Raw genomic sequence first — 72,089 nt, 5'->3', positions numbered from 1 at the left:
TTATTGAAAGAATCCTGAGGATAACGTAAACTGACACTTAGAAATGCAATGGTTAACCAAGAGTGTCAACATGAATTCATTATGGATGAGCGTGTCTTTATAACTTTGGATTTTTGGAGGATCAGAAGGAGAGTCAATGCAGTGAGAAGTTTGGTGTAGTATACTTGGGTTTTAACAGGACTTCTGATGGAGTAGTCAGAAAAGTAAAAGCTCATTAAATTGACAGCAAATTGGTGATGTGGTTGATGGTGAGGAAGGATGTCAACCACAGGGCAATATCAATGGGCTACAAGAGGGCAGAAAAATGGCAAATGGAATTCCATGGGACAGCTTTTGTATTTGGAGAGGCCAAACAAGGTAAGAGAAGTCTAAAGGAACAGAGGAACTTTGATACTTATATTTACATATCCCAGAAAATGACAGGATTAGCAGTTGGGATGAGTAAGAGAGGATACAGGATACTTTATTAGAGAGGTGCTGGAAAAGCATAGCAGGTCAGGCAGCATCTGAGGAGCAAAATGAAGGGCTTTTGATGAAATGTCAATTTTCCTGCTCCTCGGATGCTGCCTGATCTGCTGTGCATTTCCTGCACCTCTCTAATCTTGACTCTAATCTCCAGCATCTGCAGTACCCACTTCTGCCGAGGATACTTTATAAGCCAAGGCATTAAATATAAAGCACATATATTGCTAGAACTATGTAAAACATTAATGCAGCCATTGTTAGAGTATTGCATATAGTTCTTGTCACATTGTAGGAAGGATATGGTCACGGGAGAGGCAAAACAGAGGCTTGTGATGATGCTGACAGGAATGGCGAATTTTCAGCTATGCATATAGATTGGATAGTCTGTAACAAAAACATGTTCAAACTACTCAACAGGTCAAATAACACCTGTACAGAGCAAAATAGGGTTATTGATTCAGGTCTATGATCTTTCATCAGATTGAGGAGAAGTTAGAAACCATAGGTTTTGAGCAAATGAAAGGAGAGCAGGGGAATGCAGAACAAAGAGCCGAAGTTTACCAAAATCGGCCATGTATTAATTTCAGTGAGTTTCATGGCCTGTTTCTGTCCATTAGGTCAAGCAAGCTTTCCTACATTACATTCTACAACTCACCCCATTGTTTATATACTCCAGTCCTATTATTCCCCCATCATCACATTCTCCAATTCACCGCAGGTAGAATTATTTATCACAGCCGGGCTATCCCAGGGTCCTAGCTTTGAAGCTGGATGTGCCTTCATTCCGTGCTGGCATCAATGTTGTCCTTCACTCTGCACAGGGTGGGAGAGTAAACTACAAGCCAATGCTTTTCACTATCTACTTAAGAATGAAGCTATACAGCTTACCTGTCCTTACCGCATCTAACAATCCTGTCTAAGTCAGTGCTACTGTTTCCCCAATGCCCCGTGTAATCTATAATTTTCTCATTGTTCAATATATGACCATAAAGGTTTATAAAGTTTTAGTGTGGCTGTCACCTTGATTACTTCTGGATTACAATGCCAGCCATCCCTCTAGGCCATCAATCCAATACCAATGGTTGGCATTCGTCTGTGACAGTGCCCTGGAAAATCATCAGTCTATGTATTTGTATCACTCACAGGTCCTCCGTACGGTGGGACATAAAGCTCCCCGACAAGAAGTGCCATGGAATTTCTCCACATAGAACATTTACATAGGGACCTTATTCCGATGAATACAGCACCAGCCATGTTGGAAAGAGACAGTAGAAGATTGTGTCTACTGCATGAGAACTGAGACCTTCTCCTTTCAGTCCCACATTCCCCAAGAAGGGCGCGATTGAATTTAAAAGCATGTTGGTGAATCCACACACTGGAAGGTAAGAGGCTCCTATGCAGCTTGCACAACCTTGAATTGTCCTTTTGAATTGTAGCCTGCAGGTGTAACTGTGAAGATGACCTGTGATTACTTCTGCTTCACATAGTTGACTGATCAATCTGCACTGACCAATGCCATGGTTCATTTTGTTTGTGACCAGCATTTGGATGCTCTCTGATCAGCTATAATCTCCAGCATTTGTTGTTTTCAGCACAGATTCCAGCATCTGCAGTATTTTGTTCCCACAGTTTGTATCCCACATCATTGGTCACTGTATACATTTCACATGCAGGATACTGTGGTTACAGTTGTCTTCATTGTGTACATGCCTGATTAATGCAAATACCCCTTGAAGGGCCTCACATCACTCACAGGTAGAGACCAGACTGAAAAAGGACACTAACATCAGCCACTCCAACATTGGCTGCAGTGATTTTTCAGTTGGAGTGTGACTTTATGATTCACATATAGATGGCAGGTAGTGCAGATTGTGCTTGGTAGAGTGAGACTCAGCCTTGTCTGAGTAGCCAATGACGGACTAACCACAACATCCTCTCTCCCCCCATACACCTTCTCCAATAGGCCTCTTGCCATTCACTGGCGAGAATCTTGTCTCACCCTCCAAATGGATCCTTCATCGTGAGCAAATGCGAGGTCTTGCACTTTGGAAAAAAGAATAAAAGCATGGACTACTTTCTAAATGGTGAGAAAATTCGTAAAGCCAAAGTACAAAGGGATCTGGGAGTGCTAGTTGAGGATTCTCTAAAGGTAAACATGCAGGTTGAGTCCATGATTAAGAAAGCGAATGCAATGTTGTCATTTATCTTAAGAGGGTTGGAATATAAAAGCATCATTGTGCTACTGAGACTTTATAAAGCTCTGATTAGGCCCCATTTGGAGTACTGTGTCCAGTTTTGGTCCCCACACCTCAGGAAGGACATACTGGCACTGGAGAGTGTCCAGCGGAGATTCACACGGATGATCCCTGGAATGGTTGGTCTAGCATACGAGGAATGACTGAGGATCCTGGGATTGTATTCATTAGAGTTTAGAAGATTAAGGGGAGACTTAATAGAAACTTACAAGATAATACATGGCTTGGAAAGGGTGGACGCTAGGAAATTGTTTTCGTTAGGCAAGGAGACTAGGACCCGTGGACAAGGCCTTAGAATTAGAGGGGGTCAATTCAGAGCAGAAATGTGGAGACATTTCTTCAGCCAGAGAGTGGTGCGCCTGTGGAATTCATTGCCGCAGAGTGCAGTGGAGGCCGGGACGCTAAATGTCTTCAAGACAGAGATTGATAAATTCTTGATGTCACAAGGAATTAAGGGCTACGGGGAGAATGCGGGTAAGTGGAGTTGAAATGCCCATCAGCCATGATTGAATGGTGGAGTGGACTCGATGGGCCGAATGGCCTTACTTCCACTCCTATGTCTAATGGTCTTATGGTCTTTTGCTCTTAAGGTTGAGAAGGTCCTTGCTGGACCTTTCAAGTGATTCTCCAAACTTTCTCGTCAATGTTCATGTCTATCTGGATGGCACAATGGCTCAGTGGTGCCTCACAGGGCCAGGGACCTGGGTTCAATTCCACCCTCAGGCAACTGTGTGGAATTTGCACATGTTCCCTGTATCTGCGTGGATTTCCTCTAGGTGCTCCGATTTCCCCCCAAAGTCCAAACATTTGTGAGTTAGGTAGATTTTACATACTAAATTGCCCATAGTGTCCAAAGATGTGCAGGCTAGGTTGGTTAGCCATACAGAATATATGGATAGGGTGTGGGTGTGGGTAAGCTATTCTTTGCTGGTTTGATGTGGATTCGATGGGCCAAATGGCCTACTGTAGGTATAATTTTATCAATGTCAGGAAAGATTCAGCCTAAAAACTAGAATTTGTGATAAGGCAGAAGTTGAGAGATTCAATGAAGAAAGTTTGCATCTTTCACAAATATTGTCTGATCTGCTGAATAGTTCCAGCTTTTTCTATTTTAACTTCAGATTTCCAGCATCCTCAGTATTTTGTTTTTAGATGGGCTGGGATTGCATTCTTTGGATGAGAAGGGAGATTTAATCAAGATGTATAAATTTATGAGGGGCCTAGACAGAGTGGATAGGAAGAAACTATTCCTTTGACAGGGATCAATGACCATAGATTAATAGCAATTGTTAGCACACGAGTATAGAGGTGGGTGAGTTTCTCAGATGAGCGATATGGGATCTAGATAGGGTAAATAACAAGGTCTTTTTCCTGGAGTTGGGGAGTCCAGAATGAGAGGGCGTAGGTTTAAGGTAAGAGCAACTTTTTCACACAGAGGGTGGTGCATGTATGGAATGGGCTGCCAGAGGAGGCTGGTACAATTACAGTATTTAAAAGGCATCTGGATGGGAATATGAATAGGAAGGGTTTAGAGGGATATGGGCCAAGTGCTGGCAAATGGGACTAGATTAAATTAAAATATCTGGTTGGCATCATCAAGTTGACCGAAGGGTTGGTTTCTGTGCTGGACATCACTATGACTCTATGAGTGAACACTTGGTACAGGCAGAAATCCTCATTCCATTTAAACAAAACATTCAGATGTGCAGATGAGGTGCTATAACCTACAGGGATAAGTATGAGGAGTTAGAGGGCAAGAAGTAAACTGAAAAATTGTTCTGTATAGGCTAAACAGTCAGCATAATGGAGAGCCAAAATACCTCAAGAGTGTCTTATATGTCTTGCCTGCTCAAGAGTAACATATTTAGGCTTTATGTACTGAGTATGTGAACTGGCAAAACAGCAGTTCCAACAAGTGGGAACAATCAATGGCAAAACTTGGATACGAGATTGGGCCACTGTCACCAGGCAGAGCTGAATATGTGAGGCTGATCACTTGAAAGATCAAGAGAACGTCACAGTCAAACACCACCTACAGGAAGAGATCAGTGATATTATTCCTGTTAAAGTCACAGCAAGAATGCTAACTAAAACCCAGAACAAAGGGGAGGAAAATCATGTGAAGAGTGTTTTTTTTTAAATTATGAGAATATTTGGCTCCCAAGACCTGTTGTGAATACAGGATGAGATGGAAAATAGCCATAGATTTTGAGTACCAGCAATGAAAAAGCTAGAGATCATTGCTCATTATTTTCTGACTGGGGAAACAAGCATCCTTGCAGTTAATGGGCTCACTAAAAGCTTTGAGGTATAATTTAATACTTTCCTGGCCCACATTTCCTGTTAGCTCACTACACAAGTGAGATGTCATTGGTGTATGCTTTTACAAAACAGGCACCTTTAATACTGCACAATGCACTGGCAGAAATGGACAATCCTGGTCTTCAGAATGCTTCTTTGCCAGGTGGAAATGTTAAATAAGAACTGGCATTTTGCAACAAAAAAAAATTAAGAATTTCCTGTGGCTTTTCTGGCACTTTCATTGCTTTAAACCAGTTTCTATTTGGTTGCTGCAGTGGTTTTGCCTATTTTTTTGTCTTTCTTTATCACACCCACTGCCCAGAAATATAAAATGTAATATAAGGCAGGTAAGTCTTCAGCAATCTCTCTTGCCCAGGGAGTTAAAGGATGACAGGTTCCACATAGATAAAGAGGGATCAACAAACTGCACTGCTCAGATTCAGATGTACAGACAGTGTCATGATTGATGGACTGTCCTGAGAATGACTGTTTTTTTTTGCCATTGTGTCTCATCAAAAGAAGTAATCTTGGAACTTTGTGGTCAGATCTTCCAAATTTTGTTCATGAAAGGCAGGTCATGCTTAACTAATTTACTGGAATTCTATGAAGACACTACGAGCGTGGTGGACAACAAGGACCCACTAGATGTGGTGTATCTAGATTTCTGAAAGGCATTCCACAAGGTGCTGCACAGAAGGTTGCTACGTAAGATAAAGGTGCATGGCATATTGGTATGGAAGAGGATTTGTTAACTAACTGGAAGCAAAGTGTGGGGATAAATTAGTGCTTTTCTGGTTGGTGATCAATGACTAGTGGTGTGCTTCAGGAATCAGTGTTGGGACTGCAATTGTTTTCAGTTTACATAGATGATTTGGAGTTGGGGAAGTCAAAGTTTGTGGATGACACCAAGATGAGTGGTTGAGCAAAGTGTACAGAGGACTCTGAATGTTTGGAGAGGGATACAGTTAGTTTAAATGAGTGGGCAAAGGTCTGGCAGATGGAGTATGATGTTGATAAATGTGAAGTCATCCATTTTGATAGGAGTAACAGTAATAAAAGGACTATTATTTGAAAAGAATTGTAGCATGCTGCTGTGCAGAAGGACCAGGGTGTCTTTGTGCATGAATTGCAGAAGGTAGCTTTGCAGATACAGCAGGTAATTAAGATGGTAAATGGAATTTTGTCCTTCATTGCTAGAGGGATTGAGTTTAAAAGCAGGAAGTTTATATTGCAGCTGTATATTGTGCTGGTGAGGCCACACCTGGAGTACTGGGTGCAGTTTTGGATTCCTTACTTGAGAAAGGCACGAGAAGGGGTGCATAGGAGGTTCACTAGGTTGAGAGGATTGGCTTATGAGGAGAGACTTGTAGCCTGTGATTATATTCATTGGAATTTAGAAGAATAAATAGAAACATATAAAATTATGAAGGGAAAAGATAAGATAGAAACATAGAGGTTGTTTCCAATGGTGGGTGGAGGGATAGCCTCAGAATTAGAGGGAGCAGATTTAGGGCTGAAGTGAAGATGATCATCTTCACCTAGAGGGTTGTGAATCAGTGGAATTCCCTGTCCAGTGAAGTAGGTGAGGCTTCCTCATTGAATATTTTTAAAGGTAAGATAGATAATTTTTTGAACAGTAAAGGAATTAAGGATTATGGTGAGGCCGCAAAAAGATCAACTATGATCTTATTAAATGGCAGAGCAGGCTCAAAGGGCCAGATGGCTTATTCCTGCTCCTGATTCTTATGTTAGCAACCTGGCTCGGTCTGCCAGTCAGGGTGAAAGTTACCATGGCCTTCAACTTCTGTTACAGGCTCCTTTCAAGCCCTTTTAGTGTTCAATCTCCAAGTGAAGGAACTTGCAGTACACCTTTATTTATATTGGAGCATGAGACAACAGTGTTTGGCAATGAGAAGGAATTCATCACCTTGATCTATAGACAGGTGTCATCAACCTAAGAGAGCTTCCTAAGATTGCAGCAATAATGAATCCCATGAGTTCATATGGAACTTTCACCAATTAAATGATGTGCATGAATCTAAGGAGCAAACAGAATTATCCTCTTTGTTATGGAGGAGGTTTAGACAGGCTGGGCCTGTATCCCTTGGAGTTTAGTAGAATGTGAGGTGATCTTATTGAAACATATGAGATGCCAATCAGATGTAATGGGGTAGATGCTGAGAAGTGCTTCACCTTGTGGGAGAGACTAGAACAAAGACACACACACACACACACACACACACACACTTTAAAAACAAAGGGCCTTCCATTTCAGATGAAGAGAATGTTCTCAAAAGATTTGTAGCATTTTCTTCCTCAGGGGTGGCGGAAGTGCGTCATTGAATATTTTTAAGGTTGAAGTAGATTCTTATCTAACAAGGATCTCAAAAGCTATTGGGGACAGGAGAGCGGAATTAAAGCCCCACTCAGGTCAGCCATAATCATATCAAATAGCAAAACAGACTTGAGGTTTTCTCCTGATCCTAGTTTGTATGCTCATTTAAGATTATGCTGATGATTAGGTAACGAATTCAAGAAACAAAACATGACCCGTATTCTTTCACAGAGATACAAATTCAAGCTGAAGTCGCATTATGATAGAATGGGGTGTCCTGCTTTGAAGAACATAAAAACAAAAGGATTAGGAGTAGGAGTACGCATTTAGCCCTTTGAGTGATGTCCATTATTCAATGAGATTTCTAACTTCAATACCATTTTTTTTGCTATATCCCCATGCCCTTTAATGTCTTTAATTTGCAAATTTTTTTCCATTTCAGACTTACTCAATGACTGATCCTCTGCAGATATCTGGGGTCGAAAATTTCAAAGATTCACCACCCTCTGAGTGAAGAAATTCCTCCTTATCGCAGTCCTAAATGGCATGACTCAGTCTGAGACTGAGGTTCAAGAGCTTTCCCCAACCAAGGGCAAAAACATCCTTCCTGCCTTTACCTGGTTGAGCACTGTTAACATTTTATTTGTTTGAATGATACTACCTCTTATTTTTCTAAACACTAGAGGACAGACTGGAGTCTATCCAATCTTTTCTCCATCCCAGGAATTAATTTATTGAACCTTTGTCGCACGTTTCCTGTGGCAAATATACCTTTCCTTAGCTAAAGAGACCAAAACTGCAGGCAATTCTCTTGGGTGAAGTGTCAAGTTAAAGTTTGGTGTTGTGTGTTGAATGGTGTCATAAGCAAGTGCCCAGACATAGTCTCTTGCGTGATGACCTGTTTCTCAGCTCATTATCTATGTATGCATGATGTTGTGTGAGTTACACAGCAATCATTGATGAGCAAGCCCATTGTCCTTGCCCTTGGTAGTACTCTCTGGGTTAGAGTTTCTGGTGCCGTATTTAAAGGTTACTTGCTGCAAGGCAACAGCTTCTGCCTATCCTCAGAAAGGCCAGAGGCGAAGGCTTAGATAGCAACCCGGATTGTTGATATCCTTGTGGCATAAAGCAGATCCCAGGAGTACCACACCCCCTCCATCTCTTCATGTTTTACCTCAGTAAAATATTCCATGTGGAAAATTTTTGCCCACTCGGTTAGCAGCCCAAATCCCCTTAATGAAACATTGCGTCCTCATCTCAACATCTACTGCCACCTAGTTTTGTGTCATCTGCAAAGTTCATGTTCACTCTGGTCCAATTCTTCCAATTTCTTCCATCCAAAGCAACTGGACTGGATGGAGTCCCCAGCCATGCACTATGCAGACCAGCTGGTAGAGTATTTGCAGACACCTTTAACCTCTCCCTACTAAAATGTGAGGTTCCCTCCTGAATCAAGAAGACCAGTATCATCCCGGTGCCAAAGAAAAGTCAGGCTAGAAGTTAATAATGGCACACATCAACCCTATCCTTCCAGATTGCCTTGAGCTGCTACAATTTGCCAACCATCGCAATATGTCCACGGCAGGTGCCATTTTCCTGGCCCTACACACATCCATGGAATATACCTATATATTGACTTTAGTTTCACCTTCTACACCATTTTTCCAACTCATTTCCAAAATCCAAGATCGAGGACTCTGCTCCATGTTTGCAACTGGATCGTCGACTTCCTGATCCACAGACTGTGAGAATAGGTGACAAAACCTCCTCCAAAATAATCCTCAACAGTGGTATTCCACAAGGCTGTGTACTCAGCCCTTTACTACACTCAAAACTGTGTGTCCAAATTCAGCTTTAACTCTATTAACAAATTTGCTGATGACACTACAGAGAGTCAGATCTCAAGGAACTATCAGACAGAGTACAGGAAAGAGATAGAGAGCTTAGTGTCATCGTGAAAAGACAACAATACCTCTCTCAGTTGTCAGCAAAATGAAAGAGATAGTCATCGACTTCAGGAAGTGGAGAGCAGGACATTTCCCTGTCTCTACTAATGGTGCTGCAGTGGAGGTGGTCAAGTGCTTCAAATTCCTAGAAGTAAATATCACCAATGATCTATCCCGGTTTATCCATGTTGATGAAATGGTCAAGAAAGCACAACACCACCTCTATTTCCTCAGGAGGCTGAGGAAATTTGGCATATCTATAAAGACTTTTACCAATTTTTACAGATGCACTATAGAAAGCATTCTATCTGGATGTATCATGGCTTTGTACGGCAACTGCTCTGACGAGGTCCATAGAAATTAAAGAGGGGTGTGAACAAAACACAGAACATCATGCAAGCAAACCTTCCATCTATTGATTCCATTTATACTTCTCGCTACCTTGGGAAGACAGCCAAGACAATCAAAGATCTCTTCCATCCTGTTTATAATCGCTTTCAACTTTTTCTTTCGGGCAGAAAATTCAGAAGCTTAAACACATGTACCAACAGATTCAAGTACAGCTTCTTCCCCACTGTTATTAGACTTATTGACTTCTCAAATTTTAAAACTAATGTTGATCTCTCTCTTGTGCACCTTCTCTGCATTATTGTATTCTTTGCTCTGTTCTATTACCCTAATTCACTTTGTATGGTGTGATCTGCTGTGCTATACGTAAAACAAAACTTTTCACTGTTCCGAAGTACATGTGGTAATAAACCAAATTAAGTCAAATCAAAGATTTATCTGGTTAGCACATAAAACAATATTTTTCACTGTATCTTAGTACATGTGACAATTATAAATCAAATCAAGTCAAATAATTATTTTCTAAGTGTCCTATTATCTCATCCTCAATTATTGATTCTAATATTTATCTTTTGTTATTCATTGTGGAATGTGGGCTGAGCCAGGATTTATTACCTATTCCCAGTTGCCTTGTAAGGTTGTGGTGTTATCTAGTCTGTCCTAGTGTCAAGAGTGCGATATTGGAAAAGCACAGCAGGTCAGGCAGCATCTGAGGAGCAGGAGAATCGATGTTTCAGGCATAAGCCTTTCATCAGCTTCTGCCCGAAACGTCAATTGTCCTGCTCCTCGGATGCTACTTAACCTGCTGTGCTTTTCCAGCACCACATTCTCGACACTGATCTACAGCATCCTCATTCTCCCAGTCTGTCCTTAATACAAGTTAGGCAACTCTGATTAGAACGTTATGAATGAATTTATCAAGATGTCCCATAATACCAAAGCGGTCAAATCAACATGAAGGCAAAGCAATCATAATTTTATTAGGATCTAAGTTACAATAGCCTTTAATACTAAATATGCAGTCTCTAATCCTATTTGGCCCCTTAAGGTTACAATACTTCCCAAGTATCTCCTATCTACAAAATGCACTGCAGAAATTTACCCAAAATCCTCAGATAGCACCTTCCAAACCCATGGCAATTTCCAGCTGGATGGACAAGGGCAGCAGATACATGGGAAACACCACCATCTAATTTCCCCCACAAGTCACTCACCACCCTGAACTTGGAAATATATCACCCTTCATTTCAAAATCTTGAAATCCTCCATAAAGACATTTTGGGTCTACCTACAGCACATAGTATCTACAAAGCTGCTTTCTTCCTCCCTCTCTCTCTCTCTCTCTCTCTGTGGATGGTCAGCTGGTCTCTTGCCTTGCTGGTCTCCTCAAAAGATTCCAGGAGAGACGTCTGCAGGTGAACCCTGTTTTTATACCTTTTTAGACAGTTTTCTGGAACTGTTCTGGTCAATTTGAGAGATAAACTTAGTAGCTTGAAACAAGACTCACTCATTGAGATGGCCAGCTCCTGTTAGTTTCTTTGTTGTCGCAGAGCCCAGTGCCTTTCTGTCTGGGCCCTTCTTTGTTCAGTGGATAAGTTGTTGGGGGTATGTGTCTATCCAGCATAAATGTTGCCTTTTACATTATGCTAATACACAATGTTTGCACGGTGTCTGGTGGGTGAGTTTGGTGATTTCAGAGTTTTACTTGGCCAATGTATTCAAAATTCCTTTCTAAGTTAGCCATCTATCTCTGTTTGAGCAGCAGCAGGTTACTTCTTGAACAGCTACAGTCATGTGCTGCAGGTAGACCCACAATGTCCTTATGGAGGATTTCAAGATTTTGACCCAGTGACAATGAAGGAAGGGTGATATATTTCCAAGTTCAGGGTGGTGAGTGGCTTGTGGGGAAATTAGCTGGTGGTGTTTCCCATGTATCTGCTGCCCTTGTCCATCCAGCTGGAAATTGCCATGGGTTTGGAAGGTACTATCTGAGGATCTTAGGTGAATTTCTGCAGTGCATTTTGTAGATAATACGCACTACTGGCATTTAGTATCGGTGTTGGAGAGTGTAGATGCTTGCCGATGTAGTGCCAATCAAGTTGGCTGCTTTGTCCTGGATGATGTCAAATGGCTTGAGTGATTTTGGAGCTGCATACATCAAAATAAGTGGGAAGTATTTCATCACATTCCAGAAGGTGAGTTACTTGCCACAGTATTCCTTGTCTCTGACCTGCTGTTGTAGCTACTGTAACAAGTCCAGCGAAGTCTTTGGTCAATGGTAACCCCAGGATGTTGATCGTTAGGGTTTCAGTCATGGTAACACCATTGAATTGTCATGGGCCTGTGTTAGATCGTCTTTTAGTGGATTAGGTAATTGCCTGGCATTTGTGTAACACAAATATTAAGTATCTAATGATCACTCTATTGCAAAGGCATTTAATTTACAATGGGATTATAAATTGGTCATTTTGTACTGCACAATATTAATCATTCATGTCAAGATTACTTTTAAATAGGTTTACACAGTTTTTAATGTAGGTTAAATCTCCTATCATTACCGTATCACCTTTGTTGCACACTTCTAACTTTCTGATTTACAATATCACTGCTGTTTTGAACTATAACCAACTCCAGTCTTGATTGTCATTTGCATTTCATCTTCGAGTACTGAGTTTGTCTTTCTCTCACTAGTACTTAAAAAAGAATCACATCCAAGTCAATATCCATTTTGCCATTTAAGCGAGAAACTGGTCTCCTGGTTTTGGAACGTTTCCTGGAATATGTTCGGGCTGCGGTAAACCACGGGTAACTGAAATCGCGGAAACCGACTCCATGGATTACAGTAATTCTGAAAACCTGCAGTGGAGCGAGATGGCTGGAGGACACGGAACAGAGCGGTGTGGCCAGCAGACTGGAAAATTGGAGTGGAGCGCAGCGGTCAGGCACACTGACACATATGTTGATCTGTAAATGTGAAGAACTAGGGTCGGCTTATAGAAAATACAAGATTTTTTGGCCAAATAAAAAGTTGATTTATGAGGTCGATCTATACATGAGTATATATGGTATGTACTTACACAGTTGCCTTCAATCTCTGTGCCTCATCATTGCAACTATTTCTCTGCAGTCAATCCTGATCAGATTTCCAAGATTTGCAAAACAATCTTGTGTAATGAGTTTTCAATCTAACATTGAATGCAGAATTTGCAATTGTATTTAACTGGAATTCTTTGAGAATGACATCAGCTACAAAAATTAGATGATGCCTTTGTTCACATTTTGGAAGAAAGTGAGGACTGCAGATGCTGGTGATCAGAGCTGAAAATGTGTTGCTGGAAAAGCGCAGCAGGTCAGGCAGCATCCAAGGAACAGGAGAATTGACGTTTCGGGCATAAGCCCTTCTTCAGGAATGAGGAAAGTGTGCCAAGCAGGCCAAGATAAAAGGTAGGGAGGAGGGACTTGGGGGAGGGGCATTGGAAATGCGATAGGTGGAAAGAGTTTAAGGTGAAGGTGATAGGCTGGAGTGGGGGTGGGGGCAGAGAGGTCCGGAAGAAGATTACAGGTTAGGAAGGTGATGCTGAGCTCGAGGGTTGGGACTGAGACAAGGCGGGGGAGGGGAAATGAGGAAACTGGAGAAGTCTGAGTTCATCCCTTGTGGTTGGAGGGTTCCTACGCGGAAGATGAGGTGCTCTTCCTGCAGCCGTCATGTTGCTATGGTCTGGGGATGGAGGAGTCCAAGGACCTGCATGTCCTTGGTGGAGTGGGAGGGGGAGTTGAAGTGTTGAGCCACGGGATGATTGGTTTGGTTGGTCCGGCTGTCCCAGAGGTGTTCTCTGAAATGTTCTGCAAGTAGGTGGCCTGTCTCCCCAATATAGAGGAGGCCACATCGGGTGCAGCGGATGCAGTAAATGATGTGTGTGGAGGTGCAGGTGAATTTGTGGCGGATATGGAAGGATCCCTTAGGGCCTTGGAGGGAAGTAAGGGGGGAGGTGTGGGCGCAAGTTTTGCATTTCTTGTGGTTGCAGGGGAAGGTGTCGGGAGTGGAGGTTGGGTTGGTGGGGGGTGTGGACCTGACGAGGGAGTCACGGAGGGAGTGGTCTTTTTGGAACGCTGATAGGGGAGGGGAGGGAAATATATCCCTGGTGGTGGGGTCTGTTTGGAGGTGGCGGAAATGACGACGGATGATACGATGTATATGGAGGTTGGTAGGTAGTAGGTGAGGACCAGTGGGGTTCTGTCCTGGTGGCGATTGGAGGGACGGGGCTCAAGGGCAGAGGAACGGGAAGTGGAGGAGATGTGGTGGAGAGCATCGTCGGTCATGGCTGCGGGGAAATTGCAGTCTTTGAAGAAAGAGGCCATGTGGGTTGTTCGGTATTGGAACTGGTCCTCCTGGGAGCAGATGCAGCGGAGATGAAGGAATTGGGAATTTACAGGGGGCAGGGTGGAAGTCGGTTGGTTTATAGTAAATGTCCGTATTGATTCGGTTGCCTGAGATAGAAATGGAGAGGTCTAGGAAGGGGAGGGAGGAGTCTGAGATGGTCCAGATAAATTTGAGGTTGGGGTGGAAGGTGTTAGTAAAGTGGATGAACTGTTCAACCTCCTCGTGGGAGCACGAAGCAGCGCCGATACAGTCATCGATGTAGCGGAGGAAAAGATGTGGGGTGGTGCCAGTGTAGCTGCGGAAAATGGACTGTTCGACATATCCTACAAAGAGGCAGGCATAGCTGGGGCCCATGTGGGTGCATGGCTACTCCTTTGGTTTGGAGGAAGTGGAGAGGATTGGAAAGAGAAGTTGTTCAGAGTGAGGACCAGTTCAGTCAGTCAAAGGAAGGTGTCAGTGGAAGGGTACTGGTTGGTACGGCGGGAAAGGAAGAAGCAGAGGGCTTTGAGTCCTTCGTGATGGGGGATGGAGGTGTACAGGGACTGGATGTCCATGGTGAAGATAAGGCGTTGGGGACCGGGGAAGTGAAAATCATGGAGGAGGTGGAGGGCGTGGGTGGTGTCCCGAACGTAGGTGGGGAGTTCTTGGACTAAGGGGGACAGGACTGTGTCGAGGTATGCAGAGATGAGTTCGGTGGGGCAGGAGCAGGCTGAGACAATGGGTCGGCCAGGGCAGTCAGGTTTGTGGATTTTGGGCAGGAGGTAGAAATGGGCGGTGCGGGGTTGTGGGACTATGAGGTTGGAGGCGGTGGATGGGAGATCCCCTTAGGAGATGAGGTTATGGATGGTCTGGGAGATGATGATTTGGTGGTGGGAGATGGGGTCATGGTCAAGGGGCAGTAGGAGGCGGTGTCTGCGAGCTGGCGTTTAGCCTCAGCGGTGCAAAGATCGATGCGCCAAACTACCACCAAGCCTCCCTTGTCAGCTGGTTTGATAGTGAGGTTGGGGTTGGAGCGGAGGGCTGCACGTTCCGAGGGTGAGAGGTTGGAGTGGGTGAGAGGGGTAGAGAGGTTGAGGCGGTTAATGTCGCGGCGGCAGTTGGCTATGAAGAGATCGAGGGCAGGTAAGAAGCCAGCACGGGGTCTCCATGAGGATGGGGTGTGTTGGAGGCGGGAGAAGGGGCCGTCAGAGGGTGGGTGAGAATCCTGGTTGAAGAAGTAGGCACGCAGGCGAAGGCGGCGGAAGAATTGTTTGATGTCTCGCTGTGTGTTGAACTCATTAATTCGAGAGCATAGGGGAATGAATTTGAGGCCTCTGCCACGACTGATCTTTCATTCTCAGAGAGGGGTAGTTCTGGAGAGATGGTGAAAATTCAGCAGGGCTGGGAGCTAGGACCTGCTGTGGGGCTGGAGCTGGGAGTAGGGGCAGGGTTAGGCGTGGGGACAGGAGTCGGGGCGGCGATGGAGATCGGGGCAGGAGTGGGGTTCGGCGGGACGGAGATTGGCGTGGGGGCGGGGTTAGGTGTGCGGACAGAGATCGGCGTAGGGGCGGGGTTAGGCGTGGTGACGGAGATCGGTGTGGGGCGGAGACGCATGCGGTGTGGTCGTTGCGCAGGTGAGTGATGTCACTGGGTGCAGAAGTGGCTGCGGCGACGGCAGAAACGGTGTTATTCCCAATAGTTGTGCACCCCGCGGAGGACGCGAATCTGTCAGCGATGGTCTTCCTAGCGATTGCGGAGGCGGTTGTCTGGGCGGCGATCGCGGAGGCTGCATGGTCGGTGGGGACGGAAGTGACGTCATGGTTCGTGGCGGCGGTTGCTGCCGTGGGTGCTGCAGCGGTCACGTGGTTAATGGCGCCCAAGTGATTTCTGAGGCCAATGGAAGATTCTGGAACAGTTGAGGAACACTGAGTGTGGGGGTAAGTACATGAAAGTTTTTGGTACTTACTGTCTTTAATTTCCGATATGGCTTGGAAGAACTGTTTGTTTAGTGTACGGATTCTTGTGTGGATGAAGAACAGTAGAGGTCCTTTGCAGGTCTGTGAGAGTGTTGTCCTGAGCTGGGGTAGGGCTGATTGCAGGGAATGTAGGTAGCGGCGCATGGCTGCAAGTGTGGAGCGGAGGATCCGGAGGGAGGTCTGTTGCTGGAGGCTTTGGATTTGCTGTAGGTACTGGTTGGGTCCAAATTTTGTTGGTCTGAACGTAGTCCGGAGTCCGTGCGGGGTCAGTTGGTTCCGTAGGCAGGTGCTGAGGAAGGAGATATGGCTGTGGTAGCGAGTCTGTTTGAGAACGTGGCTGAAGAGCTTCTGGGCAGAGGAGATGACCTGGAGTGTGCAGTGAAACCCTTGTAGAGGAAGGAAGAGAGCTTCTTCAAGGAAGGCATCCTTGTAAGAGGATTCGCAGTAGATTAAAATCTTCTAGGAGAAAGTGAGGACTGCAGATGCTGGAGATCAGAGCTGAAAATGTGTTGCTGGAAAAGCGAAGCCGATCAGGCAGCATCCAAGGAGCAGGAAAATCGACGTATCTGGCATAAGCCCTTCTTCAGGAATGAGGAAAGTGTGCCAAGAAGCTAAGATAAAATGTAGGGAGGAGGGACTTGGGGGAGGGGTGTTGGAAATGCGATAGGTGGAAGGAGTTTAAGGTGAGGGTGATAGACTGGAGTGGGAGTGGGGGCGGAGAGGTCAGGAAGAAGATTGCAGGTTAGGAAGGTGGAGCTGAGTTTGAGGGTTGGGACTGAGACAAGGTCGGGGGGGAGGGGAAATGAGGAAACTGGAGAAGTCTGAGTTCATCCCTTGTGGTTGGAGGGTTCCTAGACGGAAGATGAGGCGCTCTTCCTGCAGCCGTCGTGTTGCTATGGTCTGGCGATGGAGGATTCCAAGAACCTGCATGTCCTTGTTGGAGTGAGAGGAAGAGTTGAAGTGTTGAGCCACGGGGTGGTTGCTCCGGGTGTCCCAGAGGTGTTCTCTGAAACGTTCTGCGAGTAGGCGGCCTGTCTCCCCAATATAGAGGAGGCCACAACTGGTGCAGCAGATGCAGAAAATGCTGCGTGTGGAGGTGCAGGTGAATTTATGGCAGATATGGAAGGATCCCTTGGCGCCTTGGAGGGAAATAAGGGGGGAGGTGTGGGTGCAATTTTGCATTTCTTGCGGTTGCAGGGGAAGGTGCCGGGAGTGGAGGTTGGGTTGATGGGGGGTGTGGACCTGACAAGGGAGTCACGGAGGGAGTGGTCTTTTCGGAACGCCAATAGGGGAGAGGAGGGAAATATATCCTGTTTGGAGGTGGCGGCAATGGCGACGGATGATACGATGTAAATGGAGGTTGATGGGGTGGTAGGTGAGAACCAGTGGGGTTCTGTCTTGGTGGCGATTGGAGGGGCGGGGCTCAAGGGCGGAGGAGCGGGAAGTGGAGGAGATTTGGTGGAGAGCATCGTCGATCATGTCTGGGGGGAAATTGTGGTCTGTGAAGAAAGAGGCCATCTGGGTTGTTCGGTATTGGAACTGGTCCTCCTGGGAGCAGATGCGGCGGAGACGAAGGAATTGGGAATATGTGATGGCGTTTTTACAGGGGGCAGGGTGGGAGGAGGTGTCGTCTAGGTAGCTGTGAGAGTCGGTCAGTTTATAGTAAATGTCCGTGTTGATTCGGTCGCCCGAGATAGAAATGGAGGTGTCTAGGAAGGGGAGGGTGGAGTCTGAGACGGTCCAGGTAAATTTGAGGTTGGGGTGGAATGTGTTAGTAAAGTGGATGAACTGTTCAACCTCCTCATAGGAACACAAGGCAGCGCCGATACAGTCATCAATGTAGCGGAGGAAAAGGTGGGGGGTGGTGCCAGTGTAGCTGTGGAAGATGGAGTGTTCCACATATCCTACGAAGAGGCAGGCATAGCTGGGGCCCATGCGGGTGCCCATGGCTACTCCTTTGGTTTGGAGGAAGTGGGTGGATTGGAAAGAGAAGTTGTTCAGATTGAGGACCAGTTCAGTCAGTCGAAGAAGGGTGTCAGTGTAAGGGTACTGGTTAGTACGGCGCGAAAGGAAGAAGCAGAGGGCTTTGAGTCCTTCATGATGAAGGATGGAGGTGTACAGGGACTGGATGTCCATGGTGAAGATAAGGCGTTGGGGACCGGGGAATCAAAAATCATGGAGGAGGTGGAGGGCGTAGGTGGTGTCCCGACTGTAGGTGGGAGTCCTTGGACTAAGGGGGACAGAACCGTGTCGAGGTATGCAGAGATGAGTTCGGTGGGGCAGGAGCAGGCTGAGACAATGGGTCGGCTGGGGCAGTCAGGTTTGAGGATTTTGGGCGGGAGGTAGAAACGGGCGGTGCGGGGTTGTGGGACTATGAGGTTAGAGGCGGTGGATTGCAGATCCCCTGAGGAGATGAGGTTACGGATGGTCTGGGAGATGATGGTTTGTTGGTGGGAGGTGGGGTCATGCCATTTTGTTAACTTTGTCCATGTTTCTAACTTTTTACACAATACACATTTAGGGCAATCTACTGAACTAAAACCTCACTTGACAGGTGAGAACGGATTCAGGAATTAGCAAATTTCATTTCGCAATTATAAATTTTTGTGAAAATTGATAGTGCTAAGACTTGCCTGTAATGTGTCTCCATCTGTGCTACCTTTACAATTCTGCCAGGAACAAAGTTACCAACAAAAAAAATCTACTGACACCAAGAAAACTTTATGGATATATAGTGGAACTTGAGAACATTGTTTCTCCTAAATGTAATGTATACCTTTCAACGGTTTTTAAATCTTGATTTGACCTGTATGTTCATGAATAATTTGGTTGATCAAGCAGCTAGAAAATGTTGCCCAACTAGAAAAGGATGTTATAATTACTGTGCAAGAGGAAGTGTATTTTAGCATCCTTGCAGCTGAACCTATTCTGAGCGGTCATATATGCATGCACGATAAGTGTGACATATACTACATTATCATTTGGAGGTTTTTAGGACCCTCCACTTTCATACTATATAGGTCAATATCTACAGTGGTTGAGTATGGGACTCATGGTGAAGAAAACAGTTTGTACTCCAGTCTTGATTGTCATTTGCATTTCATCTTCGAGTACTGAGTTTGGCAAACAGACTTAAGGAGAATCCAAAGTGTTTTTACAAATTCATTAAGGATAAAAGGGTAACTAAGGAGAGAATAGGGCCTCTCAAAAGATCAGCAATTCAGCCTGTGTGTGGAGCTACAAGAGATGGGGGAAAGATACTAAATGAGTATTTTGCATCAGTATTTACGGTGGAAAAGGACAGAAGAGGGAAATAGATGGTAACATCTTGAAAAATGTCCATATTACAGAGGAAGTGCTGGATGTCTTGAAACACGTAAAAGTGGATAAATCCCTGATCAGATTTTCCCTTGACCTCGGTGGGTAGCTAGAAAAATGATTGCTGGGCCTCTTGCTGAGGTATTTATATCATCGATAGTCACAGGTGAGGTGCCAGAAGACTGGAGGTTGGCTAACGTGGTGCCACTGTTTAAGAAAGGTGGTGAGGACAAGCCAGGGAACTAGAGACCAATGAGCCTAACATCAGTGGTGGGCAAGTTGTTGGAGTGAATCCTGAGGGACAGGATGTACATGTATTTGTAAAGGCAAAGATTGGTTAGGGATAGTCAACATGGATTTGTGCATGGGAAATCATGTCTCACAAACTTGACTGATTTGTTTAAAGTAGTAACAATGAGGATTGATGAGGGCAGAGGGGTAGATATGATCTATATGGACTTCAGTCAGGGATTCAACAAGATTCCCTATGGGAGACTGGTTAGCAAAGTTAGATCTCTCAGAATACAGGGAAAAGTAGCCATTTGGATACAGAACTGGCTCAAAGGTAGAAGACAGAGGGTGGTGGTGGAGGAGGGTTGTTTTTCAGACTGGAGGCCTGTGACCAGTGGAGTGCCACAAAGATTGGTGCTGGGTCCACTACTTCTCATCATTTATATAAAATGACTTTGATGTGAGCATAAGAGGTATAATTATTAAGTTTGCTGATGACACCAAAATTGGGGGTACAGTGGACAGTGAAACAGCTTATCTCAGATTACAACAGGATCTTGATCAGGTGGACCAATGGGCTGAGAAAAGGCAGATGGTGTTTAATTTAGATAAATGCAAGGTGCTGCATTTTGAGAAAGTAAATCTTAGCAGGACTTACATACTTAATGGTAAGGTCCTAGGGAGTGTTGCTGAACAAAGACACCTTGGACTGCAGATTCGTAGCTCCTTGAAAGTAGAGTCACAGGTAGATAAGACCATAAGACATAGAAGTGGAAGTAAGGCCATTCAGCCCATCGAGTCCACTCCACCATTCAATCATGGCTGATGGGCATTTCAACTCCACTTACCCGCATTCTTCCCGTAGCCCTTATTTCCTCGAGACGACAAGAATCTATCAATCTCTGCCTTGAAGACATTTAGCATCCCGGCCTCCACTGCACTCTGCGGAAATGAATTCCACAGGCCCGCCACTCTCTGGCTAAAGAAATGTCTCCGCATTTCTGTTCTGAATTGACCCTCTGTAATTTTAAGGCTGTGTCCATGGGTCCTAGTCTCCTCACCTAACGGAAAAAATTTCCTAGTGTCCACCCTTTCCAAGTTATGTATTATCGTGTAAGCTTCTATTAAGTCTCCCCTTAATCTTCTAAACTCTAATGAATACAATCCCAGGATCCTCAGCCGTTCCTCGTATGTTAGACCATCCATTCCAGGGATCATCCCTGTGAATCTCCGCTGGACACGCTCATGCCAGTATGTCCTTCCTGAGGTGTGGGGACCAAAACTGGACACAGTACTCCAAATGGGGCCTAACCAGAGCTTTATAAAGTCTCAGTAGCACAACGGTGCTTTTATATTCCAACCCTCTTGAGATAAGTGGCAACATTACATTCGCTTTCTTAATCACGGACTCAACCTGCATATTTACCTTTAGAGAATCCTCAACTAGCACTCCCAGATCCCTTTGTACTTTGGCTTTACTAATTTTCTCACCGTTTAGAAAGTAGTCTATGCTTTTATTCTTTTTGCCAAAGTGCAAGACCTCACATTTGCTCATGTTGAATTCCATCAGCCATTTCCTGGACCACTCTCCCAAACTGTCTAGATCCTTCTGCAGCCTCCCCACTTCCTCAGTACTACCTGCCTGTCCACCTAACTTCGTATCATCTGCAAACTTCGCTAGAATGCCCCCAGTCCCTTCATCCAGATCATTTATAACGTGAACAGCTGTGGCCCCAACACTTAACCCTGCGGGACACCGCTCATCACCGGCTGCCATTCTGAAAAAGAACCTTTTATCCCAACTCTCTGCCTTGTCAGCCAATCCTCAATCCATCCCAATAGCTCACCTCAAACACCATGGGCCCTCACCTTGCTCAGCAGCCTCCCGTGTGGCACCTTATCAAAGGCCTTTTGGAAGTCTAGATAGACCACATCCACTGGGTTTCCCTGGTCTAACCTACTTGTCACCTCTTCAAAGATAGGACAGTGAAGGCGGTGTTTGGTATGCCTTCCTTTATTGGTCAGAGTATTGAGTACAGGAGTTGGGAGGTCATGTTGTGGCTGTACAGGCCACTGTTGGAATATTGCGTACAATTCTGGTTTCCATCCTATTGGAAAGATGATGTGAAACTTGAAAAGATTTACAAGGATGTTGCCAGGGTTGGAGGATTTGAGCTACAGGGAGAGGCTGTATAGACTGGGGCTGTTTTCCCTAGAACGTTGGAGACAGAGGGGTGACCTTATGGAGGCTTATAAAAGCATGAGGGACATGGATAGGATAAATTGACAGAGTCTCAGCTTGAGGATCTGCCTGTTTGGTGCACTTGGGATGCGATGAAACAGACAAGGCATTGAAGAGCAGAAGAGCAAAATAGTGAAATGCAGCATTTTTCTATTGCATTGTTGATCATTTATTTTGAACCTTAGAATGAAGTGATTTTTTTCAACAGTGGCTGTCATTTTCCAGTGATGAAATTTACAGCCCATCAAGGCTGGGATTTTTAGAATGGATAAGGTCAACTCTGCGTTATCTACAGCCATCTTAATGGCTGCAACATATGAATAAAACAATTTCATGAAAAAGCAACCACAGAAGTGATCATTCTTAACTACTGTATTTCAGATTTCAGACAATGTAACTGGAAGTCAAGCCAACCTATTTTGTCTACAATTCGTCACTGATAATTTGATGTAACGTAGTGCCCTATCCCTAGTTATTGAATGCAAATAGCTAGCTGATCTGTATTGTTCTCAACCTTCGAGTCAGTTTGGTATTTATATAAATGAACTTTCAACATTTTTCAATAAACATGATACCTAAAAGTGAAACTAACTACATTGATCCTGCCTGTAAGGAAAATTCACATGACCAACAATTATTACAGAAAGATTGCAAACGATGTTGTGTATTACTTGCAGAACAATGCCTTGTATTGAGTGGTAAATGTATTTATTACCTCCAATCTTTAACAAGCTCAACTAGTTGGATCTGACCCAGTTCAGTTCTAGTGTGACCTCATTGTAAGAAAGTCATGCAATAGCCGCACCATTTTTACTAATGGGACCAATACCATGTTATAGCCAATATATGTAAGGAAAGTATGCATTCTATAAATAACTGTCTAAATTCTTCAATATCGTTAAAGCCAATTCATGTTGAAGAAACATGCATTATAGCAGAACTGACAGTACTTTGTACTTGGCTTTTGGCATGATACTCAATTAACATAACAAACCAAAATGAAGCTATATAATTTTATTGGAAATCAAAACAGGGACAATAAGATCATAGAAAGTTTGTTGCAATTTTACATTTATTAACTACAGAACAAAGCACATATTTTACACATCCTAAACATTTTACACATCAAGTCAAATTGCTCTGGTTATTCTGTTAACTGGGCAAAAAACCTCAAAGACATCTATAAGAATATCTGTATAAAAATTGTGAACATGTAAACTGTTTAAGCAGGGAACCCAGCGATAGGTTTCCATCTCTTCCGAGTCATCCATTTTGTTGCATATTTTATTGTTGGTTTGTGTGGGATGGGGATGATGGGGTGGGGGAGGAAGGAAGAAGGAGAAAGTAAAAAGTTACATCAACTTGCAGGCTTCATTTCAGATGGTTAAAATGTTAATTTTTCCACATGACCACTTGTAGTTATTCTAGCTGATTTCTGCCTGGTCCCGATTAACTATTTCAAGTTTTTGAGTTAAAATTTAACAAAAAAAAAATTAAAAGAAACAAAGCAGGATTGTTCCACTGGTTGTCTTCCACGTTGGAATACAAACCAGACATGCGATTGAACAGAACTGCAAAATTCAGTAACTTAAGCACTGATGCCAGACAAACTTGCAGCTGGAAAGCCTTCTTCTTGGTTTAGCTGAAAACAGGAAGGCACACAAGAGAAGTTCTTCACAGATGTTTCCAAGGTTAAACCAACTTCCTGCATCCAATACCTGAGACAAATCATAATCCATTAGAGATGAACATCTAAAAGGCATCTAACTTTTCACCTACTTCTGACAGATCAATTGGTTATTATTGAAGCCACTATTTTTTTCATGGCTTCACTAAATTTGAGACTTACCAATCATTGATTGACATCACACAGTAAACTGGCAGCCTCTCGAGCTCACTAAAAGCAGACTGCTCCAACGTGTATGCTCCCATGTTTTCAAAGATGACCCAATCACCAACACTTAGTTCAGGTAGGAGACAGTGTTCCACAACTTGATCAAGCCCATCACAGGATGGTCCCCATAGGCTACTAGCAAACACAGGCTCTCCTGAATTTGGCTTCTACAGTGAAAGAAAGGAAAATGACTTATCAGCTACATTGGACCATCAGAGTTTCACAGCCAAAAGGCACAATAGAGCTTCAAAGATGGTCTTAGGTTTCAAGTAGACAGTAATCAGTAAACAAAAAAAAACATTTTTGGCTTCAGAAAAATTGAGATGGCAGCTTGAGTTATTTTTCAGTTCCAAACACAGAAGACCTTGCCTAGGAAATACAATTTTGAAAGACATACTTATTGTAACAACTGCACTAATTATGAGCTCTGACTTTGTCAAGTTGACATGCAAAAATCATACTTAGTGGATCGAAATGCTTAAAATGTATCTAACAAATTCTCTCAACATAAAATCAATAAATTTGAATTTACAACGTAATTCCAGTTCCTAGCATCTGCAATATAATAATCTCACCTTGTGAAGAATTGGAATGGCATTCACAGTGCCATATAAGCTGCTTGCAAAAGAGCCATAAACACCATCACTTATGTAATATATGAAGAATGGTTCATCGTTCACCGAGGAGACAACCACTAAAAAGGATAAGGAAATAATTATTTTCAGAATTAGACTCCTGGCCATTGTTGTTTAATTATAAAAAATAGCATCACTGAACTTGATGCTCAGTGGATTTGTATACTGCACTCTGATAAAGTCAAATCAGTTCAGTGTGATGTGTCAAACTTTGTCAAACAATTGAAAGAATCTATGGAAGACGAGTTTTACAGGAAAGTTTAGAAAACCCTCACCAGCTTTAAAATATACCAGAAACTTTAGAAGTACGCAATATTTTTCAGGGAATAAAAGTTAATCCTGAGCAATATTTCAATTTAAACCAGAAATGTTTAAATCAACAGCATACTATTCTGTTAATGTAACACAATGAGAATGCTTGGAATTACCTCCAGACTGATCTTGTGAATCTCTTGCAACAGCTTTCTTGGCTACAATATTAACTGCTAGAGTGAATGCAGAATTCACATAGTAGCTACCAGGTTCAGCAATGATTTTAATGCCACTTTCGGAAGGAAAGTAAATATCAAGGAGTGGATCAATTGCATCACAAACCTAGAATGGGAGACAAACTTGTTACTAAAATACAAACTGTATTCATATATTTGAATTATACATAAGTAACAGCTATTAAAACCATGACGTAGAAACATTTGAAATAGCTGGCTAAATTTAAGAAGAAACTCATCTACATAGTGAAAACAAAATATTTCAAATACGTCAAACAGCAAATCAAAATGGACAAATCACTTTTTCCCAAAAAGATTGTTTTAAAACACCTTGTGAATTTTTTTTATTCTGAAGAAAAATTCATAAAACGAGATGAATATTTTTGAAAAGACATGTAGTTGGGATAACCTATTCAGAGTTTTGCTGATGCATTTCTGTAATCAGCCATTGGCAAGTGTGCAAGATATCTGGTTACATATTTTTGTTCAGCACTTATCACATAAGTATAGCGAAACTCAAGACTCAACAGTATCAGGAAATTACACATGCTGTATTATTCTTTGATTATGAATGTTTTGTTTTTACACTTGCAGGCAACTGTGGTCTCCCTCCTATAGGAAGAATGTTGCGAAACTTGAAAGGGTTCAGAAAAGATTTACGAGGATGTTACAGGATTTGAGCTATAGGGAGAGACTGAATAGGTTGGAGCTATTTTCCCTGGACTGTCAGAGGCTGAGGGGTGACCTTATAGAGGTTTATAAAATCATGAAGGGCCTGGATAGTGTAAATAGGCAAGGTCTTTTCCCTGGGGTGGGGGAGTCCAAATTTAGAGTGTTTAGGTTTAAGGAGAGAGGAGGAAGATATAAAATGGCCTGCAGGGACAATTTTTCCATGCAGAAGGTGGTGCATGTATGGAACAAACTGATAGAAAAGGTGGAGGACGCTTTGGTACTATTACAACATTTTAAAGGAATTTGGACAGGTATATGAATAGGAAATGTTGAGGGGGATATGGGCCAGATGCTGAAAAATGGAGCGAGATTAATTAATGATATCTGGCAGGCATAGAGGAGTTGGACAGAAGAGCCAGTTTCCGTGCTGTATATCTCCATGACTCTACTAAATAGAACAAAGCCTTGCCATACCTTTTCAAGCTCCAATTCCCCATCTGTTTCAGAAAAACCACCTCCAATGTCAAGGATATTCATGTTGAAACCAAACTCTGCCTAAAATGGAAGAGTAGCAATCAGAGTTTACTTAATTTTGCTTCAAAGCATCTAACTTTGCTATGTAAACTGCATTTCCTGAAAACTAACACATACCACCATTAAGTTAAACAAAGAAAAGAACAAATCTTTCAACACAAAGAAACTGGAAGACACGTTTCAACTCAAGTTGCTCAGAAGGATTAATTGATTTGACTCCGGTTGTGACGATAAAAAGGAGAGAAAGTTTTCAGAACAGTTGCTCAGTTGCGAAGAACAGCATTTGAACATGTCACAATATCAGTTATGTTCTTACAACTTTGTGTTTAATATAGTCAATGTAATTTTTGACAGATATTAAAATATCTGAGATGATCCATTAATGTATGATTCGCAGTAACAAAACTCAGTAAACCAACCAAATTAGTGAGAGCAGCACCCTCTACTGAATAAATTCAATATTGCAATACAACACACATCCTAACATTTTGAGCTATTCTCAATAATTTAATAAAATTAAGGTACTTACAGCCATGTCAAACACACATCGAGCATCAGCCAAAGCATGTAAATATGCTTCCATATTGCCACTTGAGCTTGGAACATGAAACCTGGCAACGGTATACAAAATAGTACATTATATGATTATGACTGAGATAAGCCTGCAACCATTTAGTAGTCCATAAACATTTGCAAACCTGCTTTTAAGCTTAATCATAATCATCAGATTCAAGCATTATGCAAATATAGAATTACAACTTAGTTTTTTCATTCCATTGTCAGCTTACATGTTGCTAAGTTTTTTATACAATGAAACACTAACTTATTTACCTTGAATAACAGCGACTTGGTTCCATTTTTAAAATAGAATTTTTAAAATTACCTAATTAGATTGGCAAACTGCAGATAGATTCCAAAACAACCAGAAATTGTATGCTCCTAAGTCATATTTCCACGGAGAAGTTGGAATTATTCAGAGCAGGATAAGTTAAAGGGATGTATTCACTAGATTACCAGAATGACTTCATTTGTCTTCTAGAGGGAAAGACAGACTGTGCATGCATGCACTGGAGTTGAGAGAACGGAGGGGTGACTTGTTTAAAGTACACAAAGTCCTCAAAAGCCTCAAGAACAGCATGGAAAGGATATTTCCTCTTGTGGGCAAGACCAGAACAGGGAGGGCACTTAAAAAAAAATTGAAGGGTTGTCCTTCATGTTCTTTTTTCCCTACCTGAGGGTTTGCATGCATTTGACAATCTCTGCCTCAGGTGGAAGTTTCTTCAAGTTTGTAAAAAAAGGTAATAGATTATTGGTAGGCAACAAAATAAATGATCATGAACAGAAATTCTGGAAAAACTCAAGTCTGGCACCACCTATGGAGAGAAATCAGGGTTCACATTTCAAGTCCAGTGACCCTGCTTCAGATCTGGTGGTAGCTTGGAAAAGATTGGTTTTTTTGGGAGAGGGTGATGAGGAGGAAGAAAAGAGTAAATGATAGGTGGAGATTGAGCCCAAAGAGAAAAACAGTTGGACAGAGGGATGGATAAAGCTCAGTCTGGGGGAACAAATAGCTGTTGGACTATTAGTAGCCGACAATGGGTTGTGTGGGGTAGTAGCCCATTTAATGATGGTGCCTGACGTGTGGAGCTAGGAGGAAGACATGAGAGATGCCTAAAATTGTTGAACTCGAATTCAAAACACAGATTAGTTGCGATCTTACGGAATGGGTGAGCAAGGTTCAAGGGTTAAATGACTGACTTCTGCTCTTAATTTGTATACTTGTGTAATTTTCAATATCTCTACTATAACAAATTTTAAAAGTAAATAGGAATTAGAATCCGTGTGGAAACAGGCCCTATCGGCCCAACAAGTCCACACTAACCCTCTGAAGTATATCCCACCCAGACCCATTCACTATATTTACCCATGACTCATGCACCTAACCTATACATCTTTGGATTGTGGGAGGAAACCGGAGCATCCGGAGGAAACCCATGCTGCCACAGGGAGAATATGCAAACTCCACACAGCCAGTTGCCAGAGGCTGTAATCTGACCCTGATCCCATGAAGCTGCAGTGCTAAGCACTGAGCCACCATGCCACTCCACTATTCCCAATGATGGGTGAGTCAGTTACCAGGTGGGAAAAAAAACACAAGATTAGAACCATGTGCCAGCTCACTGTTTGATGTTTGTAGCAAGTGCCTCCAATACACAAGTGATTAGTACAGACACACTAATTACTAATATAAAAATGGTATTGGTGCAAACCAAAGTCCCTCTAACATTTTTTATTTGAGGGCAAAAGACAATTTTAGTTGTGCAGCCCCCTGTTTTTTATTTTTACATTGCATTGAAAGCATTTAAAGAGCCTGTGCAAGGAACTTTTGAGTTGCTGAGACACCAGGGAAACCTGGTGCTGACACTGAAACCACGCAGCTAACCATCCCCCACAACCAAAGCAAATATTGTTAAATGAAGCCTCTAGAATCTACCTCAAAACTTTGACTTACAGTTTTAAAATGGGTGTGATAATGTGGAAGCAACAATAACTTCCTTGAAGTTATTAATACTGATTGTCGTTATTTTTATAGGTCCTCTACTTTGAGAGTCCATAAACTGTTTGATCACTAAGTTTGAAACCTTTGTGCATTAAGCAAACTGACTCAAAGAATTCCATAGGCTCTGAATATCCATATAATTATCTATTTTCCAGCTTCACGCCTGGTTCCATAAACTTTGCTTCCACTTTAAAACATATTTTGGAAGGGCTTGAATGTGTAGAAAATGGCATTCAGAATTAAACAACAGAGACATGTTTCTAAGTATTTTTCAACTAGATTCCCAGAAGAGGATTTTTTTTTCTTCTCTCAGATGATAGTGAATCTGAAATTCTTCACTGCACAAGGCTGTTGAGGCAGGGTCTAAGTAAATTCAAGGCTTAGACAGATATTTAATCAATAGGGAAATTGAGGGTTATGGGATAAAGGAGAGTTGAGGATTATCAGATCAGCGATGATCTAGTCAAATGGCAAGTTTAATGGACAGGAAGCAAATAATTGGTATAAATGGGGCATTCTCACATTTGCAGGTTGATAGTGGACTGTTGCAAAAAAAATGCTGAGGCCTCAGCTATTTACATTCTACATTAATGACTTGAACGAAAAACAGGAGTAATGTATCTTAGTTTGCAGACATCACAAAGATAGTTTAAACAAATGCTGTTAGGAGGACAGAGAGAAGCTGCAAAGAGATAGATTAAGTGACTGGACAAGATGGCAGAGTATAATACGGGCGAGTGTGAAGTTATGCATCTCTGTACAGAAACAGAAGTGGGACATTTTGTGAAAGGCATGAAACACCTAACTGTTGATGTTCAAAGACACCTGGGTACGCTCATACAAGGAACAAAAATTAACATACAGGCACTTGGGAAAGCAAATGGTATGCTGGTCTTTATTGCAAAAGTTTAAGAATAAAAATGCCCTGCAAAAATTGCAAAACGCTTTGGGCAGCACACAGTTGGATTGCTATGTGCAGATTTGGTATCCATACTTCAGTAAGGACATAACTGAATTGTACAGGGTGGAGGGAGGGTTCACTATGTTGGTCCTTGGGTTGACAGCATTGGTTTTAATGAGGGGATGAGTTAAATTGGATCAATATTCTTTAGTGTTTACAAGAATTAAAGGTGATCAGATTGAAACATTCAAGATGATGAAGGGACTTGACAAGTTAGATAACTAACATCATTTCTGCTGACTGAGGAATCTGAACCATGAGGGCAGAGTCTCAGAATAAGGAGACAATCATTTGAGATGGAGAAATTTCTTCAAAGGACTGTACATATTTGGAATTCTCTAGCCCCAAGAACTGCAGATACTCTAGCACTTACTACACTTCTGGAAGCGCCAGATTTTGGTCTTTCAAGAAATCAAGAATATGGAGAACAGATAAAAATGTGGAGTTCAGATCCAAGATCTGCTAGTATTGCAAAACTTAATGATGGAGTGGACTCAATTGATGTATGGTTTACTCCTGCACTTTTCTCTTAGGGTTCTGTCGCAAGCTAATTGGGAAAAGATTGGAAAAGATGTGAATACTTTGTGACCTCATTTGTTTTGAGTGAAAGGATGGTGAGCAGCTTCAAACCTTTAAAGCAGGATTTGGACTATACTTGAAGGAAAACAAAATGCAGAAAAATTCAAAGAATCAGTACAGACATAATGGATTGAATGGACTCATTTGTACAGTGTGCCTCTAAAAATAGACAAAAACTAAAAAGGAAAAATAAATTGCTACCTGAGCAGCGAAGAATCACGATAAAATTTCCAAATAAACAGTTGCTAATTGAATCTCTAGAACTGGTTAATTACTTTAGGGATCATTTCTATAGATGTTTTTCTCCCCAAAGAGTATCTGCAATCTGTCCCCAAAGATCATGCCCAACTGGTTTACACTTAATTGCTGACAAAATCTTCCACCTTATATATTCTAACTACTGTATATAAAGGATGCACTGCCAAATAATACTAGGCTTGAAAAATAATGTGTTAAATTAATAATGTGGTCACATTCCATATATGTTTCACAGTACAATTCTCCAAGTATAATTAAGCTTCACTGCTGACTAGCTCGATACCCTCACCACCTCCCTCATCCACCCTAAATCATCTTGTGGAAAAACAAGTAAAATGTATCTTACTTTACATACTAACCAAAGACAAACATTTTACCATTAGAGAAAAAAATCACAGCATAAGCCTTAAAAGGTTAGTTTACAGAAATCTACAGTATTACAATTTTGCAGTTGCCTGTGTAGGGAAAATAAGTTTAAACTACATATTCCTATGTATCATTAGGAAGCAAAACGGTACATTGTAAATAGTTGTAATGTTATAGTATCTCTACGTCCTCCACATTTGGGTTGCAATATCATTTTAGTTTATCTTGTATTTTGCCAAAATGTGGTCACATACCAAATCAAACTTACATGCTCATTTTTGACCAATGGCATTCTCAAACCAGATATTAAGAGGTTTGTGAATGGGCCAAGGAGAGCACATTTCATTCCTGCTGGCAATTATTTGGTTTCCACTTTGTATTTTTTCCCAGTCTCAAGCTGCATTATTTTTGAGTGAAGTCATTGCCACACAACCAAACTTTTGTTTTAAAGACAAGGGTAATCCAATCTCTTAAGCAAGAAATGGAGTGGGTGGACAATAATGCAATGCTTTTTATACAAAAATAAAAATATTTCTTACGTAGAACAAGTGAATAACAATGTTGAAAGTGGCATAAACAAAGCAAAAGTGCTCCAACGTAAAGGTCACTCAACATATAGAAGTGCATGCAAATACAAATACAGTTCCAGGAACCTGATATACTCAGAAGCTTCAGCTTTTTCATGCTCCTGGACTAACAAAAAAAGTAACCATTTGAGAGAACAACTGTTCCCAGTTTCCCATCTTCAGAGATTCACAGAAAATAGAAATCAGAAAGAGAACTGTAGAACTGTTCAAAAGACACGCCTTGTATCCCCTTTCTACATCATATTGCTGATTCAATTTCTCAGATTTGAATTACTCCAAAAAGGCTGGATTACTGGTGAGTAACAGAAAAGAGACACTAGAATCTTTACACCAGCTAAATAATAACATTGCCTACTGAGCAAATTACACAGATCATAAAAACACGTCTGTGCGAAATTTTTATAGTATAAGTTTTGTATAGCTTTAACTCAGGAAACATTAACATATTGCTTAGTTTCATAATATCCCAGTAATTTCATATTATTGAAACAAATATTTAATACTGCTTACCTGACACCAACCACCTGAACCCCTAGTTCTTTTGCAGATTCCAACAGGTGTCTACAGTCCTTCAAAGTAGCTCCAAACTTCAGACTCATCTCATTTTCTTCACATGAATCAGCAATTGCAATGTCTATCAAGAGCCTAAAAGAGGAAGATGATTGGGGCACAGTTGGTTTACATCATCACCACATGTGCAGCTTGAAGACTGTCAGTAGCATGAAGATTATGATGGCAGGGGCTCCCACTTCCAAGCTCGGAACATGAACCTAAATAAAAACAAATCCTGCACAGGAGAGAAAACTGGTGATTAGGGCCTAGATGTGTAGCTACATATGTTGCAAAGGACATGAGAGGGGAGAAATGCAGCAAGCCAAGACTCAATTGTTTCATCAAAAGAGTTGACTAGGTGCTGTAACAAAAGTCAATTTAAGAGCACTGAACACTAACAAAACAATTGTTTCAATTAGAAAATGCTCAGTGTAACTGTTTCTGGTTAAGACAAACCACTTTGTTAATAACAACATATGCTGACCTAATCATTTCAACACCCCCTACTCATCAGCTGAAGTGGTGTGACAACAGGTCAGTTGAGTCTTAAAGTTTTACCAGATACTCTAAACCTAACAACCATCTACATGCCTTTTGGAAGGTAGAATTTTATGAATACTTAATATGGAGGTGACTGAAGCTTCCAGATTTTCCAATGACAAAATAGCAATGTCAATGAATATTGCACAGGCTCAACATTTAGAATGGGTCTAATTGCTCTCTGTATTTCAGCACAAGCTATACCTTGAAGAGAAGAAACCAACTAGCTTTCTTTTCTACACTTTTTAATGGCAAATAATTGATTTTAACAAAAAAATGCTACTGTAACAGAAAATTTGCAAGTTCACATCTCACCCAAGATTGTTTTTGTTAGTTTCGGAGTATAATTATTTTACAGTATTACAACGCACATCAAGTTTTCAGTATTACCTAGCAACTCACTGTCCAATTCTGAAACATTTATCAGCTATGAGCAGGCCATGGTTACAAATAGTTTTACTAAGAAGTGTCAAGGACATTCAGTGAAACTGCATAACTTTATAATGCAGCTAGTTTTGGATATCACAAGGCAGATTGAACACCACTAATTATCAAATTCAAAAATCTTTTTCCAATAACTGGCAAAAAGGTTTTTGATTATCCTTGGCCTTTTGATGACAGACTAACGATTCCTTTAAGGAATTGGAAAGTGCTAGAAAAGTTCAGCAGTTCTTGTAGTCTGTGGAGAAAGATACAGAATTAATATTTCGAGTCCCAGTTATAACTTCTCCAGAAGTGAAAGGCTTTGATCCAAACAAGAGGAAAATAATTGGACTCAAAACGTCAAGCCCGATTCTCTCTATGATCCAACAGAATCTTAATCCATTTACTATGCCATTCCACCTAGCCTGCATATCTTTGGACTGTGGGAGGAAGCCGGAGTTTTGTGGTAACCCAGCAAAACCCACACAAACACAGGGAGAATGTACAAACTCCACACAATTGCTCAAGGTTAGAATTGAACGCCATTCCACTAGTTGGAAGGCAGCAGTGCTAACCACTGTGGAGCCTTGCTGAGCTTCACCAGTGGTTTTGGTTTACGTTTCGAATTTCCAGCATTCGCAGTTTCCAAGGTCGACCTGAAACAAACACTCACTGCTCAAGCAGGTACCATGGGTGACTCTAGATACTCCAACTGATTTGGTATATGCACTCCCCCAGGACAATTTGTGCATTCAATACTTCTTTCTGTCCAAGAAAGAGACAGTGTACAATCCAATTTCTGGACCAGATTTTATCTTCCTTTGTACTGATTCACATACGATATTTGTATGCCCTTGGGATGAACATTTCATTCTATGAAAACGATTGTATTAAAGAAAGCTTACATGACATTTCTAATGAATTCCATTCCATTGCAATAGTGCTGTGCCTGAAAGTAGTCCTTGCTAACTGTCTTACGGATTCATTATTTCCTTGACAGTTTTACGTTTAATTGCAATATAATTAACTTTTCCTATTGTTTGTTATTAATAATACTTCCAAGTCATTCAGCAGATCAAAGCACTTTTGTCACTTTTACCAATCCTGGACAACATGCTAGTCTAATGGCAATAAAAGGCAGAGAACAATAACTGCTGATAAAGATTTTAAAATCAGTTTAAAAACTCACTTTAACTAAATCTGGATTGTTATAGCAAGCAGTATTTCTAAATAGCATTAAAATGAACACTAGCTAGGTCTTTCTTCTTTTAAATTAACATTCAGTACTTTTGACCTTAAAAATACAGAATTTACAGGAAAGGTGAATCAACTTCAGATGAATATTAACATTTAGACAAATTCTGCACAAAATGATACCAATGGTTAAAAAACTAGTATTGTAAAAGGTGTTTGTATGTAATAAATCAAATTCTTTTAATTAAATTACAGTGCACATGATTGATAACCCACCAATAAAAATGGATGAATTTTTTCTCAATACACTGGTCTTTGAGAGCAATTTTATTTTGAAAATTATAGCTTAGAAACCAAATGTTTGAGATGTTCCCATTTGGATTATTTTCTTATGGACAGCTTAGATTCAAAAATACAAAATCAGCCTAACTGTATAACCACAACCATGGAATCTAGACTCTACAGTGCAACAATAACAGTGACTTACTAGCATCCAAGCAATTGAATCGATTCAATTAAAACTTATAGTAGCAATAAGTGATAAACAGCAACAGATTGCTGCTCAGTCTGAGATTCAAATGGTGATTCTCCTAATTGAGAAGATCACTTCTGAAGTGTTTTTTGTGGCATGAACGTTCCATTTTCTGTTTCAACAGTTGGATAACAATTACTTAGGTGCAAGTAGTATTATTTTAAACAGTGCTTTAACATGCAAGCTGTGTAAATGTCCCATGCAGGAATTAAGATGTTAGAATTGTTGACACAAAAATTGCTTTGAGAAGTTTTTCATGTAACAGGCGGTTCGAATTTTGATCTGCACCACAGTACTGAACTTTCCAGGAGTATGCAGAAACATCAATGGCTCCATATCCTCAACTCACTGATTAATTTCTGTTGTGGTATTGGTCCAGTTATGTTTACATCAACTTGAGTTTTTTAATGATGCCAAATCATTCAGAACAAAATGTAGGCAAAGGAAGTAGATCATTGTAACCAATCCTATACACTAAGGAGACTGTACAATTTATATAGGAAACCAGGAAAAAAATGGTTAGGTTGTCTATTGGGCAAACATATTACCCATTATCCCACACTGAGCTCAAAAGTTATACTAGCCTCAGAATGTGGCATTCGAGAGAAGGCAAATGGCCTTCATTGTAAGGGGAGCTGAGAATTAAAATAAGGAGTTCTTGCAAAGGTTATGCAGTGCTTTGGTAAAACAATACTTGGAAAGCTGTGCACATCACAGTCTTTGTGTTTAAGGAAGGTCATACTTGCATTGGAAGCCAGCAGCGAGAAGGTTACCAGATTGCTTTCTGGCATGAGGAGCTTATTCCACCCAACTGAATCTACATTGAGAAAGTTTGGATGAATAAAAGATGAAATGCTAATTTCTGAAGGTGCTTGACAAGGTAAACAAGTTAGTTCACTGGCTAGGGAATCTAGAATGTCAGGGCATTTCAAAATAAAGGAAGTTCATTTATGACTGAGAACTGTAGAAATATCTTCACTCACAGGGTTGCATCTCCTTAAAAATTCTAATCTTGAGGTTGAGAATGTTCCATTCTTGAATTTACTTAAGGCTGAAACAGAGATTTTGGGGCTCTTGGGGAAACAATGAACATGGGGAATGAGCAATTAGTGGAGCCGAAGATCAATCAGAATCATATAGAATGGCAGAGCAAACTTAACAGGCTGTGTGGTCTATCACTATCCATCTTGATGTTTTTCCATAACTGAACTGGCCATTGACTGAGATGGTTCATGTTCTACTTTTTATACATACACTGATGTTTCAAGCACTTTCTGTTCTAATTTCATATTTTCATCATCATGATGTATTTTGCTTTTGTACTGCATTAGATGGTTCAGGTTTTCTGTCTAGTCAGGCACTAGGCATCGATTATTTTTACTACTGACTAATAACCGTGAAAGTATACCAATCATAAAACCAACTGCAGTGTGATATCTGGTTCATTCTTCAGCTTTCCTTCATTAACATGAAATGGGTGGTCACCCTATTTAATAACATTTGTATTTATGCAAAGTGTAAATATTTAATCAGAGGCTACTCTTTAAAAACTATAGTAATTTACGACTTCTTCAGTTCAGTCTCCTTCAAGGAAGTTTGAGTTTTAAAATTTTAAAACACAAGCTAAGATTAGGTTTCCATTTACCAATACTATGATCTACTATGCTCTGATCCTCCAGGATGCACACCAATTCAGCTACATTTATTTTAGAGACAAATGAGGTTTCAAGGCAATTACTTTAGACAAAAGCGCTTAATATCCATTTCTATACAACACTGAAAGAAATGAAAATCATCTACAAAACTGTGGAGTGCATCCAGTTTTTGTTTTACAACAAATACTGGTAGGGTTTGACTTCACATTTTGAATCATACTTCTCAGTGCGAAAATGAAGTCCACTTCAATTGACAACCCCTCAAACAAATCCACTCATGTCCATATTTAAATGCAGCACAATTTAAAATTTATGACAGATTTTGGTTTCCAAATTGATAACATGCACAGGGAATGATACAATTTATTTTCGGAATCTACAATAAAAATATACTATCTTAATCACAGCATCACAATGTAAGATTATTCCAGTTACTTGTTAAACAATCTATACTACATATTTCTGTTAAGTTTTGCACTTACTCGGCACTGCGATGGTTACGTGCAATTTTCAGAAGTTCAACACTGTTATCACAGCTCATGATGTTTATTCCTTTTTTAGCTGCATACTTAATCTGGGAAATCTGTTTGCATGGGTTTGTGTAGATGATATTTTCAGATGTTACTCCCAAGCTTTGCACTAGAGTTATTTCATTCTGTGAGAGGAAATAAATTAGGTATTCAGGCATATGAGTTTATATTCTTCTATTCTGTAAATTCTTGGCTAAAATTGTAAGAGCAGCATTATTGAACAATGAAGTGCAAATTTGTAAATTTAAAATGAAACAAAAATACAAATTGTCGTAATTGTCACCTTGTTTGCACAAGCAAAACCAGTTCCAAGACCTGCCAGAACTTCAATTACAGAGTGACTGCTGTTGCACTTAACCGTGTAAAATGGTTTCACATGTGTCATCACATTCTTCCATCGAATGTTCTTCTTCACAACATTCCCAAGATCAGCAACAAAGAAGGCATTCCTTTCAGTTTGCTACAATTGAGGAATTAGAAAAGCATTGGTTACTAATAAATATTACAAAAACTATACAGTAATCTGGATTCATTACCTGAAATATTACTCTTCATGGTTTCTGCAGCAATTACACAAATAAAATACTAACGGTCCAACTGATCATTAGTTAAAGCTCACCAGGAAGGCCACAGATAGCAACAAACGGAATGTCAGAGAAACACATCAGGTCTGACAAACTGCTCTAAAGTAGTTGTATTAGACTGGAAACTAATTGTTGGTCTCTCCATAGATGCTGCCAGAACTGCTGAGTTTCTCTTGCATTCTGCTTCCCTCAGATTTCCAGCATCCGCTGTATTTTGTCCAGATCCCAGATAGATGTGACTCCTAATCTGTTGAGCTGGCTGGTTTCAGCTGTCTAAGGCTGGAGAACTGAGAGTGGAACCAGCTGAGTTGCTCTGAACAAGAGCTGGCAGGAACTCAACATGCTGAAAGGCCTCCTTTGCTACTCTATGTCTTGCTATGATTCAATGAATGCCAGCCAGGTAAGCACAGGATCTTAAGTGTTTCTCACTAATACCCAGGGATCCAAAAGTAGGTTTACACATCAAGACTTCTGAAAAGAAGAAACTTTCAGGAGCAACCTTGGCTCACGGTATAGAATGTCACGCTCAGTCACACAAATAAGATAATGGGGTATTTCAGATTTGTGGTGCTGGTAATTTCTGTCCATTATTAATGCACGAAGAATTGTGGCTCCAAATATCTATTCTTCTATCCAAGGATAGAGGGGGAAGTAAACAAAGTATCAAAAAAGTAATGTTTGTTTAAAATCTCAATCTGGACATAGCCATCACAGCTCTGAAGATAACTGGAACAATATGGATTTTCTCAATTGATAGGCTGAGGCATGAAGTACTACCAAACATAACTGGCTGATTCAAGAATCAAATTAAGTCCAAATTCACAAGTTAAGCTATGAATTGAACAACTACAACTTAAACTAATAAATACAAATTACCTTTAAAGGCTACCACTTGTTTGGCAGGAAACAAACAATTGCCTTAAACTGTTTAAAAATTTGTGAATGGAAATATTTAGAAGCCTGTTGAATTACCATTCTATTTTTGATGGACAATTAAAACTACTGAGCAATCTAAATAAATCAGCATGCCATTATTGTTCAGACACAGGATTTATGTGCACATTTCTACAAGTTGTATTAAAATATCTTTACTGAAAGAACTCTAAAAGGGTCACAATGTTTGCTATAACAAACAGCATTTCTTCATGGAAATGCGGTTTTCAGGACAAAGGGCACGAGTTGCAGACAATGGAAGTGAATTTAGAAATGTCTCACCTCTTACTGGTAAAACGACACATCCTAATCATCAAAAGTACACTTAAAAAAAAGTTGACAAATTAGCAATTTGAAAAATTGATTCACGGACTACAGCCATTGCTGGCTTGGACAGCATTTATTGTCCATCTCCAGTTGCCTTGGAGGGCAGTTAAGTGTCAACCACATTACTGTGGATCTGGAATCGCATGTAGGCCCAGACCAGGTAATCATGAGACTTAATTCAGATTTTTTTCAAATTGATTACAAATTCCATTATCTGCTATGGTAAAACAATATGACTAGTATAGTGTCTATAGTTCCAGAAATGGATTTCTCAGATTTGCTCCAGTAGATAAATTGGCAACATAAATTCACCATTGGATTCTATTAATGAAACAGCAAAAGGGTTTTAGCATTTCCTGGAATTTAAACACAAACATAAGTATTAAAATGGCTAGAACGATTAATAATGACTGAAGAACTCTAAATCTGAAATTTAAAATCTTTTCTTCTCCTTCCAATCATCAAATGTCCATTTATAGAAACAAAGCTTAGGAACAAGCAATTAAGGTCATCATGTTCATCCAGGATTTTTGCAAAGCTAACACCATTTGGTCCATAGAGCTTTGAATCTTTTGATTCAAATATTCTCATTTTTTATTAACAATTGTAATGGCCTCTGCCACACTGAAGCAAAAACATACTCCAAGCTACTGAGTGAAAATATCTCCTCTGAGCTCTTTTACTCATGAATCATTTTAGATTACTAACCCTTCATGATTGACTTCTGATCTTAAGAATTTAATTCATCTTTGTTTGTCACCTTCTCAAAACCTGCCATTGCTCTTAAAAGTCAAAATTTCCTGTTTTCACTTCAATGGAAATAGTCTCTCAAATTATTTGTCATTATTAGTTTTCACTCAGCAGCATTATAATTGTGAATCTGTTATGAGCTCTCTTTTGACTTCAATATTGCAGTATAGTGGGATATGCAAAATTTTACACAAATAGATTATTTTTCCCTTTTGGTTGTTGGCTTTTGCCTTTTTAGAGTCATTGGGATGTACAGCATGGAAACAGACCCTTCGGTCCAACCCATCCATGCCAACCAGATATCCCAACCCAATCTAGTCTCACCTGCCAGCACCCAGTCCATATCCCTCCGAAACATTCCCACTCATATACCCATCCAAATGCCTTTTAAATGTTGTAATTGTACCAGCCTCCATCACTTCATCTGGCAGTTCATTCCATACACATATCACCCTCTGTGTGGTAAAGTTGACCCTTGGGTGTCTTTTATATCTTTCTCCTCACATCCTAAACCTCTAGTTCTGGACTCCCTAACTCCAAGGAAAAGACTTTCCAATTTATCCTATCCATGTCCCTCAATTTTGTAAACCACTATAAGATCAAGCCTCCGACGCTCCAGGAAAAATAGCCCCAGCCTATTCAGCCTCCCCCTATAGCTTAAATCCTCCAATCTATCGGAAAGATATTGTGAAACTTGAAAAGTTTCAGAAAAGGTTTACAAGGATGTTGCCAGGGTTGGAGGGTGGTACGTGTATGGAATGAGCTGCCACAGGAAGTGGTGGAGAGTGATACAATTGCAACGTTTAAAAGGCATTTCAATGGGTATATGAATAGGATATCTGGTTGGCATGGATGGGTTGGACTGAAGGGTCTGCTTCCATGCTGTACATTTCTATCACTCTAAATTGCACGCAATTCAGGGACTTGTATATTTTAACTTCTTGATGCCCACTATTCCCACTCAGCTTAGGTTTCTGTCCATCAAGCATATGCTTTCATTCTTTATTGTATCAAAAATGTTTAACTTCAAAGCAAGCCACACTAATTTTCACATGCTTTCCATTCTGCTAAAGAGTGGCAGTGGTTAGGCAGGGTTAGCCACAGACCAGGATTCAACTCTCACCTTGGATGACCAACTGTGCAGAGTTTGCACATTCTCTCACTGTGTGGGTTTCCACCGGGTACCCCAGTTTCCTGCCACAATCCAAAATCTGCTATGCAAAACTGTCCATAGTGTTCAGGAATGAGCAGGCTAGGTGGATTAGCAATGGTAAAATACAGGATTCAGGATGGGATGAAGGGCTGGGTCTGGGTGGAATACTCTTCGAAGGATTTATGGGCCTCTATCTGCACTGTAGGGATTCTATGAAATCTTTCTTGTTTCCTTTTGAAAAACTGCTCTCCTCACTGTCAAAGGCAGCAGGAAGATTGCACTTCCTGGTTAATCGGTCTTGTAAGTTCTTATTCAGTACACAGTGATTGTTGTCTGCAACATGGAATCAACTACATTGTCTTAAGAATGGATCATTAATAAGTACTCGCTGTAGCACCACAACAGCAGTGGCAGAATATTTAGAGCTCAGATCACCACAGTGAGAAGTGAAATACTGCTGCCCTGGAGACTGAATACATTCAGAAGTTGCATTCTATTTAATAATTTATTTTATTTTTCAGGTATGAGAGTTAGATGGCAGTAATTAGCAGACAGGCCACAATGTCCAACTCAAGTTAAAACTGCTGTGATACTTGGGTTTATTTACCATTCTTGAATTTTGAAAACTGCTAATAGTAATGTGACTTACCCTTACGTGATATGTATAAGAAATGAGAAAATGTATGCAAATACTGGAGTTCTTTGGTCTAATAGCAACACTTGATCGATCTTTAGTGCTAATCTGAACTAGTTTGGTTCCATTGCATCAAGTGGACAAAGCAAGCTGTGTACACACAATGGAATGTAAAGGAAATGGATACACCAACCAGCAACCAGTAAAATCCATTACAAGTTATAATAAACGCTTAGTGAATGTTGAGGCCATTTAGTCTATTCTATCTACAAATTTAATTATTTGTCTCACTCTTCTGCTTTTCAATCATTGGCCTGTCATTGTTTGCCTTCCAAGTATATATCCAATTTATTTTGAAAGTTTTTATTTTGACTGTTTACGCCACCCTCAGGCAGCACCTTGAAGGTCACAAAATAAATCTCATCTTCCCTTGGCCTTTCTATTTGTCTTCTATCCCACATAACTGGAAACAGCTTCCCATTTGTTGTCAAACCCACCATAATTTTCATGCCACTTCAACTCTCAGTTCTGAATAATTCTAGCTTCTGTAATTTCTTTTCATAGCTAAAGTCTCTCATTCTTGGCATAAATACTTTCCATCTCAAAGGTTGGTACAAGTCTGTAGGTGGTATTAGCTCAGTGAGAAAAATATGCTGTAAAACCAGGTGGTGTGGTAGTAGGTGGGTCTGTGAACAACAGAATTAAACGAACAGTTTCTGTATGTAATTGATCCTTATAGCTCTCAATCCTTGGAGCCCAGGTACAAACATTCTGGTGAATCTGTGCTCCTTCTAAGGGAAATGCATCCTTTTGAATTTCTGGTGCTTTAAACTGTACACCGTATTCTGGGCAAACTTGTACAGCCATAACAAAAGATTATCCCCGGTATGTTCCGGTGCTCGTTATAAAAGTCAACATTCCAATGGCTCTTTTGAATTCCTTTTCTACCCGATTACCGTATCGGTCATCTATATAGAAGGGACTATAACCATTTTCAGGCCTCCACTGTTCTAAGCTCATCACTGAAATACTTAAAACAACTATTTTGGTATTTAAGTATTTACCTTTTGGGTTTCACACTTGCTTATATTGAAGTACATCAATGCTTTGTTCACATATTTAAATCAGTGTCTTTTGCAAACTCTATCCTCTCGTCTGCATTACCTACAATGACCCCCAACATCTCCGGACTTGTATATGCAATTTTTGTACTGTAGTGTCCAAGTCATCAACAATGACGAGTCGAGACTTCAGCAAAGATCTTTTGGGAAACCCACTAATCACATCCTTCCAATCTGAATACATATTAATTTTATCCTTTAACATGTATTTACCAAGTTAATAATTTGCCTTTGACTCCATGAACATTAATTTTAGCTAACAGCTTTATGTGAAAATGTTACTGAATGCCTTCTGGAAATTTAGAAAACATGCACCACAGACATGCTCCTGCATATTTTTGCCATAGGGAGTACAATAAAGGCTCATCAAATTAATTCCTGGGTTGGAGGGGCTGTCCTTAAGAAAAGGTTAAAAAGACTGAGCTTTTATTCCTTGCAGTTTGAGGGGTAATCTCATTCAAACAATGTTTACAGCAATCAATAAGGTGTCACGAACAAGGAGACATGGGCTCCGAGTAAGTTATCATTTAGATTAGATTACTTAGTGTGGAAACAGGCCCTTCGGCGCAACAAGTCCACACCAACCCGCCGAAACGTATACCACCCAGACCCATACTCCTACATTTACCCCTTACCTAACGCTACGGGCAATTTATCATGGCCAATTCACCTAACCTGCACATTTTTGGACTGTGGGAGGAAACCGGAGCACCCGGAGGAAACCCACACAGACATGGGGAGAATGTGCAAACTCCACACACAGTCGCCTGAGGCGGGAAATGAACCCAGGTCTCTGGCGCTGTGAGGCAGCAGTGCTAACCACTGTGCCACCGTGCCGCCCACATTTAGGACACTGATGAACAGGAATTTCATCACACAGAGGTTACTAATTCTTTGTACTTTTCTATCCGAGACTATACCCACAGGCTTGATCCGTAATTATATTCAAGACTAGGACTGATATTGCTACACATGAAAAACATCAAGGGATAACACAAGAAAAATGGTATCAAAGTAAATATTTAACCATAATCACATTAAATAGTAGAGTTGAGTGGAGGGATTGAATTGCCCTCTGCTGCTCTTAAGGACGGCATGAATATTTTAATGAAGAATCAAACCCAGGGCATAACAGCCCATACCTAGTCGCCTTTGAAAAGGTGATGATGAGTTGCTTTCTCAACTGTAGTCCACATGCTGTAGACTGACCCATAATGCTGTTGTGTAAAGAATTCCCAGATTCTCACCCCTGACAATGAAGGAACAATGGTATATTTCTAAATCAGGATAGTGAATGGCTTGAAGGGGACCTTGCAGGTGGTGTTCCCATATATTTGGTGCCTTGTCCTTTTAGCTGTAAAAAGTCATGGGTTTAGAAGGCAGTGTATCAGGAGTTTTGGTGAATTTCTGCAGTGCATCTTATAGACAGTACACATAGCTGCTGAGCTTAAGTGGTAGAATGAGTGGATGTTTGCGAATGTGGTATCAGCAAAATGGGCTGCTTTGGCTTGGATAATGTCAAGCTTCTTGAATGTTGTTCGAACTGCACTTATTGAGGCAACTGAGGAGCATTCAATCACTCCTGACTTGAGCCTTGAAGATAGCAGACAGGCTTTAGGGAGGCAGGAGATACTTGCTGCAGTACTCCTTGGCTATAAGAACACATCAGAGGCATTGTATTTGTGTCCTGAGTCCAGTTGAGTTTGTCAACAGTAACCCAAAGGACGTTGATACTGGAGAACTCGAATGGTAACACCATTGAATGACAACAGGCAATGGTTAGATAGTCTTTTATTGGAGATGGTCACAGCCTGTCATTTGTATGTCATGAATGTTACTTGCTGCTGGTCAGTCCAAACCTCGATATTGACCAGATGTTGCATTTGAACATGGACTGTTTCAATATCTGAGTTGTTGTGAATAATGCTGAACAGGGTGCAAACACACCACTTCTGACCTTTTGATGGAAGAAAGGTCATTGATGAAACAGCTGGAGATGGCAATTATTCAGAGGATGCAATCATTCAGATAACCAGATAGAATGAAAACATGCAAATTCAGCAAAAGCAATGGCAAATAAATTTAATTTTAGCTTACCAGGTGACCTTGTAATCATTGTGATTAGAATGTTGGCAGGTGAATAAAAGTTGCAATTGGCTTCACATATTTTTCCTCACATGGTGCTCTTGTACACTTAATTTTAATACCTTTGACTTGCAGTTTGCCTGACTGATATTAAATTAACGTAAGAGTTACATGCCAATGTATAAAATATACTTACCTCAACAGTATGCTCACGAATACGGTTGTCAATAACATCATTAAGGGTGGTTTTTTCTTCCAGAAGGTCAAAGGGGTAGCTCTCTTCTAGTTCAACAAATCCTTTCATCTTTCAGTGATACACAAGCCAACACTCCTAAACCAAACACCAAGTGAAGGTCCTTACAGAGCCTTCAATATCGGGGTTCTTAAAATATGCAACAAACTGCAAAAGAAAACAATGTTTGTATCAGAAAGATATTTTGTAGCTGCTTCAAGAAAAAAGGATGGCACCTAAACAAATTTCCAGAAAACCTGCAAAGGTATTAAAATCTTAACAGTGCCACTTATTTCCTGCATTTTGTCCCAGTGCAATTTGACAAAGCAAAACAATCATTAGCATTATCACACTAATTCACACAACTGCAATTTTCAGATGTTGGCTTAGGTTCATTAAAAAGTATTATACCTTAACCTTCGGACAAACATGAGTAAACATTTTTAATAATAATGAATAGAATTAGCTTTAGACCAAGTGTTAAGGAAGAAAAACTGACCTTGACAAAAATTTAGAGGAAATTTTCAATATATAAATAATTACATGACTTTGCAGAAAAGTAAAGAAAGTTACGCTTGAATGAATTGAGATGAAATGATAAAGATTTTGATTTTTTTTTAGATACAAGAAAATAACAGCAGGGTAATTTGTGCTGCAAACGTTCTGCCCTACAATGTATTTTTAAAACACTACTTTAGTATTTATGGCAAACTCTTAAATATAAATGACTTCATTACATTTAAGTTTTGATTTGCTTTTCTGTACAATCCAACATGCTAATAATTGGTTTTGTATATTCCCCCCACTTAGTGTCAAAGAGTGCGCCCCCTTGCTAGCTCAACAATTTCCTGGTCAAGCCCCGACAACGTTGTCTTTCTTTGCAAATCTCCACTTTCTGACCACCATCATTCTGTTGACATCACTTCCTTAAACAGTGGAATAGAGAAACAAGGTTTTTAAAAACTTTTCTTGGGAAGTAGAAATGAAAATCAGGTGTAACATTACGTGGGCAAATCCAAGTTTAAGTCCAACTCAAAACAATGGGTATAATTCTTTCAACGTAACAGTACTGAAAAAATCCAAACTGAGTTTGGTAGTCTCAGATCAATTTTCTTTGACATGGTACCACAACAAAAAATATAGCACACAATGGAAAACTCTCTTCCAGTCAGGTCATGAGAGAGGCCAACGTGGAAAACAGCAAAATAAGAGAATGTGCCTGAGAATGTGACAGTTTTTAAAACAAAAACCAAAAAGGTTTAATTTGACAGGGATCAAAAGCTACAGGATGAAAGTCAGAATAAGGTACTAAATGGACGATTGGCCACGATCATATCGAATTGTGGAGGAGGTCCAAAGGGCCGAATGACTAATTCCAGCTCCCATTTTCTATGTTTATCATATGGTCCTAAAGGTCTCCCTTTCTTGCATTATTTTTGTCAAGATTAGTGAAATGGTACTTGAAAAACAGTTATTCACCTTTCTCTGCTGAAGGGATTTTTTATGAAAACTGGATTATTGTATTGTGCTTCTAAACGGTGCACTACATCAACCCTCCGTAGCTTTCACCTGGCAGATTCTAGCCCAGTCCTATTCAAGTTCGACTTTAATGATTCGCTTTGACTCCATATACGGAGTCAAAATCCTTATCCTTTCATTGACTGTTGCACTTTTACCTGGATCTTCCCACAAACATCTTTGATTGCTTTAAAACAGACTTCACATCTGTGCTGACCATTCACTCAGCCACCATGCTCATGTTCTTGATTTTGGACTTTATTTCTATCCGGTATATCACCTTGCGCCCCAGTTTCAAATCCCCCCATTTAGATGCCCACATTTAGTTTCACAATCTCCTCAAGAACTACCCTCCTTTGCATTATTCTTTGCCTTGTTCTTATGTGCTTGCAGACATGACCGTGCACAAGGCTCCCTATAAAAGTGCAAGTAAACCACAAATGTGGGCTGGGCTTTGATTTCAATCATGTTAAATGGAATAGAAACGGCCCAGTTTTTTTTTAAAAAGCATGCACATTGATACTTGTATTCCTGGAGTTTCAAAAATCTGCTTGCCTTTGGTGTACCAGACAAAATTTTTAATAATTCCAGTACTCAAGCCAAGAGGTTTTACAAGATGGAAATCTAAAACTTATTAGATTGTAACGCAGGAGTTCTAGCAGCAATTTTACATACGCGAATGACAATACAGGGTGTATTTGCAGCTATGCCCGAAATCGAGATTTGACTTGAGTCACAAAGATAACAGTTAAGTGGTCCTGATTTGTCGACGGTTCTCTGCTCATTTTGACACTTTGCATAGACTGGCCAATTATATGCAAATTACTATAGTGACAATTTCTATCACCACCTCCAAACTGAAAAGAAAAAAGGTGTTTCAGTAGTAAAAAAAGACCCAGAACAAAATCTGAATGGTGGCTGGTTCTGGGTGGGTTACGCTTTGGAGGGTCAGTGTGGACTTGTTGAGCTGTTTCTACATTATAGGGATTCTATGAAACTATCTGAATTACAACATATCTTTGTGTAACATCTTTATGGTTGCAAAATATCCCAAGGCACGTCACAGAAAGAAGAGACACGTCTATTGAGAATTTGGAAAACAATGACAGGAATTTTATAATCAAGAAGTTGTGTGTCCATGTGGTCAGTGAACTCAAGCAGCAAGTGAATATGACTTGTTGAGCATAGACAAAGACATGGGCAGCTATTTTAGATGACTTACAGTTTAGAGGTAGAATTTAGGAGTCAAGCCAGAAGTACAATGGAATACTCAAGCCTAAACGGGGGATAAAATATCAATAAAGGGCGTCAACCATAGATGAACTTTGACAGAGTCAAGGATTCTGGGTGGAAATTAGTATTCTTATTTAATGATACACATGGTCAGACACTCATTCCAGAGTTAAGTATGACATCAAGAATGTGAACACGGTGGCTCAGTGGTTAGCACTGCTGCCTCACAGCAGCAAGGCCCCAGGTTCGATTCCAGCCTCAGGTGACTGTATGGAGTTTGCACATTCTCCCAGTGTCTGCGTGGGTTTCCTCCCACAGTCCAGAAGATGTGCAGGTCAGGTGAATTAGCCATTCTAAATTGCCCAGATCGTTAGGTGCATTAATCAGAGGGGAATGGTTCTTGGTGGGTTACTTTTTAGGAGGGTCGGTATGGACATGTTGGGCTGAAGGGCCTGTTTCCACACTGTAGAGAATCTGATCTATTTTAGTTAAGAGAAAGTGAGGACTGCAGATGCTGGAGATCAGGCTGAAAAATGTGTTGCTGGAAAAGCGCATCAGGGCAGGCAGCATCCAAGGAGCAGGAGAATCGATGTTTCGGGCATAAGCCCTTCTTCAGGATTCAGGCTTATGCCTGAAACGTCGATTCTTCTGCTCCTTGGATGCTGCCTGACCTGCTGTGCTTTTCCAGCAACACAGTTTTCAATCTATTTTAGTTGCCAGGGTAGACAGAAATTGGAGCTGGAGCAGAAACCCAAATCAACAGCTTCTGCAAAATATTTAATTGGGGAAATTTCTGATCTTCTAGCACTGGAAATCAGATAAACATTTGATAATTTAACAACATTAGAGAAGTTGTCAAAGATAGCGTGATGCAGGGTCCAAGAGATGCCAGTGCACCAAGATAAGTTATAATAAGGACTGAATTACAATTCACTTATTTGATCAGTAGATTATTCACATTTTAACTTGCTGTCTATGTGGAATACTTTATGAAGCACTTTAATGAACACTGAATACTGGGAGATGACAACCTAAAGACACCCAATTGGATGTTTATTAACAGATTGCCATTTTTGATAGTTTGAGGCTCGTTACTGATTCAGAAAGATACCCAACATTAGCTCTAACTTTAGAATACAATGACATTATATAAAATGATTCTTCTGGTCAGTCAATACAGTAATAGCAAGAAAAAGCATTTGTTTTTACATATTTCAACCAATAGACGATTCTTACATGGACAAGTCGGGAGATGGAACACCACCACTATCAGCTGGGGTCCCAAGGTGGCTCAGCGTTGAAGTCGAACTGTTCTCTGTAGAGTGTTACTCCCAGACCTTCTGGATAATTGTTATACACCCGAACAGAAATTCTGCCCTGTAAATGTGATTTATTAAACAAGTCAGTGGACATACAAACAGCTAAATACAATGCAATGACTGAAAAAAGAACTTTCCTTACTTCAAAGCTAGTATCCTATGAAATTGCAGGCTCTAGTAATTTCCACAAGGAAAAATGCAAACGAAGAGTCAGTGCACCAGGTTATTACACTTTAAATTTTTCTCTGAATTTTTTTGATAGGTTGCAGATTGAGATTTCACTATAAAACCATAAAATAGTTATATCACAGAAAGAAGGAATTCACCCCATTGTCAATAAACTAGACACCTATTCCAATCCCATTAACCAGCACCTAGTGTGAAGTCCTGCATGTGACAACCCTTCAGAAACTAATCCAGGTTCTTTTCAAATAAATTCAGAGTTTTCACCACAACCACCAAGTTGGACGATGAATTCCAGACATGCAACACCTTGTGGATGAAAAAGCTATTCCTTATATCTGCTTTGATCCTTCTACCAATTATTTGAGATCTATGCTGTTAGCAAGTGGCCTCTCTACTTGGGGAAACACGTCTTTCTCTTCGACTCTTTTCAAACCCCTCAGGTATTATACACACCTCGATTAAATAACTCCATCGTAAGGAAAACAACTCTAGCCTATCCAATTTCCTGTCATAGCCACAATTTTCAAGTAGCATTTTTGTAATCCAGACAGCCAACACTAACCTGAATAGATAAATAAATTCACTTCATAGCTTTGCTGTAAGAAACTAGTTTAATTCATCTCCCTGATGACTTACTGTTATTCACTTAGATTGTACAAATATAGACGTTGATCTCCATATTGGAAACTACAGAATTTGAAGACAAGTTAGTTCAGTGGGTAATTTTTTTTGATTCATTAACAAAACATTGGCATTGTTGTCCAGGCCAGCATTTATTGCACACAGCTAATTGCCCAGGGAAAGTCAAATCACATTGCTGAGAGTCTGAAGTCACAAGGAGGCCAGATCAGGTAAGGATGGCAGTTTTCTTCCTTCACATTAGTGAACCCAGATGGGTTATGTTGCAACAAAAAATGATTTCATTGTCCTCATTAGACTCTTAATTCCAGACTTTCACTAAATTTATATTCCACCATGTCAGGAATCAAACCCACATTCCCAGAATATTATCGGTCTCTGGATTAATGGTTTAATGATAATACCACAACACCATCACGTCCCCATATCTCTCATCCTAACTAGGTTGAAGTACAAGTAGAAACCAGGTAATTACCTGATTGATGGCAACATGACCATTGATATTCCCTGGCATCTGAAATATTCAATGTATATATTAATAATTTGGATGAGGTGATACTTATTGATCCAACGCTAAGTGAAATTTAGTAAGGAAACACACAGGTAGTACAACTGGGAGCAGAAGGGAAATAAAGTTCAATATAACAGTGTCAAGTTGTCCATTTTTAAATCAAGGTCATCCAGGATAAACAGAATAATTCCTTCATTAAGTGATTTGAGACTGTAATGGAACAAAGGGATTTTGTGTCCATGTACACAAATCACTAGTAGCTAGTGCACAAGTGTAACAAACATCAAATTATAAATGTTTTACAAATAACAAAGAGTGAATTAATGGCTTACATTTCTTTGAACGGCTTGAAATTGAAAAGCAAAGTGCTCTTCAGTTGCACTGAACCTTGGTCAGCTCTTTCTGAAACACTATGTCTAAGTTTTGGACACTCTTCCACAGAAAAGATAAACCAGCTTTGGACTAAGCACAGTGTAGATGCACCAGAATTATACAAAAGGGTTAAATTTCATGGCAAGTTCCATTACCTTTATTCAGAAATTCTCAAGATTACAAGATTGATCTGTGTAAGATCTTGAAATGATAAAGGAATTCAAATGGGGTGGATAGAGAAAAAAAAATTGTCTCGCATGGAGAATTCCAGTGAGCATGTTAAAGTGAGAGCTAGGTAATTTAAAATAAATAATTTCCCACACCCAAAAATGTTCATCTCAAACTTTACCCAAAAAGGTTGTGCATGCTGGATCAATTAACCAAGATCTACAATTTTTGGTTGGATAAGGATATCAAGGGATGGAGTATAGGTAATAAATGAGTTGCTATACTGATCATTACCAAACAATACTATAACCAACTTGTAAATGAATATTTACTGTTTCTATGTTGGTATCTATCAATTAAATTTCTTACTCTATTCATTGTCCTGTTCGATAGCACTTCAACATAAGGTCTCATTTGATCTAAATACTATACTGAATTAACGTGGAAAAACCATGAATTTGCTCTATTAAGGCTTTTTTTTGAAAAAGTGAACAACTTTTTCTGGTGAATGCAGTGACTCTGCAGCTGAACTCACTGCCCATTCAATGAGTTTTACACTGAAGTCTCCTAACTCTTTTGTAAAGGAGTTAAAGAAAATGAATTTAGATAGTTGCACTCCAATCCATATTTGCATTGACAACATGTGATAACCTATAATTTGGTAATGTATTGAAAGTTCAATTAGAGGAGAATCAAAAACAGTAGAAAATTTCAAAAGGTGCAAATATCATGAACAGGAAACATTACATTAAACAAATGGGGGAAAAAAAAAAATCAAACTTCCCATCTTTCTTAGCAATGATCAAATTTAAATGCGCTGCACTCCAAGTTATTATATTTTCCTTTAACATGAATCCACCAAGACCAATTTTGTTAGTCATCAAATGCTCATTTTAAAAGATCAAATTACACTGTAAATTATACCTCACAGGTTTTATAAAAGACAACTGGCCTTAAATTTGTAGCAGTAAATTTATTGTTTTAAATGTGGTTGCAAAAATGTCATAAAAGCTAATATGGGACGCGATGCTTTTAACAGAATGTGTGAACAGTGCTGCCTGCTTGCCACACCTATTCTGATTCTAACCCTATGAATGAAAATCTAGCAACAAAAAGCCACTTACAGTTCCATCATTAGAACATAACAGCATTTGACCAGGATAGCACAAGCTAAATTAGTTTGCAGGTAACAGCATTGATAACATTTACATTATCAATGATTCACAATTTATCTTTGCTGCTTAGTCTCACTATTCACTTTGCCAATTCTACCAATTTATGAAATTTTCAATAAAATTATCATTAATGAAAATCCATCGTGAAATATTAGTATGGTAAGTTCTACCAATCTACAAAAATGATCACTTTCAAGAATAAAGTAGTAACCATCTCCACTTTGATTCTGTACACTCATGATAGGAAAACAGTGGATGATCATAGCTGTCAGCATCTGTGTACATATACACACAAACTTACAGCACAAAAATATTTTTGATATAAATGAAAGGCAGCTTTCCACCTTGCGTTAGTTACCTCAGATACATTTTTACATTGACTCTGTGCAGCATTATCAATGAGTGAAAATGCTAAAAGTTTTATTACTGCCTTGTTTGAAGTATAATAAGTATATAATTCCAATTGGACAAAGTAAAACAGATTTTTGAAAGAAATATAGTATGTGGCAAATTTGTTACGAGTGCTTTTACAAATTGTAACCAGCAGAATGGATAAAGGTGAATGAAGGTGGATATAATGAATTTCAGTTTTCGAAAAGCATTCAATGAGGCAGTATCCAAGAGTTTGGGCCTCCCTTGAGATTGGAATCAGGCTTATAATATTTGCATGGGTTAAGGATCCACTAAAGAGAACTACAGGATTTAAACAGGATGACAGACTATGATTAATGGGGTACTATATGAATCAGTGCTGGGGTCTTAGCTATTTTCAAATCTACATCAATGATTTAAATAAGCAGGTTTGGGGAGATGTACCAGTTAATGATGATACAACATTAGACAAAGTAGGCTAACATTTTATTATCCATCACATAGGACTAGAACCATACTGATTGACCAAATATTGATCAGATAATCAGGAGGCTCGCATAATCAATATAAAAAAAAACGCTAAGTAATAGAAATGCAATGCAGGGGATATAGACACCACTGTCATACTTTATTTAACAGTATGACTCATCAATAATGCAATTCTGCCTTAAATAAAACTTTACCAGCAGATAGCCTTCTCACTCGCAACCTCAACTGACTACTTGGACACCACATATTTAAGGAGAAATCGTCATGAAATGGAATCAACTGTTGATATTTTGTGATGCCATTCAATTGGACAAGTATACTTGCATTGAACTAAAATTCTAAAAACGATAATAATTGGACAGAATAATGCTTTAATGTCGTGTTTGAAGGATATAATGTGTGTCGGTTTATCAAGAGTGCTGATTCATAAGGTGTCAGTTAAAAAGTTTTGCTGAGGATAAATTAAATAAGGTTGGCAGATAGGAAATACTGCAAAGTGTGAAATTATACACGTTTTAAAAATGCAGAATCCATAATAGACTGGAAAGAATTATCTTTCTGAGGGACACTTATATCCTTGTACACAAATCATAAAATGCAGGCACAGCAATCAATTTGAAAAGTCTTTATCACAAAGGATTTGTAATGCAAGAGTAAACCAATCTTATCACACAGAGCTTGGTGAAGCTATAACTGGAGCATGGTGCACTGGTTTGATCTCCTTACTTACCTGTACCTCCACACACATCATCTATTGCACCTGTACCTCCACACACATCATCTATTGCATCCGCTGCACCCGATGTGGCCTCCTCTATATTGGTGAGACAGGCCGCTTACTTGCGGAACGCTTCAGAGAACACCTCTGGGCCGCCCGAACCAACCAACCCAATCACCCCGTGGCTCAACACTTTAACTCCCCCTCCCACTCCACCGAGGACATGCAGGTCCTTGGACTCCTCCACCGGCAGAACACAACTACACGACGGCTGGAGGAGGAGCGCCTCATCTTCCGCCTGGGAACCCTCCAACCACAAGGTATGAATTCAGATTTCTCCAGCTTCCTCATTTCCCCTCCCCCCACCTTGTCTCAGTCGGTTCCCTCAACTCAGCACCGCCCTCCTAACCTGCAATCCTCTTCCTGACCTCTCCGCCCCCACCCCACTCCGGCCTATCACCCTCACCTTGACCTCCTTCCACCTATCCCACCTCCATCGCCCCTCCCCCTAGTCCCTCCTCCCTACCTTTTATCTCAGCCTGCTTGGCTCTCTCTCTCTTATTCCTGATGAAGGGCTCATGCTCGAAACGTCGAATTCTCTATTCCTGAGATGCTGCCTAACCTGCTGTGCTTTGACCAGCAACACATTTGCAGCTGTGATCTCCAGCATCTGCAGACCTCATTTTTTACTAAAGGAGCAATATACCTATTTTAAAAGGATGCAACAAAGATTCACCAGACTGGCTGCTGGAATGAGAGGCTCGTTCTCAAATAAAGATATTGAATATAGACTTGGCATATATTCCCTAGAGATTACAAAAAGAGGAATTCATTTAAACGAAACAAATGATAAGCTTGGTAAAGTCGATGTTTCCACTGACTGGGGCGTCTGGAACTATAGGGCACTGTTTCAGAATAAATATTATTCAATTATTTAGAGCAAGATGGGGATTCTTCATTTAAAAGTTTTTGAACATTTGGAATTCTCCGGAGAGAGCTCTGCATGTTCAGTCATTGAAGATCCAGGGCAGGTCAAAGATGTTGGATACTATGGGGAATGATGGAATATGGGAAGTTGCAGCTTAGACAGAAAATCGGAACATTTTACAGAACAGTTTTGAGGTGCTGAATGGCCTACTTGTACTGTGCAATGTCACCAAGACATGCCATCTTGGGTACAAAGTATTGAGGTACAAATCTTAGATATAACAAGAGAAAATAAAGAAAAAAATTTCCACTACATTAAAAATATACGTTGTATAAGTTAGGAAAATAAGAACTAAAGCTAAAAAGATAGACTTTCTCCAAGTACACTTTTCACTGTACTCTTGTACCCTGTCAGAAGTCACGTGACACCAGGTTATAGTCCAACATGTTTATTTGAAATCACTAGCTTTTGGAGCGCTGCTCCTTCATCAGGTGAAGTTCTGGATGGGATTCTCTTTGGAGGGTTGAAGTGGACTTGATGGGCTGAATGACCTGCTTCTACACTAAGAATTCTGTGCCAACATTACTGTAAATATACCTACATTACATGAATGGCAACAGCTTAAGAAAGCCAGTACCTCCCCCACCTCCCAACTTTTTGTAAGCAAGTATGGAAGGGCAATAAATGCTGGCCTTCCATTCCCCTGAAGAAATAAAAAACAAACTTCACCCAGTAAAACCATGCAAGCTCTTAATGAACTGATTTATTATTTTCCTGCCACAAAGCAATGAATGCGCCTTTGATTTGATTCTGTAGGAGGCAATATTCACACAATTAAAGAGGTGGCTCAGTGGTTAGCACTACTGCCTCACAGCACCAGGTTCGATTCCAACCTCAGGTGACTGTGTTGTTTGCACATACCCTAAACATTATTTTACAAGTCAGATTTCAAATAACTACACAAAGTAATTGACAGAGGTATGAGTGAAGGCACACTTGGCTACATAAAAGACACTCTTCTTGCAGCCTGCTCACTATATGGACAGCAGTCTGTTCTGCTCAACTGTGGAGATTGCTTGATGATACATACATCATTTTTGTTTATTTGTGTCATGGAATCCAATTTACAGGCACTGAGAGCCAATCTCAAAAACTGTATGAGAATAATAAAATCTGATGACTGTGACTTGGATATGGACACAAAGCAAACCGTCCAGTCAACCAGATTTGACTTATTATAGTCACACGTACCTAAGTACAGTGAGAAGTTTTGTTTTGTGTGCAAGACAAGCAGATAATACCATACAAAGTACATTAGGCTAATATAAGAGTGTGAAGAACAAAATGTCACAACTGTAGAGAAAGTACACAGAGCGCAAGATCAACATTTAAATTTATAATTTGAGGGGGCCAATTCTGATGTCTAACAACAGCAGGGAGAAAGCTGCTCTGAATCTGTTCATACTTGTATACAAACTTTTATATCTTCAGCCCAACGGGAGAGGGCGAAAAAGTATAACTTGGGTAGGAAGCATCTTTGATTACATTGGTTGCTTTGAGGCAGAGGCAAGTATAGATAGAGTCAATGAAATTTAATCTGGCACAATGTGAAGTCATGCATTCTGGAAGGAATATGGAGATACAATATAATCTAAATATTATTATTCTGAAATGGGTGTAGACCCAGTGATGTCATATTTCAATTTCTATCTGACAACTTAGAGGGCTAATCTACAGAATAAGAATTGTTATTAACTGAATAATTAAAATTAGTAACAATCTCAGATACCCCACTCAACCAGGACAGAACCATCTCAGCTGCGGACAAGTTAGTCATGTCGAAATGGCCCAAGTCTCAAAGTTAAGATGACTCAGGCCCCAGATCAAATATACAAAAGGGTTCAGGGCAATTATTGGTCATCACCTCATGGCCTTCAGTATTCCTGAAAATATCACTTGTGGAACCACAGAAGGGGAGCAAAGACACAGAATATAGCCTGGATGGGGGCTTCACTGGTTATCAAGATAGTTTGATATTACCACCAGTAACTGTACTGAAAAACCCATAGTCGTCAGAGGAAGGGAACCCCCAACAAAGTATATTTGATCAAGTCTGATAATGGCAGATTTTCTAATCGAAGTCCCCAAGACTTTGCTGTTAGGCCAAGAGATACAAGAACCAAGCCAAAGTAAGTTACCTTGATATAGGTATGGGGAACTGTTCGTAGATTAGTCAAACCTTGCCAATTGAGTAAATGCTGTACAGGAGTACAGACTTCAAGGAAGAAATGGACAGACTGACTGATTAAACAAGCAGACACATATGGAATTTCATCTAGCACAATATGAAGTGATGTATTCTGGAATAATATTTCAGTACTATTCTGAAATGGTGTAGACCTAGTGATGTTATATTTCAATACTGCATATTCCAAGCTGAAACAGCAGTTTAGAAGACACAAGATACTTGGCTACATAAAGAGTACTGAATGCCATCAGTTAAGAAGTTAGCATGGATAGAGACTGGCTGTCTGGTAGAAGGCAGAGTGTGTGAATGTTGTGGTTCTGTTCGCCGAGCTGGGAATTTGTGTTGCAGACGTTTCATCCCGTCTAGGCCACATCCTCAGTGCTTGGGAGCCTCCTGTGAAGCGCTTCTGTAATGTCTCCTTAGGCATTTATAGTGATTTGTACCTGCCGCTCCTGGTTGTCAGTTCCAGCTGTCCGCTGCAGTGGCATGTATATTGGGTCCAGGTCGATGTGCTTATTGATTGAATCTGTGGATGAGTCCATGCCTCTAGGAATTCCCTGACTGTTCTCGGTTTGGCATGTCCTATAATGGTAGTGTTGTCCCAGTCGAATTCATGTTGCTTGTCATCTGCATGTGTGGCTACTAAGGATAGCTGATCATGTCGTTTTGTGGCTAGTTGGTGTTCATGGATGCGGACCGTTAGCTGTCTTCCTGTTTGTCCTATGTAGTGTTTTGTGCAGTCCTTGCATGGGATTTTGTACACTACATTGGTTTTGCTCATGTGTGAATAATAAGGTCCTTCTAAGGATGACAGCAGTGACAAGTGGTATTTTGCAAAGCTCAGTGCCAGGACCACAAATTTTCACTTTATACATTTACAATCTAGATGAAGTAACTGAGGGAATTCTGGCTACGTTTGCAGACAATACAAAGATAGCTGGAGGGACAGGTAGCATTGAGGTGATAGTTGTGGGGGGATCTGCGGAAGGGTGTACTTCTGAGGCTCTTATTGAGGCTCTGTCAGACCACATTTTGAGCACTATGCAGAGTTTTGGGCCCATACTTCATGAAAGATGTACTGGCTCTGGACTGTGGTCAGAGGATGTTCACAAGAATGATCAGGAAAAAAAAGCTTAACATATGAGGAACGTTTGAGAACTCTGGGTCTATACTTGGAGTTTAGAAGGATGAGTGGGATCAAAATGAAACAGAAAATACTGAATGGCTTGGACAGAGTAGATGTTGAGAAGACGTTTACATTGATAGGAGAGATTAGGACCCAAGGGCACAGCCTTAGAGTAAAGGGAAAACCTTTTAGAGGGGAAATAAGGAGAAATTTCTTCAGCTAGAGTAGTGAATCTATGGAATTCATTGCTACAGAAGGCTGTGTAGGCCAGGTCATTGAGTATGTTTAAGGCTGAGATAAACAGGTTCTTGAGTATCAAGGGAATCAAGGGTTACAGGGAGAAAGTGGGAGAATGTGATTGTGAAACTAATCAACCATGATTGAATGGCAGAGCAGTCTCGATGGGCTGACTGGATTTATTTCTGCATCTGATGGTCTAAGCCCTTAATGTTATTCAATTATGTAATTAATGTGGAGTTGAGTGGTGGTCAAAATGGGCATGACAACGAGTCAGAGAAATTCAAGTTTATTATGAAATGGTAAAGGTAAAGATAATTTTCTAGGAGTCATGAGTCAACTAAAAGGTAAAAATCTATTTTTATGCCAGTAAACAGCTGAATCTCTTCTGACTGAAATGCAATCAGCTATGACGTTTATAGATAACAATCAGATGAATATCACAACTGAATGCACATTTGTTCAACTGTCCAGCACGTGTTGCTCTACATTTCACTCAGTTACAACTCTCAGCTGTCCTAATGATGCATAGTTAATAGTTTGGTCATCAGGCTAAATTCTACTCAAGCATCCACAAGTTTTAAAAAAAAGCTCCTGCAACTATCCCATTTCTTCCTTATCAACATGTTACTCAAGCGTTTAAAGCATGCAACTCTAAGAGTTTCTCCATACTCTCAACAGCCAGAAGTTTGAAATCTACAGGCTTACTGAATATTTTCTGCAATTTTCAAGAAAGTAAGAAAATTTTTTTGCTCACCAGTAAGCTTCCATTCAATTTATTTTATCATCATTACTAGTATGTGCAGTTAATTTTTAAAGCACACTTTATTGCCTGTACAATACACAACTCATAGCAAGTAAAATATGCTGCAAGAACCAGAAATCAAGCTTTCTTAGGCTGCTCCTTGTGCCTCAAGCCAGGCTTCAGTGGCAATTTCACCAAGTGGTTTCCTTCACATATAACATTTAATTGGTGCTCTACCATAAAGCCATTGATAATTCAGTAAATAGCAAATGACTACATTATTTGAACTAATTCTTAACTAAAAGTATATATAAAAGGACCATCGTCATTCTTTACTAAATCCATTTCACAGTCAAATGTAGCATTATTGAAGGCCATTTCTGTTCCAACTTATCCACTTAATATCAAAATAAAACAGCATACTTAGTATGGAGCTGGGGGAAAAATAAGATTGGCCACTGACAATGACCACAGGAACTCCAACTACTCTCGAAGGAACTTTCAGGTTATATTATGGGAGAACTTGTAGTAAAACTGAAGGCGCGATGATGATGATAAAGTAAGCAAGCTATTTTCCACAGTGCAAAACAATTACCCGGTGATACTTTAAAATAAAAACGGGCAGTGTTACCTGAAACATTTAAGAAAGCTGTGACCGACTTCACTCGTTGACAATGTTTTGTTTTAAATCAGCTACGGTCTGATGTGCTGTCTGCACACTCCCTGCATGCCCAGCTCCAGTTGTCCCTTCACTCTGTATTTATTACCACAGACGCAACCGGTGCCATTATCCATACGCAACAATAGCATCAATGTGGCCTGCGCCGGCCCCAACCGCAACATTTGTCACCACCGATTATTTAAAAACAAGAATCACCGACACCCAGATCTTCCACCTTCTCCTTGGACCGGCGTGCGTTCTTAAGCGCAGAAACGGATGGAGTGGGGGAGAAATCCACACAAAACTGCATTATATTGTTTTGTTTTAGTTCAGTGAAGAGAGAGCTGCTTTAAAAGAGACTTTTTATTTACCACATGCGAGAAGCCTGAATGCACGGTGTTCGATCCTGCACCTTATGGATTAAGGTGGAGTACCGATGGAGTTAACAAATTTCATTTCAAAGTAAATAGACATGGAAACGTGTCATTATTGAGTATTCAAAAGTTGACGGGCGGCGCAGGAAATGATCTCTTGATGATTTTTCCCTGTTAAAGACCAGGGACGATTGTTGGAAAGTTTCTTGTCACCAAAACAAACATAACCGGCACAGGGAAAATTACAATTGAAGAAAACACGCCTTCAAGTTTCCATTATTCTCATTATTTTGGAACGTGAAAGCTTCCAATTATTCTGTGTTACTTTATTTTTGGGGGGGGGGGGGAGAAAGAAGAGGGCTGTTCTTGGATCACAACGATTGATTTTGCAATAAAAATAAACACCTGGAAAAAACTCAGTTCGCCTAGCAGCAACCATGAATAGAGACAGAAAACAGAATTAACGGCCGGAGTCGATCACTTTTGTTGTTGTTTCGGCGTCAAACTGTTTCAGTCGACTGCTAACATTATTAACCCACCCAGTAACAGGACCAACCAGGCTTGCGCCTTTCAGCGTTTTACTTTTAAAGCGGAGGAATTAAAATAATTATTTTGCAAGTTTAATCAGAAGCCTTAACCACTTTCCTAGAGGAAGAAGTGGTGTCTTTTACTGCCTTCTCGGCAAGTTTGAAGAACAGGTGTTGCGTCGGCTTGCTCCTGTCACATGGATGGCGGCCATCACTGCGCCACTTGCTAACTATAACGTATCTGACAGCGCCGTTAACATCAGGTTATTAAATACACACACGTACACACATAATATATGTGTGTGTGTATATAAATAAACTGTGGGAAGTATGAAAAATATAAAACTGCCTCATGATTAAAGCTTCTAGTAGGAATTCGGAATTTAAATATATATGCATTTACATGCAGACATCTGCGCATAAATATATATGTATACCGACAGCAAAGGAGATAATTCGCTTAAATTCCTATGGCTACTGGTCGGTTATTTTTTTGAAAATCTTTTCAAAATTTCCGTTCTCAACCGTCACTTCCATTCAACGGCTGAGCCCGACGTCACAGCGCGCTGATGTCAGCTGATTGACAGCCCATCCAGCCACACAAATTGGGAGAGGGGAAGGTGGATCATCGTCTCACCAATCGTGCACCTGCCGAGAGCGCGGAGGCGGAATAAGGGAATAGTGCTCGCCCTCCTTCCCACTTGAAGGGAGGAGGAGGATTATGATGATGTTGAAGGCCAAGCAAAGCCAGCTGTCCACAGACGCACAGAGAGCACCATCGCGCCCTTACCAACACACCCTCGCACGGCTTCAATGTCAATATCACTTACTACACAGGGCCCTACCTGATCACTACTCAAAGCTTTTTCTCTGACATCACCATCGACTGATGCGTTTAGACATTTCGGAAACATTTCTCTTTCCTCCTTTCCACAACCACCCTCAATGCCGATAGAATATATACTCACGTGAGATAACGGCCCAAAAGATTTGGTAAAGCGTCTTCTCTTTTTAGGCGGAATTTTTAAAAAGTAATAGGGGGACCCACAAGAGAAAGATGATAACTGCCCTTTGCCATAAAAAGGTGATCCTGATCGAAAGTGGAAGGCGCGACTCGCATACAATGGGGCAGAAGACAAACAACAGCAACGTCAGCAGACAGGATAGAAAAAGAGCAGCCTATGTCCCGGCGCACACTTTTATAGTTTCGGTTTGGCACCCGGATGCTGTTGGTCCCGCCCCGGCCCTCGTTCCCACGACAACGCGCCTGACGGCGGGCGGTTTATCCGCAACCATCAGTCCTTATGGACCTCCCAGCCGTGAGCAGAAGACCCAAAACATCAGCGTAGATGTGATGGGATTCGCTCCCATTCAGTAGGATCAGTGTCAAAGGCAGGAGGAATAAATCTGTTAATTTTTTAAAACTCGGCTTCTCATATCTCATCGTGCTCACGCTATCACGTTTGCTCTATTCCCACCCATCTGTGTATTGTGGATGGTATTTCTCGGAGTGGAGGAAAGGGAGTGTTGCTTTATTAACACAGTGAATGAAACTAATAGATTCTTAAAATCTGTCTGACTGTCTTGGGGGTGGTGATGATGGAATTGCTGTTATCTTTAGTTTCAGCTTCTCTTCAGAGTTTGATTAAATCACCCATACAGGTAATTTTGTCTACATGTGTATGTAAATATGTATAAATAATCCAACAGGCTTTACATTAGTCCAAATGTTAGTAATTCATAATGAATCTGCGTTTGGTACTGTTTCATTTAGATTTGGCACTCCTCTCAGTTCCCTATAAAAGTACAGCAATTTTTAATACTCAGCCATTTGGTGACAAAAGAGCAGCTTGAGAAGCAATTGGTTTAATGACTTTTCTTTGCTATTACAGCTATCTGTTGACTTAATTTTTCAGCAAATATTTAGTTAATTTCAAAACTCTTGTCATCCACTTGTCTCTTAACCTATATTGTTGCAGTAGAATGAGAAATGTGACATTTTTACCCCCTTTCCCATCTCAACTAACAGCGAGGATGACCCAGACATCTTCTGGTCTCCTGATTGTTGGAGACTAGATGCATGACCCATGATGCCTATCAGGATCTTGCAAAGGTCACAACACGCTGACTCTGTTAGTATAATGTGGAATGTTTGAACTTCTGATGAGCAATTCCTGATCTCCAGAACCCTCCAAAAATGCCACCAACTCCAGTTTAGATACTTATCTGAACAGTTAACTAGGAAATGTTATGAATAAAATTCTAGTCTAACTCTTCAGTAACTCCATCACTAACTTCTCAGTCAGTCACTCACATTGACCCCCATCCCATCTACTGCTTTACCCTCCCAAACTGGAGCATTGTTGCCCCCCTCCTGCCCTTCAGGTCAATTACAGAACTGTTAATCCAGAAACCCAAGTAATGTTCTGGGGACCTAGATTTGAATTTGGATGCTGGAATTTGGATTAAATAAAAAAATCTGGAATTAAGGGTCTAATAATGACCATGAAACCCATCTGGTTCACTAATGTCCTTTTGGGAAGGAAACTGCTATCCTTACCTTGTCTAGTCTACATGTGATTCCAGGCCCACAGCAATGTGGTTGACTCATAACTATTCTCTGCGATGGCCAACAAATGCCTATCACTGGCCTAGCCATCCCATTAATGAATAAAAATAATCTTGTGCCCTAAATCCCCATGACCTGGCCTAATTTGATTGGCCCCCAAACTGATAACTCCTCCAGCCTAAGTAGCCTGCCTGCAACTCTACGTGACTATCACCCTACTAATATCACCCTGCCATTTTGTTTATTTACTAATTCATCCACCCTATCATTGTTGTGGAAGAATCGCTCAATGTTCTATTAAAAAAATTACCAGAAGATGCAGAAAATCCTTCACAAAATTAAATATTAATCTTGCAAAATCAAAGCTATGGGAGCCAGCAAACTGTCTTCCTGACTCCCCACAATTGCTTTGCTCTCCTGCAATATATACAGTTATTTTTCCCGCGCTTATCTGATAGCATTAGCATGCCCAATCATACTGGCTTTTTCCCTTTTCTAAATTAATCATTGTCTCCCACACTAGTTCCCTCCATCACATTACAACACCATCATCTTCAGCATTAGCTCATCTCCCAGAGATTTAACTAATCTATCACAATGCACTATCATTATCTGTTACTGGAGCCCTGTAACATGAACCCGGGCATACATTGCAACACTAAGTTAACAACATAAGTGCCAGAATAACTTCCATACCATCCACTAACATTTACTCCTGAGGGCTCCAGCTTTACAGATGTTGGTCTTCAAGCAAATCGATGCACTCCATACAATAACAAGAAATTGCTGAGAACACTGGACACTGCAAAGAACTCAGGCCCTCAACAACATTTTCCCAGCAACACTGAAGATTTGTGCTCCAGGACTATCAGTATATCCTAGCTAAGCTGTTTCTGTATAGTTAGAACAATCACATTTACCTGACAATGTGGAAAACAGGGAGAAAGTGAGCATTGCAGATGCTGGAGATCAGAGTCAAAGAGTGTGGTGCTGGAAAAACACAGCTGGTCAGGCAACATCCGAGGAGCAGGAGAATCGCCGTTTCAAGCATAAATTGCCCAGGTACATCCTGTACAGAAAAAGCTGCAAGTATCCAAACCAGCCAATTACCAACCCAAGACTTTACATGCCATCACCAGTAAAGTGATGGGAATTGTCACAAACAGTGCTATTAATCAGCACTTGCGAATGATCACTGATGCTCAGCTTGGGTTCCAACTTTATTACAGCCTTGGTTCAAATAAAAGAGCTGACCTCCTGAGGTGAGGTCAGAGCAACTGCCCTTGACATCAAAGCAGCGTTAGACCAAGAATGACGTCAAGAATCCCTACCAAGACTGGAATCAATGGGAATTGGGTAGGAAACTTTCTGCTGGTTGGTGTCATACGTTGTATAAAGTACTTGGTGGAAGTACGGTAAATAGCTTCAAACTACACAATAATGTAGACAGTTGGGTTGAACAGTGGCAAATAGAATTTAATCCTGAAAAGTGTGGAGTGGATCAGTTTGGGAGGACTAATGAGGCAAGGGTGTACATGTTGAATGGTAGCACTCTAGGAGGTACAGAGGATCAGAGGGGCATGGATGTATGTGTCCATAGATCCTTCAAGGTAACAGTAGATAAAGGAATAAAGATGACCTGAGGGATATTTGTCTTTATTAGTCAAGGTAGGGAAGTTATGATGGAGCTGTATACTGTATAACATTAGTTAGGTTCCAGCTGTAATGCCAAATGCAGTTCTGGTCACCATATTATAGGAAGCACTTAACTCCACCAAAGAGGGAACAGAAGACATATATAAGGACGTTGCCTGGACTGGAGTGATTCAGCTATGAAGAGAGACTAGATGGGCTGGGGCAGCTTTCCTTAGGGCAGAGAAGACTGAGGCAGATTTGGTTGAGGTGTTCTGTACAAAGTTATGAAACGCATAGACAATGTAGATTGAGGTGAAACATTTTCCACTAATGGAGCGGTCAATAACCAGGGCACAGTTTTAAGGTAAAGATCATGAGAATTCGAACAGATTTGGTGAAAATGTTTTTCACCCAGAAGGTTGTGGCTTCTGGAAGTCACGGGGAGAAAGCCTCAATGTTGAAGAAATATTTAGATGGGCACTTGAAATGCTGTTACATACAAAATTACAAGTGAAGTGTAGGTAAATGGGATTAGAATGAACAGATGCTTGATAACCAGTGGTGACATGATAGGCTGAAGTGCCTCTTGCTGTGCCATAAAATCACGATGATTCTATAAAAGAAGATGGTGATGGTTGTTGGACTTCAGTCATCCCAGCTGCAGAGGTTCCTCAGGGTAGTATCCTAGGCCCAACCGTCTTCACCTGCTTCAATAATGACCTTCCCACCATCAGAAGCTCAGAAATGGGAATGCTCACTGATGACTGAACAATATTCAGCTCCATTCATAAGTCTTCAGATACTGCAGCAGTCTGTCAAAACGCAGCATGATCAAAACAACATGTAGGCTTGAGTTGTGGCAGTCGTGAGTTGTGTTCTTGAGTTGTGGTGCCAGATAATTACAATCTCCAACAGGACAGAATCTAACCATTGTTGTTCAATTCTATTGCCATTGCTGAATTCCCACCATCAACATCTTGGGTGTCACCATTGACCGGATACTGAAGTAGACCAGCCATTTAAATCGTGTGCTTGTACGAGCATGCCTTAGGCTGGGAATTCTGTTGCAAAGTAACTTCCTTCATGTCTTACCATTGCCTGTACACAATCTTCAAGGCACAAGTCAGGACTGTGATAGAATACCCTCCGCTTGTCTGGATGAGTGTGGTTCGAAGACCACTCGAGACTTAGCGTTATTGATAAAATGCTGATCTGACTTTTCATCTATCGCCTTCAACATTCATTTCCTTCATTACGGATGTAGAGTGGCAGCAGTGCCTACCCTTACTAAGATGCACTGCAGTAACTCACTGAGGCTTATTCAACAGAGGCTTCCAAAGCCTCATTGTCTAACACCTAGAAGGATGCTGGTGCATTGGATTACCACCACCTGCAATTCCCCCACATACCAACCTAACTGTAGACTACACTGCCACTGTTGCTGGGTTATAATCCCTATGAACAAATAAAAAACAAAGGGCAGATAGCCAAAAGCTTGGGAAGATAGAGTTTAAGGTTTATTTTTGCCTCTATCAAACACATGCCTTTGACTGTATGATGAAGGCCTGCCTGCCGGTGGATGAGTAAACTGACCATAGCAGCAGGGTAACAGGAAGCCAACCAAATATGGGGAATAAAAGTAGAATGTGAAGTGTTAGTTTAGTCAGGAAGATAGATACTGTTCTCTGCAGCCATAACTGAGATTTCCAAAGGTTGTACTGCCTGCCTTCTGCCAGGGTTAGGGTATCTCCTCACAGCTGAAGAAGAACCTTGTCTAAAGTATAGTTGTTATGATTCATATAGGAATAAAGTCATAGGTAAAACTTGGAATAAAGTTTTGCTGAGACAATTTAAGGAGCTTGGGTTAAAACTAAAATGAAGAATCTCAATCTATGGATTGTTACTCTGTGTGCAAATTGGTGAAGGAACAACGACAACGTGCATCTATGTGGAACACTCTGAGATAGATGGATTGTTGGTCAGTAGTGGAATCAAAGGTTTTTGAGAAATGGCAGAAAAATAGCCATGAGAATTACGCTGCATCATTTATGATCCTATTGAGTGGCAGAGCAGGGAGGCTGAATGATCTACTTTTGTCTTGATTTTTTATATAAAGCTCATTTAATGTAGTAAAAAATCCCAAGCTGCATAATATTACCATTTGATAGGAACATTGAACAGTTCTTTTAAAAAAGTCATGCGTGGGATTTGGTTGTCTCTGGTTGGGCCAGCTTCTGTAGTGGCCCTAATTAGATTAGATTCCCTACAGTGTGGAAACAGGCTCTTCGGCCCACACCGACCCTCTGAAGAGTAACCCACCCAGACCCATTTCCCTCTGACTAATGCACCGAACACTAAAGGAATGCTGGATGGCTGGAGAAATTGAGGTTTTGGTCAAGAATAAGAAGGAAGCGTACGTTAAGTACGGACAGCAGGGATCGAGTGAATCCCTATAAGAATACAAAGGCAGTAGGAGTAGACTTAAGAGGGAAATCCAGAGGGCAAAAAGGGGACATGGGGTAGCTTTGCCAAATACGGTTAAGGAGAATCCAAAGGGATTTTTCAAATATATTAAGGACAAATGAGTAACTAGGAAGAGAATAGGGTCCCTTAAAGGTCAGCAAGGTTGCCTATATGCAGAACTGCAACCTTTCTGGGGGAGATACTAAACAAGTAATTTGCATCAGTGTTTACTGTGGAGAAGGATACGGAAGATATAAAATGTGGGGAAATAAATAGTGCCATCTTGAAAAATGTCCATATATTACACAGGAGGTGCTGAATGCCTCAAAATGCATGAAGGTGGATAAATCCCTGGGACTGCATCAGTTATACCCTAGAAGGGAAGCAAGGGAAATGATTGTTGGGCTCCTTGCTCATGTTTTTGTGGGATATACAGCAACACAATTCTATTTCGTTATATCTGTTCGATATTTGTATTATTGATAGCCACAGATAAGGTGCCAAAAGACTGCAGGTTAGCTAACATGGTACCACTATTTAAGAAAAGTTGGTAGAGAAAGGTCAGGGAACTACTAGCCAGTTGTTGGTGGGAATCCTGAGGGACAGGATTTACATGTATTTGGAAAGGCAAGGACTGATTAAAGATAGTCAACATGACTGTGTGGGAAATCGTGTGTCACTAACTTAAATGAGTTTTTTGAAGAAATAGCGAAGAGGATTGATGAGGGCAGAACAATGAATATGATCTATATGGACTTCAGTGTGGCATTCAAAAAGGTTATTCATGTAGACTGGTTAGCAAGGTTAGATCACATGGAAAACAGGAAGAACTAGCCATTTGGATACAGAACTGGCTTGAAGATAGAAGTCAAAGGTTGATGGGGGAGGGTTGCTTTTCAGACTGGACGCCTGTAACCAGTGGCCAAGAAAATCGGTGTTGGGTCCACTGCTTTTCGTCATTTATGTAAATGATTTGGACATGTGGGATAAGGAGATATCATTAGTAAGTTTGCAGACGACTCCAAAACTGGAAGTATAATGATCAGTGAAGACGGTTACTTCAGAGTATAAAGGGACCTTGATCAGATGGGCCAATAGGACAAAGGTGTAGCAGATGGTGTTTAAATTTAGATAAACGTGAGGTGCTGCATTTTGGAAAGGCAAATCAGGGCCGGACTTATACACTTAATGGTGCTAGGGAGTGTTGCTGAACAAAGAGACCTTGCAGTGCAGGTTCATAGCTCCTTGAAAGTGGAGTTACAGGTAGACAGGATAGTGAAGGCAGTGTTTGGTATGTTTTCCTTTATTGGTCAGAGCATTTGAGTATTGGAGTTGGGAGATTATGTTGTAGGGCTGTACAGGACAGTGGCTAGGCCACTTCTGGATACCGTATTTAATTCTGACTTCCCTTCAATCGGAAGGATGTTATGAAACCTGAAAGTTAAAAATCACACAACACCAGGTTATTGTCCAACAGGTTTATTTGGAAGCACTAGCTTTCAGTGCACTGCTCATTCATCAGGTAGCTGTGGAGCAGGATCATAAGATACAATTTATACCAAAAGATTAGTGTCATTCAGCTGAAATAATATATTGAACAAACCTAGATGCTGTTAAGTCTTTCATCTTTTAGAATGGGTTGCAGGTTTCAGTTCATATTGACACCTGAAGATGCTCAAGGATGCCCTCTTTAGAACAGTATACGATTCTCAACTCGTCGATCACCAGTTCTGACGTGCCACAGCGAAAAACCTGTGTGATTTTTAACTGTGTCCACCCCGTCCAATAACGCACCTGCACATCGTGAAACTTGAAAGCATTCAGAAAGGATTTACAAGGATGTTGCCAGGGTTGGAGGGTTTGAAGAGGCTGAAAATGCTGGGGCTATTTTCCCTCAAGCATCAGAGGCTGAGGGGTGACCTCACAGATGTTTACAAGATCATGAGAGACAGTGGATAGGTTAAATAGATAAGTTCTTTTCCTCAGGATAGGGGAGTCCAAAACTAGAGGGCATAAGTTTAAGGTGAGAGGGAGAAGATTTGAAAGGGACCTAAGGGGCAATCTTTTCATGCAGAGGGTGGTGCGTGTATGGAATGAACTGCAAGAGAAAGTGTTGGAGGCTGGTGCAATTACAGTATTTAAAAGGCATCTGAATGGGTGTATGAGTAGGAAGGGTTTAGATGTGGACCAAATGCTGGTAAATGGAACCAGATTTATTTCGGATATTTGGTCGGCGTGAAAGAGTTGGACCTAAGGGGCTGTTTCCACGCTGTACCTATCTGTGACTATGAGTTACAATTGAGAATATATGAGACAACAGATGAAATCATCCAAAAATAGCTTGATATGGCACTGTGAATCAGACGTTTTGTTTTAGAAAAGTGTTTAACAGGATCCAAGACACGTTCGTGGTCGTACCTGGTATGACACATTTCTGGAATATCACACATTTTAGGACAGGATTCTTTTGTTTAAGTTCAAAACAGTTGACTAAATTTGCATGATAATATTGCGCAATAAATTTCCAGACAATCTTCCCAGATTTCAAAACTGCCATTTAATATTACTGACAACATTGTTTCACGCCACAGATGTGAAATATTTATAATCTGTGTACCTTAGCACAATAAGAACTTTTTCCAAATACTTCATATCAGTGCATTTCTCCACAAAGCTATAATCCAGGTGCTTGACAGGAAGTTTGTACGTCTTAGTGGTTCCTTGGCTCATCAAAGAACAAGCTGGTTCTGTGCTCATGGCTGAAAAGAATTCCCAAAAGTCATTATCCATTTTTGCATCCTCCAATACCAAATTTACTGTATTTAATTTCATACAATTTGCTGAATTATTACATTATGAAGTATGAAAGCAGCTCACCACTAATTTCATGAAATGTCGTGTAGGTAGGCCTACAATGTTGTTAGCAATGCAGTTTTGGGATTTTGACCCAGGAATACAGAAGGAATGGTGATATATTTCCACATCTAGCTTGGAGGGAAGCTTGCAGGTAGTTGCATCCCCATATATGGGCTGTCCCTATCTTGGAAATGATTATGGGCTTGGAAGATACTTTCTAACAAACTTTGAACATGATGGTGTCAGTCTTTGTTAGTCTTTTGTGAATTGGATTTATTCAGACACGTGGGGAATATCAATCACTTTCCTGCATTGTGCCTGGTAGATGGTGGACAGGCTTTGAGGTGATTAACACGCTACAGAATTCCTAGCCTTTGATGTGCTCTTGTAGCGACTGTACTTATATGACTGGTCCAGTTTAGTTTCTGGTCAATGGTATCCTTCAGGATGTTGATAGTAGGGTATTCAGTGATGGTAAGAATGGAAATATGTGTGTCCCAGGCACCCCAAGTGGACTACAGTGTTGATAATACTGGGTCACACCCTTGGAAGGTAAAGTGAGGATGATCCAAGGTGTCACAGCTCCCACATCTGTACCGGACCTTAGGTCTTTCCTTGGATTCATGAATTCTTATGGAAAGTTCATGCCTAACCTTGCCCCTATCCTAGCACTCTTACATCTGTTATTGAGAAAAGGTCAGCCTTGGAAATGGTCTTATAGCAAAGATATGGCTTTTACGGAAGTGAAGAAGCAGCTATCATTGTCTAAAGTGTTGGCACACTATAATCCCATCTTTGCTGACATGTGATGCTTCCCCATACCGTATCAGGATAATTTTGGCTCACAGATGGCCCAATGGAGAGGCATGCCCAATAGTGTGTGTTTCCCAGACTGGCTGACGCTGAGAGTAGTATGCCCAAATAGAGAAGGAAGGTTTGGCAGTCAACGTTTGTGTGAGAAAATTCCACCACTACCTTGACAGACATAAACTTATAACTCTTGCTAGGGATCTTCAAAGAGGACGAGGCCATACTGCCCATAGCTTCAGGTCAAATTCAGCAATGGGCTCTCATTCTAAGTGTGCACAATTACAAGTTGGAACACCATCTGGGAAGCTAAGTTGCAAATGCGTATGCCTTGAACTGCCTCCCGCTGATGCATACACTCCCTAGTGCCATCACTGGAAGAGTCAATTCTGGTTTTAAACTTTCTGGACATCCTTCCATTCAAATCTGACAATATTAGACTGTGGTCCCAAAAAGATCTGGTCCTGGCAAAACTAAAACAGCTGATAGTGATGGGTAAAATGAAAGGGCTATCACAACAGAATTGAAAACTTTCTAGAACCAGTGAGATTAGATCATCGTAGAGGGCGGCATTTTATTATGGAAAGCAAGAGCGATTGTGCTGAACAAAGGTCACCACTAGATACTGGCTGAACCCCACCAGGGTCGTCCAAGGGAGTCCAAAATGAAGATATTGGTGTCTGGTGGCTAGGTTTGGATGTGGACAGAGCCCCTTTGGTGTGGCAGTGCCCAGTGCCAACAAGGACAAAAATTACTGCCAGCAGCTCCCTCACATTCATAGGGTTGGCCAGATAAACCCTAGTTGTTGGTTACACATCGACAATACTGGCCCTTTCATCATTTCAATGCTCTCAGTCATTATTGACACACACTGACAGTGATTGGACATGCATAGAAACATGGGGACCATGTCTGTGACCAACACTTCTGTGAGCCCGTGTACTGCAAAAGTTGGTCACAGACAACGGGCAATTATTTATCAACAGGGAATTCGAGCACTTCCTAAAGTCAAATGGCATTCGGCATATAAGGTCAGCTTCAATCCATCCATCGTCAATGGTATGACGGAAAGAACAGTCCGAAACTTGAAGGTAGGCTTAAAGAAAAGCCTACAGCTTCATTCGATACCAAGCAGTCCCAGTTCCTATTTGGTCAGCCTGAATTCTGGTCACCACCCATTTCAATTCCTCCTCCCACTCCCCCTCTGACATGTCCATCCTCACCCTCCTTCATTGTCGCTGTGAATCAGACTGCAAATCTTCCACTTGGGCAGTCCACAGCCCAGAGGGCTTAACATTGAGTTCTCTAATTTCAAATGACCTTCCCACCCATTTCTCGGCTTCCTTTCTAGCCCTACCTCTTCCCTTCCATTTCACCTATCGACCCTTACTTCCAGCTACCAACTGGATTCATTCCTCCCATTGACCAGCCAGGTCATGCCCTCTACCTGTGTCCACCTGTCACTATCTCACCATTCTGCTACTCTTCCCATGCCACCCCTCCCTCTCTTTATCTGTAGTTCCCCCAACCCTACATCTAGTTCTGAAGAAGGGTTAACATCCAAACCGTTGACTTCACCTCCTGACGTTGCCTGGCTTGCTGTGTTCTTCCAGCCTCCTGTTCCTATTTGATTGCAGAACCATCTCTCAAGAATTAC

General features: G+C 40.7%; 1 protein-coding gene across 1 annotated transcript; it reads right to left on the bottom strand.

The window, feature by feature from the left end:
• Window positions 1-22,831: 22,831 nt before the first annotated feature.
• Window positions 22,832-61,282, bottom strand: LOC132813745 (antizyme inhibitor 1-like). Its single transcript, XM_060823251.1, has 12 exons — window positions 61,071-61,282; window positions 48,544-48,684; window positions 44,521-44,724; window positions 37,021-37,197; window positions 36,690-36,862; window positions 31,822-31,956; window positions 26,530-26,611; window positions 25,941-26,021; window positions 24,735-24,900; window positions 24,247-24,365; window positions 23,627-23,838; window positions 22,832-23,495 (listed from the first exon to the last, which is right to left on the bottom strand). The coding sequence occupies exons 3-12, from the start codon at window positions 44,626-44,628 to the stop codon at window positions 23,366-23,368; spliced, it is 1,383 nt and encodes a 460-aa protein (XP_060679234.1). The 5' UTR covers window positions 44,629-44,724; window positions 48,544-48,684; window positions 61,071-61,282; the 3' UTR covers window positions 22,832-23,365.
• Between the last annotated feature and the right edge of the window lie 10,807 nt (window positions 61,283-72,089).

Source organism: Hemiscyllium ocellatum, chromosome 4 (genome assembly GCF_020745735.1).
Source record: "Hemiscyllium ocellatum isolate sHemOce1 chromosome 4, sHemOce1.pat.X.cur, whole genome shotgun sequence".
Taxonomy (NCBI): domain Eukaryota; kingdom Metazoa; phylum Chordata; class Chondrichthyes; order Orectolobiformes; family Hemiscylliidae; genus Hemiscyllium; species Hemiscyllium ocellatum.
This window is presented reverse-complemented; position numbering and strand designations above follow the sequence as displayed.

What these genes read in the sequence shown, in the direction of transcription:
- LOC132813745 (XM_060823251.1), bottom strand. Translation starts at nt 44,628, where the DNA reads ATGAAAGGATTTGTTGAACTAGAAGAGAGCTACCCCTTTGACCTTCTG. An exon ending in GTTTTGCTTGTGCAAACAAG is followed by an intron (nt 36,863 to 37,020) that starts GTGACAATTACG and finishes TTCCTCTCACAG; the next exon opens with AATGAAATAACTCTAGTGCA. An exon ending in GTTCAGGTGGTTGGTGTCAG is followed by an intron (nt 26,612 to 31,821) that starts GTAAGCAGTATT and finishes TACCGTTGCCAG; the next exon opens with GTTTCATGTTCCAAGCTCAA.